Source organism: Pinus tabuliformis, chromosome 1_1 (assembly GCF_031772625.1).
Source record: "Pinus tabuliformis cultivar Carrire ecotype Pingquan chromosome 1_1, CPIR1, whole genome shotgun sequence".
Taxonomy (NCBI): Eukaryota; Viridiplantae; Streptophyta; class Pinopsida; order Pinales; family Pinaceae; genus Pinus; species Pinus tabuliformis.
Genome location: NC_142297.1, coordinates 717,962,220 through 718,034,308, shown reverse-complemented (window position 1 = coordinate 718,034,308; position 72,089 = coordinate 717,962,220). Strand labels below are relative to the sequence as shown.

The window sequence follows — 72,089 nt, the reverse complement described above, 5'->3', positions numbered from 1 at the left end:
TCTCAATGTCGTTATGCATGTTTTAATATGTTTTTTGAACATGTCGAACGGATTTATGCGGGTATTTTCATTGTGCAGGTCCTCAGAAACAGTGGAATCATAATGATCCTAAAATCACTTGGTCCCGGAAAATGTCGTCTTTGAGCTCTTTTCCGACATGAAACAAGAAAAGATGGCCGAGCTTCCTTTCAGCTCGTTAAAGGGAACGAGAGGCGGTCGTTTTAAGCTCTTTTTCGACCGTGTAACTTAAAAAGATCGCTGGGTGTTTGTCGTTTCGTACTCGTTATCGGCACTAAAACGACGTGTTTTCGACCGCTTTTTTACTTTTTCGGGTCGAAGGCACTATTTACGAAAAGTACTCCTCGGTCGTAATGGTCGGGCGGTTCTTTCGGGTATTGTTTTATACTTTTTCGGGCTCGAGAGACACAACTGTACGAAAAAGGACCCCCCTGGAGTCTCCTTTTCCGCTGTCTTTTCAGACTCTCTAAACAAGAAAAGACGCCGAGTTTTTCCTTTGTCAGGCTCGTTAAACACTTGATGACATCGGGCATTGTCGAAATGACACTCTTCAAGCACATGCTATCCCCGTCAAGCTTGTCATCCAAAAATAACCGGGGTACCTGCCAGAAATGGTGGGGAAAATGGAACTGCAATTGTTGCGTCGGCAGTGTGTCGCTCTTGAACATGGCACTGGTCTGCGTTTGTGTCGGGTGGGAATTTCTCATTTTGTTTCACAACTGACCTCCGTGGGTACGGGTTATCCTATTTGGCCTCTCATTTGCTCATTGCCATCACCATCATACCCTTTGCTCATTTGATGTCAAATACTGCCAAATCCACTGTCGTGCCGCCGATATGTTCAAGAGAAGTTGACCTCTGCAATAATACAACCTCATCTGCTATCTCACACAAATCTTTTTACCTCTGTCTCGTGTCGATGATGTGGGAAACATTATGGCCCACCTTCGATCAAGGTCACTTCCTGTCGACTTCAGCTCATTATCCGAGAAGGTGACTTAGAGACTCCCTTCAGGTGCCTTAGAGCCTGCATGCCTCAATGGCAGGTTCTTCGTGTTCGACGCGAGGTTTTCATCATTGGCCTCCGATCGGATGATTCTGCGGGTGTTCGACACCAGCTCATTGATTCACACGCCGCGGATTGTACCTATAGTACCTTGAGGGCCATTGTCATTATTGGTGGTACCTCTCGCGTCTGTTAACAGTTTTCATCATTGACTGGTAATCAGACGATGTTCATGCATGTTCGACTTCAACTCATGTATTCGCATGCTTGGACTTGTACTTTGTTCGGGTCGGGACGGAGCGCAAGACCCTGGATCTTTGTCTGTTATGGTCCAGGTTGCGATTTTGTGGATGATCATTACATGACTCATTGATGGATGGCTGCGCCCATACCTGAGTCTTCATGGATGGCTGCGACCATACCTTATCATTATTCTGGTCTCTTTAGCTGGGTGGCTGCGTCCATTCCACAGACCTTTTTTGCATGTCTTTCGGATGGCTGCGCCCATGCCTAGACTGCATGTACTTGATTATCAGAGATATTCGGTCCTTCTTGGTGGTGTCCCAGTTCGGCGAGTGTTGTAAAGCATTTCACCCCTCCCACTCTCTCGGTCTTCATGCTTTAGGGGGTATCTGTTACACAGTAATTTGTCACTGTCTCCCTGTCAGTCACCCTACTGTGTCAGGAATTCACAATACTCAAGTTCATGCCTTCTGAACTGGCCAAAAACCCATTTTTCCAAAGTTTTCCTCATCAGCGCGTCTGTTTCTAAAATATCCGCGATGACTGGCGCTTTATAACAGATTGCGTGCGCTGCCAGCGCGGAAGCACACGCCTTTCCCGCGCTGATCGAAATTTCATGACCAGCGCAGCCTCTGTTTGTATCTACCCGCGCTGACATGGCCTTTTCCATTATGTCTTTGCGACGTCAGCGCGCCAGACCAGTTATGCACCCGCGCTGATCCAGTTTTGGCGAATTTGTTCCAACAGCCAGCCTTCCAGATAACTCCAGGCTTGGTTGTTGGTCTTGTGAGTATCGACTCCCTTCTATGGCATGTCTGTTCGACCCTTTGCAACCACTTCCCTTAAGGATAAGCTCATCCTTCCACCCTTTTAGGAGGCTCCCTCTCCTATATAAACTTCCACCATTACCATGAGCAGCTAGTTTGGAATAGCTTGGATTGTGTAGAGCTTATAGTGCTCAGATTGCTGCTACTATAGGTATTTGGTGTGCTAAGTGTGGAAGTGCATGATAGCTTAGGGAAGGTTTTGTTGTGTTGCTTGTGTGAGAGAGAGAGTTTCTTGTCTTGGGAGAATCATTTCCAAAGGTGAATGCTTGAGACACTTGCTGACTGGCCCCTCCTGAGAAGGTTACCGACGTCAGAACATTTGGTTGTACTCTTCTCTGTTTGATTAATAATAGATGACTGCTATTATTGTTCCATTCTCATTTGTCTATGCTATGGTTAAATGTGAATTACATCTTTTCTGACTGATGTATGGTTGCTTTTATTAGATTTCACTCTTGTGTTTGTTTCCTCTTCGTGTGTGCAGGTGTCTATTCGCGGAGATCGCGGAGGATCGTGACCAGCCAAAGCGAAGGAGTGAAGGTGGCATCTCTTCATCAAACAACAGCGCTGGAATCTAAGTAGGTGTTCTTTACCTCTTGTTTAATTGCAATTAGGAGCATGCATAGTAGCATTGACTGATTGTTGCTAGACCCTTGCTGAGCTAGTAGGGATCGCCTCTATCCGTAGAGGGGATTTACCTCTCCAACAGGAAGTGGATATGATTTTCCTTGCCTTGCAATTGGTATAAGTAGCAACTATAACCATGGATATAGCATACTACTCTAGTCTAATGTGCTTGTGAGTTATGTTGGAAAATGTTTCTATAGATAAGGGTAGGAATTTGCTACAATGATCTCTTGCTTTTTCTCCAACTGCATTCTGTAGATGCTCCAACAGTATAAATATTATATATTAAATCCCCATATACTATAAACCTATTAAATTTCCAAACCATACATCAAAGGCATCCAACAATACTCAGAAAGTTTTAGTCTAAGCCACCCACCTTGTTAGAACTCCACTACTATTAGGGGTTGATTTCTTCTAGAATATGCAGCTACTTGTCCTTGTACACGGACTACGGTGACAGTAGGTCATGGTGACACCTATCAAGGCTGTAGTACCTGTAATTTTAAAAACTGAAAGAAAGGTGCAAAGATGCAAGACAAAACATAACTTTTAGGGTTTCTTTTTATGATTCTTTCTTTTTATCAGCAATGTGCTTTTTAAGTTTGTATGGTCTGTGTGCATCCCACATTAGAAGACTGGAAACACCCCCTCTAGGTTGAAAATAGTTAGGCTCTAGGAGGTGGCTAGGAAGCAGCTTAGAAAGTTTTCCATGAGATTTTTGCAAGTTAGCTTATGATCTACAAGAGCATTTATTGCTTGGATTCTTCAACAACTCCAACATTTGATGGCTAGTGCGCTTGTGAGTTATGTTGGAACATGTTTCTATAGATAAGGGTAGGAATTTGTTACAATGATCTCTTGCTTTTTCTCCAACTGCATTCTGTAGATGCTCCAACAGTATAAATATTATAAATTTATTTTATATATTTTTAAATTAGGAAATATTCATTTTCCATGAAGGTAAGAAAGGTAAAAATATTTTTTCTATATTATTAAATTTATATAAGTGATTTTAGCTTAAAGTTTAAGAATCTGAGAAAGATTAAAAATTATAATTAATTAGGGAACAAATTTAATATTTCCATTATTTAAATCAATTAAGATTTGAAGAAAAATTAAATTAATATTATATTTTTGTTTTTTATATTGAAATTTGATTATGTTTTTGTCTTTTACATGGGGATTTAGTGGAAAATTTTGGTATTTCTTTAGTGTATATAAGAAGCATATTGTTAGAGTATTTTTGCAAAAATAAATAAATATTATCAATTATATTATATTGTATAGTGTGTTTTTTATGTTGGTAACTTAGAAGACATTGTATTATAGAAAATGTACACAAATTACATGCATATGAGCTTTATGATGTACACAGATTACATAGAGAACGACCAAAAGAGAAAAACAAGAAAAGTAAATTTAGGTTGGAAAAACTTGTTTAGATGTCGAGAAGATTGTCAAATTCATGGATATAATATTTTATGTGTTATTTTTCATTATCAATCTCTAATCTCATGGATAGAATCTTTTATGTGTTATTCTGCATTATGATTTTGAGTAAAGTGATCTACGATGTACTATGAACACCTGCAGATATGCTTTGCTACCTTCAATGTGAAGCTCAAAGACAATTGCATCATTCAAAATTCAATATTCCAAATCAAAGTTCATTTATTACTTGATTATGGAAACCAAAATACATTTTTTTCAATTTAAGAATCTTATCGGCCTCTCTTTGCACCTTTTGGAGCAATTGCTAATCAATTAGTTTAACGTTATCAACGCCACTTAGTCGTACTCACGACTCTTATTCTTGAATCTTGATGACCGGTTACTTGGCAAAACGCTTTAGTCATTCAAGTGGGGATCTTCAATGTTTAATTATTAACTTAATTTAAATCGTTGAACTTTATCATACCAATGTGTTCTGTTAATGATGATAGGTTTCTTGGCAAAATGCGATTACTCGTTCAACAGTAGATCCAGTACTCAAGTTAGTCTTAGTAAAGCGTGGCAGGTTGTTCTGTAGATTTCAAGTCTTTAAATCAGCCTTGATCAAAGGCTATTCTATGGATTTCAAGTCTTTAAATCAGTGCCAGTCAAACGTACATGTCACGCTGTTCTATGAATTTCAAGTATCTAAATCAAAACTAGGCCATTGTTGTCGCAACAGCCGACCCCTGACCCAGCCCTTTCGGACTTTAGTGTAGGGGAGACCGTGAGAACGCCCCTGATACAGTGATGGAATTTAGTAATTTTACAAAAAAATAAAAAATAAATAATTACAAAACCATTGGGACACTTTGTTAAGTTTGTGAAAACGGGACTGGAGAGTTGAAAACATGTGAGAATGTTTTGAAATTCCAACCCTGCATATATTGAAGTTATAATTATAGGAGTTGTTTGGTTAGATGTAGGAATTGCTCGGTGTTGGTGTACATGCACTTAGACTAGCTGTTTTGGTGTACATGCACCTAGATTAGCTCCAGTTAACTTATTGCTTGCATGTGGCACATGTACACATTAACATAAGATAAAGCACACTTAGCTTTAGTTAGCTTTAGTTATTGCATGTACAACTAAACTTAACTTAGTTGCTTTTATGTATTTATTCTAAAACTAATATTGTAGAATCAATTTTTTATTCTTTTCTCAATTCTTGCTCGCTTCCTTCCTTCTCTTGCAAGCTTGTTTATTGTTTTGCAGATCTAGATCTGTGTATCTCAAAAATCTTACATGGTATTAGAGCACAGGGATTTGTAATCAGTGCACAAGCAATTTTATTTGTAGGTTCAGAAGATTGAAGCAACAACAAAGAATGGAGTCTAAATTGGAGTTTCCACAATCGGCAATTCTCACTCCATATAATTATTTCGAATGGAAGCCAAAGATTCAACTTCATCTCAGAAGTAGAGGGTTATTTCGAATAACCATGGAAACGGAAGTTGAACCAACATCGGCAATGAAGAAAAAAAGATATTTCAATCGCATGGACGAGGCTTTCGGCATCTTATGTTTATCTATTTCTTCGGAACTACTATTTCATGTTGAATCATGTTCAACTCCAAATGAAGTATGGAAAATTTTGGAAGGATTGTTTGGAAAACAGGATGAAATGCAAGGTCACATTCTCGAAAATGAGTTAAACTCATTAGATCCGAGAAACTTTGAGAACATTCAAGATTTTTTCACAAGGTATAAAGCCTTGTTGGTTCAGCTGAAAGGATGCGGGATCGACAAATCCAAGCAAGAAAATCAGTTGATTCTTTTCATTTTATCAAAACTTGGTCCAGAGTATGCAGTATTCGTCTCTACATTCCACACAGTCAGATCTGCAACTGGTGCAGCCTGGAAGATGCCCTCACTGGATTCTTTTATTCAGTCTTTGATGCATGAGCAAGATAAGCTCATCAAAATGGGCACACTTAAAAATTCCAAAGCGCATGCACTTACTGTGCATGCAAAAGGAAAGGCAAATTCCAAAGACCATCAGAAAGGAAAAGGGAAGAAGGATCCTGATCCAAGAAAGGGAGGACATCCCAAACCCCCTGATGGATCATCTGGCTCAAAGGAAAGGAAAGGAACAAAAGGGCAATCAATGTGCAATTATTGCCACCGTGGTTTTCATCCTGAATCTGCATGCATGAAGAAGACTATAGATCTTATGGCGCAGACACTCCAGCAACACAATCTTGGAGACCACATTCCTGAGAATGCTAAGAAGAAGTCTGGAGAAAAAGCACCAGATCCAAGAGGTAATGGGCATGCTTTGATTGTTCTTCATTCTGCACCACAAGAATGGATCATCAATTCAGGAGCTTCACATCATATGGCTTCTTCAAAGGAATCCTTTTCTTCTCTACATGCATACTCAGGTCCTCCCATTCTCATGGGGGATAATTCTGCAGTTGCAGCAACTGGACAAGGAAGAGTGCAATTCGAAGATGGAAGTTTTGAATGGATGTGCTCTTGGAAAGCATCCACAAGAAAAATTCGAGAAGGGGCATGCATGGAGAGCCTCTTCACCTTTGGAACTTGTACACAGTGATCTCATGGGTCCATTTCCGGTGCTTTCAATGAGCAAAGCAAGATATGTGTTGTCATTTATAGATGATTACACGATATTCACTTGGGTTTACTTCTTGAAACTCAAGTATAAAGTTTTTCAACATCTAAAGATTTTCAAAGCGCATGCGGAAAATCAGTCTAGAAAACGCATCAAAATACTCCGCACAGATAATGGGACGAAATATGTCAACAAAGATATCAAGAATCTTTGTGATGAAGCAGGCATATAGTTGCAACATACAATTCCTTACACTCCATAGCAAAATGGCGTGGCTGAAAGAAAAAATCGATCTTTGAAAGAGATGGCTAATTGCATGTTGCATGCAAGATATCTTCTGTCGAAATTGTGGGCCGAAGCTATTAATTGTGCCTCATACATCCAGAACAGATCTCCTCATAAATCTGTTACTGGAAAAACACCTTTTGAGGCTTGGACTGGCATGCAACCTGAAGTTAGTCATTTCCGCATTTTTGGATCTCGAGTATGGGCCCGCATTCCTCCAGAGAAGAGAAAGGCTTTGGAGCCTCAAAGCAAAGCATGCATGTTTGTTGGATATTCTGATGAAGTCAAAGGGTACAGATTGCTTGATATCCACACTGAAGAGCTCTTTATTGAAAGGAGTGTAAAGTTTGACGAAGATATTTCGCATGCACCAGTAGATGAACTTGTTACCAAATTTTCATCACCACTCATTGATGAGTATGCAGATGAAACTTCAGACTAGCATTCTGATGAAGATGAGTCTTTTCCTGTGACCCCTGTTAGACCACCAGTTGTTGAACATCGAGATCATACTTCTGCATGTAGTTCGGAAGATTCTCGACCACCTTCAACACAAAAATGGCGCAACATGAGTGATATCCTTGATGATCCTGCCTCTATCCCTCTGTTTGAGGAAGATCCGCAAGCACTCTTAGCTATGGAGCCATCCATGCCCATGCATGCTTATATGATGCATGGATCTGATCCACAAACTTATGCAGAAGCAAATGGGCATCCTGAATGGGAAACCGCCATGGATGAGGAATATAACTCTCTCATTGAGAACCAGACTTGGGATTTGGTTCCGCTGCCTTCAAATCGCAAACTTGTGAGACGCAAGTGGGTTTACCAGACCAAGAAAGCATCAAATGGCCAAGTTAGTCGATATAAGGCACGATTGGTAGCAAAAGGTTTTCAGCAAGTACATGGTGTTGACTATGATGAGACTTTTGCTCCAGTGGCAAAAATGGATTCCATTCGGCTAGCTCTCTCCATTGCAGCAGCAAGAGGATGGGAGGTGCATCATATGGATGTGAAGAATGCCTTTCTTCATGGTGATCTTGAGGAGGAAATCTACATGGAGCAGCCACAGGGATACATGCAAAATTCATCTTTGGTATGCAAACTAAAGAAGTCTCTCTATGGCCTCAAGCAGGCACCTAGAGCATGGTATGCAAAGATGGATTCTTATTTGTTATCTCAAAATTTTGTACGCTGCAAATCTGATTCCAATGTTTATTTTCTGAAGAAAATTGACTCCTTGTTGATCATAGTACTCTACGTAGATGATCTTTTGATAACGGGTAGTTCAGCTTCTGTCATTACTAACATCAAAACTGCATTGCATAAGCGGTTTTCTATGACAGACATGGGCTTGCTAAATTTCTTCCTTGGACTAGAGATCCATCAGCGTGATTCTGGCATTACCATTTCTCAACCAAAATATGCCAGAGATCTTTTGGCATGATTTCTCATGAGTGACTGCAAGCCAGCAGCCACACCTTTCTTATCAGGGATAAAGCTTGAGAATGGCAAAGACACACCATTGGTTGATTGCACATTGTATTTCCAGCTTGTGAGAAGTCTTCTTTATCTCACTCACTCCCGTCTTGATCTCTCCTATGCTGTCGAAGCAATTTCTAGATACATGCAGGAGCCACATGAGTTACACTGGAATGCTGCAAAGCGCATCCTTCGATATGTCTAGGGGACAATCACCTATGGGATTCATTATGCAGCCAATTGTTCTTTGAATTTCATCGGGTTCACAGATTCAGACTGGGATGGCGACACCATTGATCGCAAGTCTACTTCCGGTTATGTACTTAGTTTTGGATCCGGCCCAATTTGTTGGTCAAGTAAGAAGCAGGCTGCCATTGCTTTATCATCAGCAGAGGCCGAGTATAGAGGAGCAGTCAATGCCACTATTCAGGCAATTTGGCTACAACATTTCCTATTTGAGCTTGGGATTAGTGTCCATCATCCAACTGTCATCTAGTGCGATAATCAAAGTACGCTAAAGTTTTGCAGAGATCCAGTGCAGCGGCAGCGTACCAAACACATCGAGATCCACATGCACTTCATTAGAGAACTCATTCATGATGGGATCATCGATCTTCAGTATTGTCCTAGTTCCGAGCAGATCGCTGACATCTTCACCAAGACTTTCACTGAGCAGAAGTTTCGATTCCTGCGAGATCGTCTCGGGGTGAAGGACATGACTGCCTAGCAGTTGTCTTTTCTCTACTTTTGCATTATATTTTGAGGGGGGGTTTTCTTCCCACTGGGTTTTCCCTCTTTCCTCCTTTTTATGCATTGTATATGGGTACCTAAAATGGCCGTGTTGCCGGGACTCATTCATTTTGCATCACACTCACCTAAGTTATGCTTAAGGGGGGGTGTTGGTGTACATGCACTTAGACTAGCTGTGTTGGTGTACATGCACCTAGATTAGCTCCAGTTAACTTATTGCTTGCATGTGGCACATGTACACATTAACATAAGATAAAGCACACTTAGCTTTAGTTAGCTTTAGTTATTGCATGTACAACTAAGCTTAACTTAGTTGCTTTTATGTATTCATTCTTAAACTAATATTGTAAAATCATTTTTTTATTCTTTTCTCAATTCTTGCTCGCTTCCTTCCTTCTCTTGCAAGCTTGTTTATTGTTTTGCAGATCTAGATCTGTGTATCTCAAAAATCTTACACTCGGACTATTAAAAGTGGTCAGAATTCACGTAAAAAAATTTCAAAAAATCTTGAAGAGTTAATATTTGAATCGTGTTTTTGATGGTGGAAATAGATTCAGCACCATCAAAAATGTGTGGGTCACCTAAAATTTAGAAGTTTAACAACTATAATTTGGATTTACAAAAATCATTGCCAAACTTTCTCTAAATATAAACATAATTTCCATAACTTTCCTGACATCTCCTCGGCCTCATTAAACTACTCAATAATTATACACCATCTATCACACGGCACGGAAAGCATATTTTGTGGGTATATATCAAAACCATCGACGTGACGTGTCGCTTTGAAACTAGGACAAAGTGGCAACATTTTATTTAAAGTGATATTGCGATGCTATGTTTACGCCCTTTTTCTTTTTCATATGCTTTAATATATTTAGTCAAATTGATTGGTTGGAATCACAAGCGTGTTGAACTCTTCTAACATATTTAGTCAAATTAATTTGTTGTAATCACAAACTCTCTACAATCTAGCTGTTTCAATTTTCTTAGAGTATAAGTTAAAATATATTCTAAATTAAAAAAAATAAAATATTTAAACCAAATTTTAAAAAAAATCCAAAATATATGACAATATAATTATTAAATAATTTATTTTTTTCTATAAATTTAATATTATATATTAAACTAAATTTTTTATATAAATTTAATATTTTATATTAAAAACATATATATAATAATTGAACTACTAATTTTTATATGAATCTAATATTTTAAATTAAAAATTAAAAATATTTTCATTATTCAATCTTTATTACTTATTTCAACAGATTCACATTTATCTTTATCATTAAAATAGTAAAATATACAAATATCACATATTTTTGCTAGAATTTCTATTATTTTCCACACAAAAATGTGATTAGATACATTATAAAATTTGGTATAAATATAACTTAATTTATAATGTGATATATTAAATTGATAATCACAGGTTCAAAATTCTGCAAGCTGTCCTGCGTATCCTGGCCCGCATGAAATTTGATAGATTTAAACTCATAGCTACAAATTCAGGATGCGGTCAATTTAAAAGAAATGCAATCTCGTTCAGCCACGTTGCAGGCATTGTGAAGTTTTTTTTCAAAATAAAATACCGGAGAGATAGCATACATAGAGCAATACGAGTGCTAATATGGAAGTTACGTAGTTGCTTAATTACCGTAATCTTTTCATGAATCTGCCTACCTCCTTCCAACTCATATCTTCAAATTATTTCTATGCATTCAGCCATATTCCAATGTTACATTTCATAGCCAATAAATGTTTTTTAAACTTAAGTCGTGCTGAATAATTCAAAGTGTCCAGTCTTCTGATTTAGTAATGGAAGCCTCCCGTAGAATGTCGAGGAATAGAATTTTCTCAACAGTTTTAAACTTAAGTCGCGCTGAATACTTCAAAGTCTCCGGTCTTGTCATTTAGTAATGGAAGCCGCCCTATAGAATGTCCAGGGATAGAATTTTCTCTCCATTCTAGAAGGGGGACTAGATTTTCTCAACACTTTTAACTTTAGTCGTTCTGAATACTTCAAAGTCTCCGGTCTTGTGATTTAGTAATGGAAGCCGCCCTGTAGATTCAGTCTAGATGGAGGATGATAGATTTAGGTGCCCTCAAGCCGACTATACATAAGCCTCTCCAAGTATCATGACAAGTCCCCTCCTCCGCTCACCCAACACAAAGATGATCAACTTCGATGGGAAGCATTGCTGGCCTTTCATGCTTATATGTCTTCTTCTTATCTTTTCCGTTAATACACGCAGATGCAGCAGCTTACAAGATGAGTGGTGGCCTACTCCTTACTGCAACTTGACCGCCAAATATACAAACGACAGCACGTTTGTGAGCAACGTCAATACAACCTTGAACTATCTGGATGTCGACGTTAACAAGACATCCCAAGGCAGGTTTAACACCTCTGTTTATGGCCAAACTCCTAACAAAATATATGCCCTCCTCCAATGCAGGGAAGACGCAACAGTGGATGAATGCTACAATTGTTCGCGTTAAGCAAAGATGGATGTTCTGCATTATTGTGGGAATTACGTTGGTTGTAATGTTTGGTCCAAGTTCTGCTTCTTGCGTTATAATGGAAACTATAACTTCATTGGACATATGGATACTTTTGGAGATAATTATTTCAATGACCCTGCTGCCTATGCCGAGGCTGCTCGGAAGCTTTTGTCTGATTTGTCATCCGAGATTACATCTGGATCTGCAACGAATCGGTATGCCTCCGGTTCAATTGTAGACTCCGGGCAGTTTCACACGATCTACGGTCTGGCCCAGTGCTGGGGAGATATATCCCTTGCCGATTGCAATGCATGTCTCTCAACAAAAATGGATCAATTGTTTAAATATAGTTCTGGAAGACTTGGAGCTAGGGGTTTGGCTAGAAGCTGCATTATTCGATATGAAGCAAATACTTTCTTTAGTCCTTCGCCATAAGTTTCAGTATAATGCAAATATTTTCTTTAATAGTTCCCATAAGTTTCAGTACGATGCAAATATTTTCTTTGGTTTCAAAACCAAAGAGCCATGTCAATATGAAGCAAATACTTTTCTGTAATCCTTCTCCATAAGTTTCAGTATGATGCAAATATTTTCTTTGGTTTCAAAATAAGTTTCAAAACCAAAGAGCCATGTCAAATTTACGTTTTTAGAAAAAGTAGAAAATGTATTTTTTTGTTAAACTGTATTTTCTAATATTTTATTTTTTAAATTATTAGAAATTATTCAAAATTTAAAATAAATTAGAAAAAAATTATCTGAATATTAAGAAATTATATTATTCAATTTTTTTGAGTTGAAAACTTTTTATTCTATTTTTTATGATATTTTATAGAATTCAAATTAAAATTTGATAACTATTATTTAAATTAGCCAAAATTTACCTAAAAAGTTAAATTCAACATCTCGAGTGACATTTGAAAAATTCATATAAAGTTTTAATTTTATGAATATCAATCCCTTAGTGGAGTTGATGTATCCAACATTCATAACCCTGTCCTGTACATAAGCTGCAAAATGATATTTCCGGTCTCCAAGCCAATTCCTCTCTTGAAGAGAGGATCAACAACCCGATTTTGCTCTCTGTAAATATGGTTGAATGTTATGTTCTGAAAGTTGTTAGACAGGTTCTCAATTCTTGTTATCTAATTAGACAGAATGTGGAGACTGAAATGTGTGTAATATTTTACCCACTCAATTATGCTCTTGGCATCACCATGCACGAAAATCTTCTCCAAACCCAGCCACTTTGTAAAATTGAGGACCCCAGAGCGCAATGACCTCAGCTCTGCTATTTGTCCCTTGACCTCCTTGCCACCAGAAATGATAAAATTGACTCGGTTCTAAATTGATGACCTCTCCTGATGACCTCAGCGCTGCTATTTGTCCCTTGACCTCCTTGCTACCAAAAATGATAGAATCGACTCGGTCCTAAATTGATAACCTCTCCACAACCACACTTTCTCTGTTGCAAACCCTATCAAAAAATCCTCTAGGAAAATTGTCTTTTATATCCTTATATATAATCTTCTTGTTTTTTTTAACTGTCTATCTTAGAGCTTATTTCTGAAAAATATGTAGCTCGAAAATCCATGCATTCCTACCACGCTATATTAGCTATATGATATAAAAAGGAAGAGCATGTTACACAGGTCGAGACTTGAACCAATAGAAAAAGATCTTGTTTAGTGTTTGTGTTGTTCTCGGGTCATCCAACTTTATTATGTCCATAACTCCTGTCCATACCTCCCTGGCGAAAGAACATCCAATAGAACGTCCAATAAATAGATGATCTGCCTCCTCTGCTTTTACACTGCACATGGGGCATATACTAGGTCCTTGAAATCCTCTGCCCTGTAAACTTTCATAAAACGAAATAAAGCATTGACTCAATGAGTACCCATAACTGAGCAACCTCGGTTGTATTGAAATTCCAACCCTGCCGTGATGGTTGTTGATGTAATAGCTAGTTGAAAAGTATTGACTTAATGTACAGCGAAATTATAATTATACACAATCTATCACAGGGGACAGAAAACATATTTTGTGGGTATATATCACCACCATCGACGTGACTTGTCGCTTTGAAACTTGGACAAAGCGGAAATACTCTGTTGTGATACTCTGTTTACGCCCCCTTTTTTTCATATGCTTTAATATATTTTATTTAAAGCGATATTCCGATACTCTCTTGACGCCCCTTTTTTCATATGCTTTAATATATTTAGTCAAATTGATTCGTTGGAATCACAAGCGTGTTGAACTCTTCAAACATATTTAATCAAATTAATTTGTTTCTAGGTGTTTCAAATTTTTAAGTTAAAAAATATTTTTAATAATAAAAAATTAATATTTAATTAAGAATGGTTTGACCAAATTTTTATCAAAATTGCTAAAATATATAATATAATAATTGTTAAATAATTTAATTTTTTTTATAAATCTAATATTATACATTAAAATAATATTAACTATCTCTGCTTAAGATGGAACACTTCTGCAAAAAGTTTCGGGGGCTAGAGTTATGACTTTCTTAGATGGATTTTCAGGTTACAATCAGATTGTTGTACATCTAGAAGATGAGGAAAAGACTGCCTTCACTACTCCTTGGGGCACTTTCATGTACTCCAAGATGTTTTTTGGACTGATGAATGCTGGGGCTACTTTTTAGAGGGCCATGGACATAGCCTTTGTGGGAGAGAAAGACAAGTTTGTCCTTATTTACCTTGATGACATAACGGTATTTTCCAACAGTCACAAGGACCATTTGTAGCATTTGAAGAAGGCATTCCTAAAATGCAGACAATTTGGAATTTCTCTGAACCCAAAGAAGTCACAGTTTTCTCTAGAAGAAGGCAAACTTCTGGGACATATTGTTTCTGCTGAAGGTGTGAAGATCGATCCAGCGATAGTTCAAGCAATTCAGACATTGTCCATCCCAAGGTAAAAAAGGGACATTCAATCTTTCTTGGGAAAGATTAACTTTGTCAAGAGGTTTATTCTAAACTTTACAGAGCTAGTGAAGCACATCACTTCCATGTTGAAGAAAAGATCAGAAATAAAATGGATAGATAGTGCAAGAAGCTCTTTTGAAGCCATCAAACAAGCTAGCATGGAAGCTCCCACTCTAATAAGTCCGGATTATACCAGGGAGTTTTATATCTTCTCCTTTGCCTCTTATGATACACTTGCAGCAGTTCTATTGCAGAAAAATGATGAAGGTGTAGAGCACCCTATGGCCTTTTTTAGCAAAACTCTGAGGGACGCTGAACTAAGGTATGACCTTATTGAAAAACAAGCTTATGCTCTCATAAAATCTTTAAAGGAATTCAAAATTTATATTTTGCATTCCAAAGTGGTTGCATATGTACCTTCAACCTTAGTAAAAGATGTCCTAACTCAGCCAGATATTGATGGAAAGAGAGCTAAATGGATTGCAAAATTCATAGAGTTCAACATAGAGGTGAAGCCCACCAAGGTTGTCAAAGGCCAGGGTTTGGCTAAGCTTATGGCTGAGGAAAATTGCAGTTTGTTAGACATCAATTGCATGGTTCAAATTCAGGTGGTGAGCGGACAGAGGAAGCAGCAGAAGAGCAAGAGCAGAATCAGTCTTTCGTTGAAAATCTAGCCACCTGTTAATGGTATTCTAGTGTAGTTCATATTTTGCAGAAGCTAGAAGTCCCTTTAGGGCTTAGCTCAAATCAAGCCCGGGCCATTAACCTCAGATCAGCCAAATTCTGCGTTAATAAAAATCTGCTTTATTGGAAAGACCCATCAGGGATCCTCTTGAAATGTCTAGACAAAGGAAAATCTGTGGAAGTCATGCACCAGTTCCATTCTAGCGTCTGTGGAGGGCATCATTATTGGAAAACCACAACCCACAAGATCCTGAGAGCTAGGTATTATTGGCCTACTTTGTTCTCTGATGTGTTTTCTTTTGTGAAGTATTGTGACAAATGTCAGAGGTTTATAGGAAGACAACAACTAAAATATTTGCCCTTGAAGCCAGTACATGCCAATGGTCCCTTCCAGCAGTGGGCCTTGGACTTCATAGGTGAGATCAATCCACATTCCAGTGGTCATCACAAATGGATCTTGGTAGCCACTGATTATTTCACCAAATGGATCGAGACTATACCCACTAAAAATGCTAATCATCAAGTTATCATAAAGTTCTTGAATGAGAATATTTTCACTAGATTTGGTTGCCAACCAAACTAATCACTGATAATGCAGCAACTTTTAGGGCAAAAGAATTGGTGGACATGTGTGAATCCATGGGCATTCAATTGGTGCATTCTACCTCATATTATCCTCAAGGCAATGGCTTGGCAGAATCATCTAACAAGAGTCTTGTAAGGATAATAAAAAAACTGTTGGAGGACAACAAAAAGAACTGGGATTCCAAGTTTAAGTTTGCACTATGGGTTGATAGAGTTAGCAATAAAAAGTCTATAGGAAATTCTCCATTTAAGCTGGTTTATGGTGCTGATGTTGTTTTTCCTATCCAGTTGATTCTCCCTGTGGCCAAATTCTTGCAAGAAGAACAGGATGAAGAGAACGACATGGCGAGGAGAATGAGTAACTTGGTTGAATTATAGCAGATCAGAGAACAACTGGTTGAGAAGTCAATAATTCATCAGAAGAAGATCAAAGAAACCTTTGATAGAAAGGCAAAAATGGACAGTTTTCAGGTTGGTGACTGGGTTTTCAAATGGGATGCATTGAAGGAAAAGAAGGGCCACCATGGTAAATTTGATGCCTTATGGACGTGACCGTTTGTCTCGCTCAAGTTCAGATGAACAATACATTCATTCTACACAATTTGGATGGGGAAGGTGTTTTTGATGGCCCAGTTAATGGGTGGTTTTTGAAACTTTACTTCATATGAGGCTTTAAGGCCTTAATATTGTAATAGGTTTTTTCAATTTTTTTTTTTTATGCAAATAAACTCCATGCCCAATGGAACACTAGGAGATAAGTTTGTTTTGGTTGTTACTGGAAAGGTAGTAGTTTGCAGTTCTTGAAATCTCACAGGGAGGCTTTCATCCCCAGAAGGAGCCAGTGTTAGCCCTGAGGTGCAGCGCTGCTATTTTAACGGAAATGTCCCCTATTTTAGCTCCAATGGTCCATGTCTCCTCTTACTCTACTTTGGCCATAAGTCAGACTTCAAAAATTATACACCCGTGCTCATAAATATCGGTGGGTCCGCTCTTTGTTCATCTCTTTTCCGCTGTGCTCTCCATTCTCCGATCTTTGATCAGATTAATCTTTGCCTTCCATTTCATTCTCCGATCCAACGACTATTGCGCATCGTTTAATCACCCATTGGCGTATCGCAATTCCATCACACTGTCTGCCAACCCTTCACCTCTGCGATTAATGATCAAATCTTGACCGTTGATCTGAACTTGATCTGATGGTTGTCGCTTAGCCGATCAAATCAACTTGCACGATGATCCTCAACCGTCGATCTTCCTCCATCATATCCGATGGTTCACAACGATTTTGGGTGAGCAACAAGCGAGAGGGATACCCGTCTGATAAGGCGGTTTCCTCTCTTCTCCTCGCTGCTACGTGTCACTTGATGAGTGGAATCGGGTGCCAATCCGAATTACCACTTACCTCTTGTGATCTCACCCGAAATACCACCTTTCGCTTTCAAATCCGCCGATGCGATATCAATTCCTCTATCTCTGTGATATGATCCTATCCATTGATCATATTGATCCAATGGCCTCGTATCCCACTTCCCACTAGTCACCCGGGGAGGAAATTTGTTGGCTTTGTCAGTGTTTTTTAACAGTCAAACAGTTGAACTGAAATAATGGAATATATGGCCGAAAGGGGAAAAACAACAGCACGATGCAGCTGAACCAATAGAAATGGTCATGGAACGTTGCTGGCACGAGCGAGCCACCTGACAACATGGCAAAATTACTAGAATTTGGTTACTGTGTTGTTAGAAAAAGAGACCTCTGAGCTCATGTTTGTCTAGTTATGGCATCAAGTAGTTAAGAAGACAAAGGGGATAGATTAAGACATCTCGAGCCTCAGAGGGTTCGAGAGCATTGTAAAAAGCCTATAAATGGTTGAAAGTTCGAAGTATCAAAGGTTCAACTTTTGGAGACTGTGGATACTCTATTCCTCCCAACGTCTCATCTTCATTCCAGTAATACAAGCTTCTTTTGCTGTTACATGTTCAATCGCCATCTTCTCCTCTGTTCTAAGCTTGCACTTGAATAGGTTATTCATGTTTTCTTCTGTGTCGAATGCCAGATAACTATCATCTTATCTCTGCATTGATAAATTAGATTTGTAAGCTTCATTTACTTTATGTAGCTAGCCATTCATATGTGTTTATATATGTATTTGCTGGTACAGTCAGGATTCTCCATCTATTCATTGAATCTATAAACTATTGAGCATTAGTGGTCGAAAGCCTTGTCAAACTGAGGGTGTTCATGCATGTCTTGAGTGAAAACAGAGTTGAAACAATCATCTGACTTGACCCAAACCCTAATCCATTCCAATAGTTCATAGAATGATGTTGAAGATTTATATGTTTCCAGGCATCTCCGAGCTACAACCTAGGAGAGCTTCCTGGAGTGCTAACAATCCTATTATTATATTCTGGGAGATGTGGAAAGCAAGGAATGCCTAAATATTTGAAGGTGAGGAGTTGGATGTGAATTACATCAACAAAAAATGTTTTTCTTGGATTAGTCTGCATGACTCCCCCTCCACTAGTAAGGGGGATGTGCAACCCCATACATGCCCACCTAACATCTCTTTCCCTGCGGGTTTCTTCAATGGGGCTGCAATAGACAGGAACTATGGTTGTGGTGCCTAGATCTGCATAGAAAACGCATAAAGTTTCTCCATTCATTGGTGAGGCGGTTCGGGCACAAATTCGAAAGTTGAAGTCATTGCATTATGTGTCATTATAGGACATGCTTCCATTAAACAACCACATCTTTTGGTATGGCTTCGTAACATCTCTTCCCTCAAAGAATCCTTGCAGAAAATCTAGTTCCATCATATCCATCGGGAATTCAACTCCATCGCAGATCGTTTATCCAATTCGGGCATCAGGGAAAAACCAGGCCTCAGGCACATTTCTCTACACATGGACCATATCATTTATGATGTCGGGTCTATGGGTGGCCCTTATTAAGTTTTATGTTTTTCTGTTTATTTTGCGGTCTTTTCTTGTTTTCTAAATACACAGGTACATTTTTTTCTCATAATTTCTCATCATATACTTGTCAAGTCATGTGTTATATCCACATAGAGAATGGTGATTATTCTGTAAAATCCTCAGTTTTAGCTATCATGTGGGACTCCTCTTATATGTTTGTTTTATATCCCTACGTAACAGCTGACATATGATAGTTGGATCCCAGACTCAATAGATTACATGTACTGATTTTAATAGATAATACAAATCATCATTTTTTTCTTCCCCCCAAAAAACAAATACGGTATAAATTTAACTAAATTTATAATTTGGTATATTAAATTGATAATCACATGTTGAAAATTATGCAAGTTCTCTTGGGTATCTTGACCCCATGAAATTTGATAGATTTAAACTCATAGCTACTTATTTAGGACGCAGTCAATTTAAGATAAATCTTGTTCAACCACGTTGCAGGCATTGTGAAGTTTTGTTCACAATAAACTACTAGAGAAGAGATTGTATAGAACAACAATTGTGATAATATGGAGGTTATGTAGTTACTTAATTATTGTAGTCTTTTCACAAATCTACCTACCTCCTTCCTACTCATATCTTAAAATTATGTGTATGCATTCAGCCATATTGTTGAGCCTCATAGTTGTTTCCTTTTTGACACCTTTTTCACTCATTTCACTTGATCTTAACCACCATAATCACTGCATGGGAATCACATAATAAGAATAATGGCATGGCAAGTATATATTTGTCTTGTCTTTCATAAATTCATAATGTTCTTTATTGTTAATCTAATATTTGTTTCAGCTATCGAAACAGGGTGATTCTGCAGCTAACATCTGATTCTGCAGCTAAGCTCATGGTTTTCTAGGTTCTAGAGTGCCAACTAGAGTGAGAAATATATGGGAAGATGGATAAAGATGTGTTCAAGGATTTCCTCCTATCTACACGAACCAGATCGTCGAAGGAAGCTTCTATTCACGAAGTCAAAGGGAAAGTCAACTCTGTTAGTTAAATCAGGCGAGCGAGAAATGATATGTGTGCCTCACGATTTGATTTGTCAAATAGAAAATCATGAGAAGATGTCGAGATAATATCTCTTATGTTTAATTTTAGTATTTTATTATCGAAGTTTAAGCTCTAAGCATTTATGACACGGGATTTATAAAAGACTCCATAACAGATAGAAACAATAGTGGTAAATTTTTATAAGCATACAGTGAATCACAAGAATTTGTTTTAATTATAAAAGAAGACCTTTCATTTCAAATGTGTGGCTGAGGGTTGATCTTGATTTGAAACCATCTGCTTGTGGAGGCCCCCCTCAAGTAGTAAGGTTTCTCAATTTATCAGTTGTGTTTTTTCATTAGAATTTCTATATAACTCAATTTATTTAGTTTGTTGTGATTAAGTAGATGCATCTGATAGAATTTCTGTATAACTCAATTTATTTAGTTGCTTGTGATTAAGTAGATGCACCTGATAGAGCATTTTCCTTTCACTGATCTTAGATTACATAGTAGAACTTGAATGATGATTCGTTACTCATTTCAAAGGCATATGGATCGAATTTAGCAGCAGTGATAATTGATAGAATTATGTACTTAGAATAGGATTCAATTTTGTAAAACAGAGGATTTATTTATAGTTTGCATTGTGAACATGGTTGATTTATAAATTCAAGTGAGTGTGATCTTTTTAAGAAAGGCTTTGATTTATTTTGGGTTTTTCACGCAAGAGTGTGTTGTATTGATTCAAGTTTCATACAAAACAGAGTGATAGATATATAATAGGATTTGAAGAGTTTTATGAATTTAGTTTTATTATTTTTTTAAGTGTGAGATTGATTTTCTAGATAAAGAGTTTGATTGTTTCCTTTTTGAGTTTTATTGTTTAGATACAATTTTCATAAGAGTGTGCTCATCTTTCATAGAATTAATCTCAGTAATGAATTCAATCATATGCATTCCAATTTGAATAATTAAAGGCTTCTAGCATATATAGTGATAATGCACTTACACTTCATCAGTATACTAATCCTGATCAATAATTTATGTAACAATTTAAAACAATTAAATTGACAAACACATATCTTAAAATTATTTCTTTGTATTCAACCAAATTCCAATGGTACATCTCATAACCACTACCCTCCAACACAATGGGAACGTTTTTCTTCCATGACCCCACTACCGACATAGATACAGTTCGCAACTGCGTTTTGCATGCTACTGTTGATGATATCATCAACACTTTTGAACTTAAGTCGTGTTGAATACTTCAACGTCTCGGGTCTTCTGATTTAGTAATGAACGTCGCCCTGTGGAATGTCGAGGGATAGAATTTTCTCATTACTTTTAAAATTAAGTCGTGCTGAATAATTCAATGTCTCTGGTCTTTGTGATTTAGTTATGGGAGCCACCCAGAAGAATGTCCAGGGATAGAATTTTCACTCCATTCTATAAGGGGGGGAATAGATTTAGGTGTTGGCTTCTAAGCCCTCAAGCCCACTATACATAAGCCTCTCAAAGTATCATGGCAACTCCCCTCCTCCACTCACCCAACACAAAGATGATCAACTTTGATGGGAAGCATTCCTAGCCTTTCATGCTTATATGTCTTGTTGTTATCTTTTCTGTTAATACACGTAGATGAAACAACTTACAAGATGAGTGGTGGCCTACTCCTTACTGCAACTTGACCACCAAATATACAAACGGAAGCATGTTTGTGAACAACGTTAATACCACATTGAACTATCTTCATGTCGACATTAATAAGACATCCCAAGGTAGGTTTAATAGCTCTGTTTATGGCCTAACTCCTAGCAAAATATATCCCCTCCTCCAATGCAGGGGAGACACACCAGTTGATGAATGCTACAATTGTTCGTGTCAATCAAATATTGATGTTCATCATTATTGTGGGAATTACGTTGGTTGTAATGTTGGGTCCAAGTTCTGTTTCTTACGTCATATTGGAAGCTATAACTTCACTTGACATATGGATACTTTTGGAGATAATTATTTCAATGACTATAACACCTCCACCGACCTTGCTGCCTGTGCCGATGCTGCTTGGCAACTTTTGTCTGATTTGTGATCGGAGATTACATCTGGATCTGAAACGAATCGGTATGCCTCCGGATCAATTTTAGACTCCAGGAAATTTCACACGATCTACGGTCTGACCCAGTGTTTGGGAGATATATCCCTTCTCGACTGCAAGACATGTCTCTCAACAAAAAATGATCAATTGTTCAAACGTAATCCTGGAAGACTTGGAGCTGGGGTTTGGCTAGAAGCTGCATTATTCAATATGATGCAAATATTTTCTTTAATCCTTCGCCTTCACCAACACCACAAATCAATGTTCCACCTTGCATCACCACCAAAAAAGTCTTCAAACAAAATACCCATAATTTTGGGAATTATTGGTGGATTTCTTCTCCTATTAATCATTTCCTACTTGGAATTCGAAAAAATTGAAATATGCCTTATTTGGAAGTCGCCTTGGAGGTATTTTAGAGTCATTCATTTTTCTATTTATGTCAACTTTCCTACTAATAGAGTCCATTGAATTAAATCATTTTTTTTTGGTAATTTTTTGGATATAGCAGTAATCTTTCAATTCATAGGATACTATATATTGGAGGACTCACAGATTAGATAAAATCAACAACAGGCCAGTTAGAGGCATGTCCTCGCAAGGATTCCCAACCTGTCCATAGGTTTCACAGTGTTTGAAATGGAAACATTAATAACTGCAACCCAAAATTTTCATGATAATAACAAGCTTGGGGAGGGAGGATTTGGTGTTGTATACAAGGTAAACATACTTTACAAAAATGTCCATTCTATTCTGGAAGGTTTTATAAAGTCTTACAATATGGTCGTCAACACCAGTGTAAGTGTAGATGGATAATTCAAAAAATCTTCATAACCAATTTTTTTCAATCTCTCAGGGAACTACTCGAGAGGGTAAATAGTTAGCAGTGAAGAAGCTTTCCTTAGAGTCTAGACAAGGCAAGAAGGAATTTTTGAATGAAGTTAAGCTGGTGGCAAAAGTTGAACATCGAAATATGGTGAAATTACTTGGTTGTTGCAAAGCGGGATTAGAAAGGTTGTTGGTTTATGAGTACTTACCTAACAACCTTGATAAAATTCTCTTCGATAAGTATGGTTCGTTTTATTGAAGACAAAATGAAACATTTTTGTAGGTAATGAAAATCATTCCCTGAAATGTTTATACATAATTTAAGACAGTTGTGATAATTTATTTTCCTGCATGGTCGATACAGTTCCAGATAGACGCAGGCAACTTGATTGGCAGAAGCATTGCAACATCATACTTGGTATAACTCGAGGGATTCTCTACTTGCACGAGGATTCTCATCTCCAGATTATCCATTGAGATATTAAAGCCAACAACATTTTGTTGGACAAAAACTTGAATCCCAAGATAGGAGATTTCGGATTGGAAAGACTCTTTGAGGAAGATGAAACTTTTGTGGGCACAAGAATTGCGGGAACTCGGTGAAACTTCGAACCATGCATCACTCGATTACATTAACTAATTTTTTAGTATTATATTGTTTTGTTTCAGAAAGGCTATCTAACCATTTTAAGTTTTAGTATTTTAGGATTATAATTTTGGTTTCATACGGGTTGTTTAACTATTTTAAGTTTTAATTGGAGTTTGGTGATCTCCCTGATATTTTATTTATTTATTATATTTTTGGTTAAATTGTCTTTTTTTAATGGTTAAATATAAACTTGTAAATGTCATAAATTTTTGCTTCATTAAGGCAAAATTTGTAAAAAAATATACTTATAAAAGTTTGTAAAAATGATTGAACAACACCTTAAATAACATTTGAACGCTCAAATTACACAGACTACATAACTCAAAACTCAAAATTGAAATTGCCACAAATTCATATTAAATTTTGAAGAAAACTACTTCAAATAAGATATGCTCAACCAAGAGAAAAAAGTGTAGTGGAATTAAAATACAAGCATACTTACCAAACAATTGATATTAATGGCATTGCACTACTCATCTTTCCTAAGATTAAGTACACTTTTTCTTTTAAAGATTGACAGAGGTATTTATAAAGTGAAATTGTTATTTGTATAGGGTATATGGCACTAGAGTATGCCATTCTTCTTCTGGAACTTATCAATGGAGAAAGGAACATAGATTTTAATTTACCACTTAAAATGCAGATCCTTTTATAATGGGTAAAATAACATTTCCATTATGTTTACCATTGGCAGCATCTGTGTTATCCAGAAAAATGTTCTTTAGTTGCTTCATAGAACATTTATTGATCCGACCCTGATCTGTTTTATTGTCATGGCATATACATAATCCACATCTATTACTTTCTGCAATTCATCATAAACTAGTGATCGATCTTAGTGGCCATACATATATTTTCTCAATTTCGCGATATGATGTGATTATGCAGACTTGGGGATTATATACATGAGTAAATATTGAGGCCATTGTTGATCTAGTAATAAATGAAACCTGCAGCGATCAGACAGAAGTCTTGAGATGCGTCCATGTTGCATTGTTGTTTACAGAAGGCAGCCCATTACTCTGTCCATCAATGTTGACAGTCAACTTGATGCTTTCAACAGGGGCTATGATGTTACAAAATCCCACGAAACCTACTTTTGTGAGCTCTGTAGATGCCTGTATAGCTACTACATCATCTTCATCGCACATTCCTCTAGCATCCAACGCCAACGTTTCATTTCTTAGTTGGAACCCAGATAAAGGTTGATTTGTGAACCTGATTTATTCATGGTTCTCTTTGATACAAGTTTAATATGGTGATTATAAAGAATGAGGTTCTTGTTGAAACAAGTGTAGTACGCTGATATTCATATTAATATATTTAGTGTAAAAAAAATAAATGTATATTTATAATATTTTTTTATCATAAAACTTAATATAATGATTTTTATCAAATTGGTACAGAGGAATAAATTGTAAGTCAACCAACTCTCTAGTTGAGCTGAATCGATGTCTTATCGGTTTTGAAGTGGCTTCTCACAATATGAATTTATGAGTTGAAAAAATACCATAGTGAAATGTCGAGTGCCAAGCCCATCGATGGTGAAATGTGAGGCCCGTTCATTGTTTTCCCCTCCATGACCTCCATATCTAATGGGGTTAGGTAATATTTGTACCCGCTGAAATAACAAGTGTAAGGAGGAACCTGGATCTCGTCTGAAAGGCTTGGTTGGTTTGTGAATCCCACTAAAGTACAGGAAGGAAAGAGAATTGAATATATATATATATACTTGACTCAATGAATTAGTCGAGATTGGTTAACTCTATGTATTGGTTGAGATTGATTGTTGAGTATATATAATATAAAGATTTGATTTTAGGCTCTCCACTACTTTATGTATCTTCTCTCTTCCTTGTACTTCATATGATTATGTAGTTTACTTATTCCTTCATATTGGAATCAATGCATAATGCATACTTTCTACTAGACTACAACATTGGTTCCATTATTGGTAGTTAGAAGAGATACAAGAGCGGTGGTAGGAAAAAATCATTAATTACTTGAAGAATTATGCAAGAAGAAATAAACTATCGTTTGTTGAAACTAGAGCACACTACTTCACGGAAGCGTATGGAATATTTATTGAAGCAACTCCTACCAAAATAAAGAAATTCCTCGACTACGTCATTATTGCGACAGACAGAACCTGACAGTCTTCTTACATTTAAATTAACAAATGAAGGATGAAAAAACTTACACAAGTTAGATGACTTTTGCGAAGAGAAAGTGATAGAAGAAAAAAATTCTATCGCGCGAAGAGAAAGTGATAGAAGAAAAAAATTCTATCGAAAAGAACAAAGCACAATTTTTTGATGATTTTCACAACTTTTTTGTACCATACCTGCATTGCTACCAAAATTTCTCCTTAACAAAATATTCAGACATATGGTTGAATATCGACCACCCCTGCAAGCACCAATAAAATTCGATTGAAGTAAGACACGGTTAACTAGGAGAAGTTCCTTGACACTGGTGTAAAAGCAAAAAGGAAGCACGAGACTACTTTTTCCATTGGATTCATCGTCATTGACTAGCAGTTAGCCGGGCCGACAATGGGGCTGTAATGATTCATGAGAAATAAACAAATATAGAAAAAAATAAAATAAAATAAAGAAATATAAAGTAAGTCAAAGAAGTTAAAATGAGAGGAAAACAATTGATTACAATGACAAAAGAATACATGCTTGATGAAGAAACCTAACAAAGGAACCAAGCATGTTCATGACAGTACAAACAATCAACCAATATCTAAAAAATAGAAAGGGATGAGAGACAAAATAAGCAACAAGAAATAAGGGACTAGAAATGTAACCAAAGATTAAGACCTCAAGTTTGAGAGCATGAAAGCGATGATACACGAGACTCTTCTATTGGTAGCACACAATATACAAAGTTGGAAAGTGTAGTACTAATAAAAAGTGATGGTCTATAGTTAATTTTTGGGAGGTACATAGGAAATATGGAAGTTGATGACTTTGGGAAACCAATTTTGTTCCCTGTTTGCAGCAATATCAAACCTTGTTATGAGATAAATTCCTCCAACAAAGACTTCATCAATTTAGAGGCATCCACAGTTTGGTACAGAAAAGTTGAATGCGGAAATTTGTGAGATTGACTGGAAATTGAATTCCAAGTAAAACAAACTGATATCGATATTTAAGAAAATGAAGATATACTTCTCCACATTCGAAATCACATGAACATGCCCCCTACCACAATTGCTATTTGTTGAAGAAGAAGAAGATACAAGTCTAGAAAACAAACCGTCACAATCTTCTATGAATCAATTCGTCAAATATACAGAGAAAGGGTGTCAAACCAATGAAACATTAACAAAATTCATAGTAGTTGAAGCCGACGAACAAGAAATTACCTCATGAGTAATTGATTCACCAAATGTCAAGACCGATAAGTTGGACTAGTCGATCAATATTAAAGAAATAGAAAAGATTCCACCTCCTCCAACAAAAATAGGGTTGAAATGCATCCCCCTCTATTAAGGTAATGAGGATCCAAAGAAACATTGCTTTGTATTTGTAAAGTTCTATACCGCTAATGATATTACTTACGAAGATAAGAAAATGGCGCAATTTGTAGCTGCTCTACAAAAGAGAGTACTTACATTATCCATGAACTTCATAGAAACCAACCAAAATGTAAAAAATGATATCCATACAAGGTTCTTTTCCTTCTTTAAAGTGTAGGTTGTCAAGCATCTTACATGAAAAAAACTAAAATAAATCAAATAGTGGTCAAACGAAACAATTAGGGGGTAGGAAAAAAGGTTCAAGGATTTTGTAAGCCAGGTCCCCTACATTATTGATGAAGCCCTACTTGTGATATATTATGGGGTTGTTACACAAAATATGAGAACCCTTGAGAATTCATGAAGTCAAAACTTGTGAAGAGCCCCTGAAAATGGTCCAGCGTATTGAGAGAGGTGATGAAGGGAAGTCAAATTTCTCAACAAAAACCAAGAAATTAGAAGAGAAAATTGAAAAATTACAATAGTATTTATTGCCATTATCCCTGCAAAACAAAATTTATGGTGCACTAAATGTAGAAGCAAAGGGCACACTAAAGTTAATTGTAAATTGATTGATTACTTTGATCAAGATGTTCGACAAGTCCATACAGATACATATTGTGATATCTGTCTAGTCACGTCGAATCATAACATAAGAGAATTATAATACAATCTATGGAACATAAAGCATAAATGGTGTGACATCTATGAGGATAACAATCATTCTACACTAAAAATAAGCCCAATTTTCATGTTTCCTATCATACTTAGGCGTACAATTAGTTTAATGACCCATCCATGCAAGGAGGAAGAGGAAATGGCAGAGGTGGATATGGTGGACATCGAGGAGGTTATAATGGATGAGGTCGTGACCAAGGTTGAGGTCAAGGAAGATCATATTGCTTTCTGTGCTTGTGAGAAGGCCACATAGTGCCTAGATACACTTTAAAAGATAAGACGAATTTACAATTTTGCAATATGTGTGGCCTAGGTGATCTTTCTATAGAATATTTCCCTAAAATTATAGAAAAAATATTGAATAAACAAGGTGTCAACCCTTTACAAACTATCTTGAAGCAAGAGGTTTTGGACTTGAAAAACCTCCACGTTGTCACCCAATCAGGAGCAGGTGACTCAAGAGAATACTTTAAGAAATCAACAAATCCTTTGACCTTCTAAGAATATTGTTCTATATCTAGACATGCAACATCATAGTGATACTATGGAGAAGGCAATTGATTTATTTAAGAATGAAGTTGGTCAATAGATACTTACGAAGGGCATCCTATTTAAAGAATTTATGGAAATGTTGAAGGAAGAAAAATAAATTAGTTACATAATCAAACTTCTAAATATATTAAATTGTAATGAGGAGAGAAATAAGTGTGAAAACATGTGTCAACTCTCTCAAGAAAAATATTTGGATGACTATGACCCCCAAGTTGATTTGGAGTTAAATGGTAAAACAAGTTGTAGTCTACTCGAATAGCGTGGTCTACTTGAGAAATTTCGACAGAGGCTACTCAAATAGCGTGGTCTACTTGAGAAATTTCGACAGAGGCTACTCGAATAGCGTGGTCTACTTGAGAAAAAATACTCTGACCCTCCTCCAATTCGGGCTTGTCCAGAAAAACTCTTAATCCATGGTCACGAAGGCGTCTGTAGAGATGACTGGCGAACGTGTTCTTAACATCCAGCCCACGATGGTTTATGAACACATCGTAGTCGGAATAAGAAGTCGAGGCACACCAGGAGGCAGTGGAGGAGGAAGAAGCAGCCAAATCGGAATGGGGACCTGTTGTTAGAGATGTCATTGTTATTGGTATAATATAGTATTTTTTCTCCAGTAGACCACACTATTCGATTAGCCTATGTCCACATTGTTATTGTTATTGTATGGTAAAATGGTAAAAAGGTAAATGTATCTCACTTTAGAATTTTTTGATTAGTAGCATTTTCAGATGTTCCTGAGCAGCTAAGAAAGAAGCTTGATGATATGAGTGAAAGATGTATTTTTGTAGGCTATAGTGAGAAGTCAAAGGCCTACATACTTTATAATCCAGTTATCAAGAAGTTTGTTTTAAGCAGGGATGTAATTTTTTTTGAAAATAAATCTTGTTCTGATCAAGTTGATGAAGCTTCAAATCAGTCTTTTTATCCACCACAACCACCAATATTGCAGGTTGAAGAAGAGCCATACCATTTTGAAAATGGTACATCTTCAAGCAGTGAATCCACCAGTGATTCAACATCTTCATAAAGAAATGAGAAAACAAGAAGCATAAGAGAAATATATGAGTAGGAGCATGAGTTTGACTAACAGAATATGTTTGCATTTCTTTCATCTTAGCCATCCCATTTTGAAGAAGCAGTTAAAGAAAAGCAATGGGTTGATGCAATGAACCAACTAATTGTTTCCATAGAGAAGAACCAGACTTGGGAATTAGTTGATCTCTCAAGAGACACAACTAGAATTGGTGTAAAATTGGTATATAAGACCAAGTTGAATGAAAAATGAGAGATTGAGAAACATAAGGCAAAGTTGCTTTCCAAAGGATTCTCACAATAGTTTGGTGTCGATTATGGTGAAACCATTGCTCTAGTAGCAAGGTTAGACACTGTCAGAACCATTTTGTCCACAACAACTCAACACAAATGGAAATTCTATCAACTTGATTTAAAATTTGCCTTCCTAAATGGTATATTGTCGGAAGAAGTTTATGTAGAGTAGCCTCTTGGTTTTGAAGTTCCAGGACAGAAGCATAAGTTATACAAATTGAAGAAATCTTTGTATGGTTTGAAACAAGCTCCATGAGCTTGGTACAGTTGCACCGACACCTATCTCATTAAAAGTGGTTTGTGCAGAAGTAGTCATGAGACAAGTTTGTATATCCAAATGCATGAAGGTTGTTGAAAATAGCAACAAGAAATGTTAAAAATAACATCTATAAATTCCAATTTAATTTTTCCTTGAATTAAATTGTGAACTAAAATTGTAATTCTATTCTCATAGCAACTAGTAATAGTTAATTAAGTTAAATTGACTTAGGAAATTCGATTTGGATGTCTATCTGGAGTCATGTAGAGTGATCTCTAAATTTTAGGGGTTCAGATTGAGTTTATTGGAGTTGTAATTAGATAACTCAGTCTCACTGAGTTATAGTCAGTTAAACTAGTTCTAACTGTTGGGGGAACTAGCAGAGGTCTAGTAGTGGAGTAGTGTAGTAGTGCATCCCCAATACCACACCATCTAACTGAAGATTCACTCATAAATAACTCATGCATGTCCGTTTAGAGGAAGACCCACTTCAGATTAGAGTTCAGCGACAATGTACTATTAGTTGTATGATTTTCTGAGTTGTACAGATGGTATATGCAGTCAGTTGAGGACCTAATTTTGTATTGCACGATTATGGATGAGGAATTTCCACATTAAATAGAGGCCAATTCCTCTAGGAATTGCGCAAGGAAGTGGGGGCTCTACAAGCAACAAATTTCGCTAAGTGTTGGCTAGAGCAGGCTTGTGAAACATTGAGTTAGATTATACTTGTGCAAGAATTGTTTAGGAGAAACAAACAATGTATTTTCTTCTCAGATCTTCTGGTTAATGCAATATATATAGTCGGGTTTTTTAGCCTTTGCTTTCTGTAGAGAAATAATGTTATGTGCCATTGATATTCTTCCTCTTTCTTCTTATTGTTTTCATCGATTAATGAGAAGAATAGAGTAGATTCATGTCTTGTGTTTTAGAAAATTACATGACTTGTTGATTCTACAGAAAAATCTACAAAGGTAAAATTCTTATTGTATGTCTTTATGTAGATGATCTTCTTTATACCGACAATATGATAAAAGACTTCAAAGCAGCAATGCAAAAAAAGTTTGATATGACATATCTAGGGGTCATGAAATACTTCTTATGCATTGAAATTCACCAATCTGCTAATGGAATTTTTGTTGGTAAAAAAAAATATGCCACTGATATCACCCAAAAGTTTAGAATGACCAATTACAAACTTACTGATACACCAATTGCTCAAGGCACCAAACTTAGCAAAGAAGATGTAGCACCACCAATTGATCCCTCATTATATAGAAGTCTAGTTGGTAGTTCATTGTATCTAACTGTAACTAGACTTGATATTATGTTTGCAACATGTTCTGTCTCTGGGTTTATGCAGTCACCTAAGATTTCTCATTGGAAGGTTGCAAAAAGGATCTTAAGGTATATTGAAGGGACAATAAACTATGGTTTGTCCTATACACATTTTGAAAATTGTTCACTTTCAGGTTATACATATAATGATTACGCAAGGCGTTTAGATGATCACAAAAGCACCTCAAGGTATGTTTTTCATCTTGGAACCAATATGATTTCATGAGCATCCAATAAACAATCAATAGTTTCATATCTTCTATAGAGGCACAATATGTAGTAGCAAATTCAGCGGCTTGTCAAGTAGTGTGGTTGAGAAGATTATTGAAAGATATTTCAAATGTTCAGAAAGAGCGAACTCCAATTTACTCTGATAATAGTTCAACAGTTTCTTTATCAAAAAATCATGTTTTCCACAAAAAGAGAAAGCACATTCACACACATTTTCATTTCATTCGTGAGCTTGTCAATGATGGGGACATAGTACTTTCTTTTTGTGGTTCCAATGATGAACTTGCAGATATTTTCACAAAGCCATTCGGAAATAATGTATTTGAATTTCAAGAGAATAATTAGGCATTGTAATTGCCTCTACATGTAACGATTGAGATTAGGAGGGGATGTTGAGATATTAATCTCACTGTCTGTTATGTGTCATCACATTTTATTTTGTTGTTTGGTAGGTGTCACAGACAATTCAATTTTACTTCATTTCTACTCCATAGGTGTCGAGTTCTACTTCAGTGATTTATTATTAACGTCTACAATATGATATATTTAGCCATTTTGAATATTGAGAAGAGCAATCTCCGCTCCATTTTTTCGCTTTGTATTCTTTGTTATGGATTACATCAAATGGGCATCCAACACGGGCATCCAACACGAAGACATTGTATTGATTGTATCACCTAATTTCTTGCAGTTCCTTGCACTTGCAATGGGGATAATGTCAATCTGCACATAATAGCAACTGACCCTTACAACCAACGCTTGACAATACATACAGACGAAAAAAGTGATGTTTCCAATGCCATGATTGCCATCATCAAACTGTCGGAAAATGGAAGTGGTGGCGGTTCAGTCATGATATAGAATGGAACTCTGTAAGCTTGGGGGCTTCAATTAAGTTTTCACAAATTAAAAAATAATTTCAAAATGTAACGAGATGAAATGGGTCGGTGAAACCATCACAAGCCTCTCATACAAAAAATATTCTTCCTAAGTAAAATCTTATGTACTCATTTAAAAATAAAATAAAAATCAACACGATCTCATCCACATGAAATTGAAATAAAAAGCCTTCCACTAATTAAAGTCGTTAAACATTATCAACACAATAATAAAAAGCCTTCCACTAATTAAATTCGTTAAAACATTATCAACACAATACTCATAGTCTTAATGATGACGGATTACTTGAAATTTGATTACTCGTTGGGATAGTCCTTGTTTTAATCATAGTTACCAAATTACTCGCAGTACCGATTACTTGAAAGTTGATTGCTCGTTGGGATAGTCATTGTTTTAATCATAATTACCAAATTCGGTCGAATCGGACTAAAAAAATTCGAAAATTCAAATGGTCTGTTCGATACGTTGACTAATACGTCAAAATTGGATTCGCGTGGGAAGAAATTTGTTAAATTTATTTCAAATCGGTAATATTTTTTTTTCGAGCAAATCATTCTTCATATTCCTCACCTCATTTTCACCCAGCATCTCTGAAAATTTGAAAACTTTCATTCTTAAGAAAACCAGTTTTCTGAATACAAAACAATTCTTCATCCTCGTGCAGAGGATGAGTCTATTGGTGGCAGAGAACGAAACTTGCGACTCATTAAAGCCAAAATAATGTCCATGCGTCTTCAAATTCAAATAATAATAAGATTGAAAACAATTAGTCAAGCGTGGCAGGTTGTTCTGTGGATTTGAAGTCTTTAAATCAGCCTCGATCAAAGGCTGTTCTGTGGATTTCAATTCTTTAAATCAGCGTCAGTCAAACGTACGTGGGGCGCTGTTCTATGGATTTGAAGTCTCTAAATAAAAAACAGGCCATTGTTGTTCCTGCAGCCGACCCCTGGCCCAGTCGTTTGGGACTTTAGTGCAGGTGAGAGCGCATGTGATGCACGGAACAATTTGATGGGGAGGAATGGAATTTGAGGGAAGCTTGGTGATTCGTAATTTGCAAAACCATCAAAATCTTTTGATAGAAATTGTGAAAACGGGTCCAGAAAGTTGAAAATGGTTGACTATCCCTTGAAATACCAACCCTGCCGTGATGGTTGTTGATGTAATACCTAGTTGAAAAGTTTACACTGAATGTACAGCGAAATTATAATTATACGCAAGCATATTTTGTGAATATATATCGACGTGACTTGTCCCTTTGAAACTTGGACAAAGTGGCCACATTTTATTTAAATTCATATTCCGATACTCTCTGTACGCCCTTTTTTTTATGCTTTAATATATTTAGTCAAATTGATTTGCTGGAATCACAAGAGTGTTGAACTCTTTTAACATATTTAATCAAATTAATTTGTTTCAATGACAAACTCTCTGCAATCTAGGTGTTTCAATTTTCAAGTATAAGTTAAAAAATATTCTAAATAACAAAAAAAACATTTAATAAAAAACGGTTTGACCAAATTTTTATAAAAAGAAATTTAATATATATATATATTTTAATTTAATATTATATATTAAATTAATAATTTTTGTATGAATTTAATATTTAATGAATTTAAGTTTTTGTGATCTATATTAAGTTTATTGAAATATCAAAATTTATTTGTCCACGCGTTTCCTACTAGCAAGTGTGGTTCATCGTCAGAGCAAGATGAATAACCAAATCTATAAATACCCAGATCCTGGCTACACGTGGTTACATGTTAAATAAGATAAATCTAATAATTCCTATTTATCCTATTATTAGATTCAAAAACATATAAATTTCATAATCGAATTATTTATTTATTATAAATAGCTACATATAATATAATTAGCATAATTTTATTTATTTTTATTAATTATCCATATTTAGTTAAATATTTAACTTATTAGTCAACTATATAACTAACTAAGTTATCTAATTAATAATCATTTATAATAATTCCTATAGTTTATATAATATAGAGTATATTAATTTTTAGTTTTAATTAAATAGACCTAACAACTAACCAATTTATTAATTAATTTATTAACCATTAAATTTCTTGTCCCTATCTCTTGGTCAAAATCAATTATCGTTGTTGCCCGGTCTATTGTAACCAATTCCTTGGTCAATAGTAGCTGTTTTTTCTAGCCGTTGTTTGTTATACTCTCCCTATTTAACATATAGCCACGATTTGGTTATTCATCTTGCCATGACTATGAACCACACTCTCCCTATTTAACATGTAACCACAATCTGGTTATTCATCTTGCCATGACTATGAACCACAATTTCCCTATTTAACATGTAACCACAATCTAGTTATTCATGTTACCATTGTTATGATAATAAACCACACTTACTAATTCAGAAAACGTCACAAATAAATTTTGATGTAATTTTCCCCTAAAACCCTCTTCAATAAACTAAATTACCTATTCCAAATAATACACATCTTTCCAAATAATTAAAATTGCCAAAGATATACAAATATCACATATCTAATTAAAACCACTCATATCTTTGTCAGCTTACCCGACTTATGTATTTAATTAGAGTCCCTCACATTTTTGTCGCCGTGTGCAACTTGATGTATTATGGCCCCAGGGTTCTCCGATTCCGTGCGTTGTGGCCACGGAATCGGAGAAGCAGAAGGAATTAGAATCACTTGTTTGGCCACTCTTTGTTTCGGAGAGTTTTTTTCCTAAATTGCTAGATAAATGATTAATATAAAAGTGGGTGTGTGGTTGCGATTTTGAGTTATTTTTGGCTGATCAAAAAATCCAGGAGTGAATTATAGTTAATGTTGGAAATAGTTTTAATATAGTTTATGTTGGAAATAGTTTTAATATGATTAAAAATATTGAGGACATTTACCATTGTGAAGTTTATAATTAAATTTTCTCAAATTTTGTTAAAAATTTGTTAAAATTTTTATTATTTTTTACATGAAAAATATAACTTACTGCAAAATAAAAATTGGTATACTTTTAACCTCATTTATAATTTGGCATACTAAATTGATATTCACATTTTGAAAATTATGCAAGGTGTCCTGGATATCTTGACCCAATGAAATTTGATAGATTTAAACTCATAGCTACCTATTCAGGACGCGGTCAATTTAAGAGAAATGCAATCTCGTTCAACAATAAACTACGTTCAAGAATAAACTACCGGAGAGAGAGATTGAATAGAACAATACCAGCGCTAATATGGAAGTTACATAGTTGCTTAATTATTGTAATCTTTTCACAAATCTGCTTACCTCTTCCTTCTCTTATTTTAATTTTATTTCTATTCACTCAGCCATATCTTAAAATTATTTCTTTGTATTTTGTATCTAAAGTTTCTGCGATAATGGTGTAGATCATCCTGAAAATTCACATTAATTTTTTATCGAAATTTCAAACCCAGCAACTATGGTTTATCCTCAAGATGGTTCATCCTCAAAATGTGAAAGAATGATATTTCTTTGTATTCAACCAAAAATGAAAATGCAACCGTACATCTCATAACCACTACCCTCCAACATCATGCGAACCTTTTTTCCGCCACGGTCCCACAGCCGACAGAAATATCATCAATACTTCTACGTGCTTCTGTTCACGAATACGATATCGTCAATACTTCTGAACTTAAGTCGTGTTGAATTCCTCAAAGTCTCCGGTCTTCTGATTTAATAAAGAAAGCCACCCTGTAGAATGTGCAGTGATAGAATTTTCTCATGGAGTTGTCTATAATGCGATTTTTTAGAGATTCTGGTGACGGAATCCGGCTGAAGAAATTGAGGTAAAATCTTGATTTGTTGCAGTTAAAATGGTTTTTTAACTGCATATTTGGAGGTAAAATCTTGATTTGTTGCAGTTAAAATGGTTTTTTAACTGCATATTTGGATTCAACACCCTGGAAAACCCCTCGGACACTTTCATTGTGCAGAAACTAGCTATCAAACTTGCGATTCCAATAAATTCCTGCCGGATTTCGACCGAAAAAACCCGCCAGAAAAACTTTCAAAAAGTCGCGTTATAGACAACTGCTTTTCTCATTACTTTTATACTTAAGTCTTGCTGAGTAATTCAATGTCTCTGGTCATTGTGATTTGGTAATGGAAGCCGCCCAGAAGAATGTCCAGGGATAGAATTTTCTCTCCATTCTAGAAGGGAGAATAGATTTTCTCAACACTTTTAACTTTAGTCATGCTGAATACTTCAAATTCTCCGGTCTTGTGATTTAGTAATGGAAGTCGCCCTATAGATTCATTCTAGATGGAGGATGATAGATTTAGGTGCCCTCAAGCCCACTATACATAAGCCTTTCCAAGTATCATAACAAGTCCCCTCCTCTGCTCACCCAACAAAGATGATAAACTTCGATGGGAAGCATTCTTGGTCTTTCATGCTTATATGTCTTCTTGTTATCTTTTCCGTTAATACACTCAGATGCAGCAACTTACAAGATGAGTGGTGGCCTACTTCTCACTGCAACTTGACCACCAAATATACAAACGACAACACGTTTGTGATCAACGTTAATACAACCTTGAACTATCTGCATGTCGATGTTAACAAGACATCCCAAGGCAGGTTTGACACCTCTGTTTATGGACGAACTCCTAACAAAATATATGCCCTCCTCCTCCAATACAGGGGAGATACAACAGTCGATGAATGTTACAATTGTTCGCGTCAAGCAAAGATCGATGTTCTTCAATATTGTGGGAATTACGTTGGTTGTAATGTTTGGTCCAAGTTCTGCTTCCTACGTTATAATGGAAACTATAACTTCACTGGACATATGGATACTTGGAGATAATTATTTCAATGACTATAACGCCTCTGCTGAACTTGTTGCCTATGCCGACGCTGCTTGGTAGCTTTTGTCTGATTTGTCATCCGAGATTACCTCTGGATCTGCAATGAATCAGTATGCCTCAAGTTCAATTGTAGACTCCGGGAAGTTTCACATGATCTACGGTCTGGCTCAGTGTTGAGAAGATATATCCCTTGCCAACTGCAAGACTGTAAATGTGTTAGAAAACTTGCACAGATGAATCTAGCTAGTAAAGGTTGAACACACAGCTTTGCAGAGCAAAAACACTAAAATAAAATCGAAGGAACAAAAGAATGATTCATTAGAAAATAGGTTATAATGCTCATGATATAGCATTCTTGGGTGAAGATCCCAAGGTAATGCACCATAGTGGTGATCAATGAGAGGACTCAACACCTACAACAACTTCTGGAGAGAACTAGCCAGTTGCGGAGTGAAAGGAGGAGCAAATAAGGGAGTAAATCATGCAGAAGAACTAGGCAGTTGCAGAGTTAAAGAAGGAGCAAATCAGGGAGTAAATCATGTAGAAAAACTAGCTATTTGCGGAGTTAAAGAAGGAGCAAATCAGGGAGTAAATCATGCAGAAGGAATCTTGCATGTAGTCCCATGCTCTAACTAAGTGTCCGCATTTAGGTGTGTAGTATCTCCAACACCCTCCCTGAACACCACTATGGGGAAAAATAGAAAATGGGCCCTGGCAACTAAGGCCAAAGATCACCCAAAATACAGTGCAACTTGTACTAAAATTTAGGAAAGAGGGAAAACCTCGTGGGAAACCCCCCCCACCCCCTCAAAATACAATGTAATCAAAAGAAAAGAGGAAGAAAAGACAGTTGCTAAGCAATTGTGTCTTTCACTCCAAGACAATCGCACAGAGAGCGAAACTTCTGCTCAATGAATGTCTTGGTGAAGATATCTACAGTTTGTTCTGCTGAAGGACAGAACTGCAAATCAATGACCCGATCATGTACTAAGTCTCTGATGTAGTGCATATGGATCTCTATGTGCTTCGTCCGCTGCCGCTGTACTGGATCCCTGCAAAATTTGAGTGCTCTAGTTGTCACACCAGATGACAATGGGTTGGTGGAACAGGACGCCCAACTCAGTAAGGAAGTGTTGTAGCCACAAAGCCTGAATCGTGATGTTGACTACTCCTCTGTACTCGGCCTCGGCCGAAGAGAGAGCAATCACAGGCTGCTTCTTGCTTGACCAACAGATAGGGCCAGACCCTAGATTGAGAGAATATTCGAAGGTGGACTTGCGATCAATGCTGTCGCCCGCCCAATTAGAACCAGTGAAGCCAAGGAGATTCAATGCAGTGCATGCTGCATAGTGAATTCCGAAGGTGATGGTGCCCTGCACATATCGAAGGATGCGCTTGGTAGCATTCCAGTGTAACTAATGCAGCTCCTGCATGTATCTGGAAACTACCCCTACTGCATATCAGAGATCTGGTTTGGAGTGGATGAGGAACAATAAGCTCCCCACTAGTTGTCGGTAGAGAGTACTGTCAATTAATGGAGTGTCAACTCCATCCTCAAGGCAGACCCCAGACAGAAAAGGAGTCGGTGCTGGCTTGTAGTCAGTCATGTGAAATCTCTTGAGGAGATCCCGTGCATACTTAGCCTAAGAGAGTTTGATGCTTGTGGCATCCTGGCTGATCTCAAGACCAAGAAAGAAGTGTAATGGACCATGTCCGTCCTCAAGAACCTATCATACAAGGCCCTCTTGACTGTAGCAATGGTTGAAGTCGAGTTGCCGGTGATTAGGAGATCATCCACATATAAAACTAAGATAAGAAGAGAATCATGTGCCTTGAGCATGTAAATATTCGAATCAGATTTACATCTTTCAAAGTTTGGTGATAGGAGAAAATAATTTGTTTGCGCATACCAAGCTCTCGGGGCTTGCTTAAGGTTGTAGAGAGATTTCTTCAGTCTGCAGACCAAAGATGAATCCTGAATGAAACCATGTGGCTGCTCCATGTAGATCTCCTCAGATAGGTCTCTGTGAAGAAATGCATTCTTCACATCCCTCTGATGTACTTCCCACCCCTGGGCAGCCGCAATGGCAAGTGCAAGGCATATGGAATCCATCTTTGCTACTGGAGCAAAGGTCTCATCATAATTAATGCCATGAACTTGTTGGAAGCCTTTGGCTACTAGCCTAGCTTTCTGTCTGGTGATTTGCCCATCTGCAGCACTCTTGGTCCTGTAGACCCATTTGCATCGGACAAGTTTCCTTCCTAAAGGAAGAGGGACCAGATCCTAGGTCTGGTTCTCAAGGAGAGAGTTATACTTCTCCTCCATGGCAGACTCCCAAGATGGATGCCCAGCAGCCTTAACATAAGATTGTGGGTCAGAAGACTGAACCAAATGCCAATGCCAAGATGGCATTGGTTCAGTGGTAGTGAGGGCAAGAGGAGGCTCAATAAACTTTGAGCTAGTCCTCTGTGGATCAGAATTATCCCCCACAATACCATTTTTAGCAGTGGGGTGGTCTTGTGCATATATCTTACGTAAGCTCCTTGTTCTCTGATTTATGACAGGGGAAGTTGATTCACTGCTGGAAGCCCGATCTGGGCTTGGATGTGGATCATCATATGCATGGATTAGATTTGTATCTGAAGACTCTGTCTCTGCATCTGCATGCTCTACCGCGACATCTTCATGCTCTGTATATACTTCTACGTGTAATGAGTCATCATCTTGGACATGAGGTAGATAAAAGGTGTCTGCATGTGGCAATTGAGGTGCATGTGAGAAACTTTCCTCAAATTTGACACTTCGCTCAATGATGAGCTTGTCCGTAGAGGAAATCAAGAGTCGGTATCCCTTCACACCATCAGGGTATCCAAAAAAGATGCACTCAATGCTTTGTGGATCAAGAGCTTTCCTCTTTTCAGAGGGGATCCTGGCCCATGCTCGGGAACCGAAAACACGGAAGTGGGTGACCTCTGGTTTAGTGCTGCTCCAAGCTTCAAAGGGGGTCTGATCCTTGACAGACCTATGAGGAGATCTGTTCTGGATGTAGTTAGCACAATTAAGTGCTTCAGCCCATATCTTATGAGGCAGTGAGTTAGCATGCCACATGTAGGAAGCCATCTCTTTAAGAGATCAGTTCTTTCTCTTAGCAACTCTGTTCTGCTGCGGAGTGTATGGAACTGTGTACTGCAACAGTACGTCGGACTCAGGCAAAGGTTCTAAAGTGCTCTGTTAACATATGTCCCCCCATTGTTTGTACGAAGGGCTTTGATCTTTCTCTTTGACTGTGTCTCAACTAGTGCTTTAAAATCTTCAAAGTACGTAAAAAATTCAGATTTGTCCCTGAGAAGATACACCAAAGTATACCGTGAGAAATCATTAATAAATGTAAACACATACCTTGCTCTGTTGATGGAAGGATGAGGAAAAGGCCCCATGAGATCACTATGGATCAGATCTAGAGGAGAGGATGCTTTATGAGTCTTGTCGGTGTCAAACATTTCTCTAGGATGTTTGCCAAGGACACACCCTTGACAAACTCCTTTGGAGAAACTGATATTTGGCAAGCCTTCCACCATCTCATGCTTGCTTAGCTGCTGCATATACTTGTAATTTAAGTGACCAAACCTCTCGTGCCAAAGCCTACTACTATTATCAGCATGTGTAAGCAATAAGGAGGATTCAGATTCAATAAATTGAGAAAATGTATACAGTCTGGCTCCATTGTTTACCTCACCGGTTGCAATTTTGGAGCTGTTATGTAGGTCATATATGTTCATTGCATGTAGAGTGAATTCCACTTTCTTTCCGTGATCCAGAGTTAAACAGGAACGTAACAAATTACAGAGGTAACCATAAACACAGATATGCAGTGGAAATAATACTTCATTTCATTAATATAAAATACTGAAATATGCTTACAGACAATAATGGAAATAAACCAGTTAGGGCGATGGTAGCTTATCTCTGAGAAGAGATGTGGTGGCTACATGCCTCTAAACTGTTCTGAACTGTGTTACAATGAGGCTCGAAGGCATATTTATTATTGAGAAACAATGGAAAACCCTTCACATCCCAAAACCTAACCCTAGAAGATGAAACGCCAAATTGTGGGCCCCGTTTTGGGGTGAGTTGGACAGCCAACTTCCCGAGGTCGCGAATTGGTCGTATTATCTCCGTTTGACGTGCATGATAGCCCGTTGGAAATATCTCTCTGAGGACTACGACAGAAAAGACGATTTTTATCAGAAAAATCGTTGGCAGTATATTTCCCAAAAAACATCGTTTAGGGCCTCAAAACGGCTCTGGAAGTTTAGGACCCGAAAAACTGCTAAAAATAGTAAACTGCGCTATAATTAAGGAAACTGAAAATGTTGAGAGGAACAATGGTGGGGGTCCAGGTGGACTTAGCAGGTGGCCACCAATATCCACTTGGATCATTCCTCCCCCCTTAGGAAGCAATGGTCCCCATTGCGTTGAGTTCCTCCATGAGATGGGGAAACTTTTGCTGAACTTGGTCCCTGGTGAGCCACTTGCCATTGTGAAGGAGTTGGCCTGCTTTAACAACTCGATACAGTTGAATATTCTGTTGGCGAGTATTCTTGATCTGTGTGTCCATGATTCGATCAGTGGCAACTTGCTCCATGCAATCTGGATTTAATTCTGTGGGTGTGAGCTGTTCTGCAATGTCGGATGTGCCTAGCAATGGTGGAAAGTATGGCCGAAGGCGATCCACATTAAACACTGGGTGCAGGCCAAGGAATGGGGGAATGCTGAGTTCAAATGCATTGTCTCCCACAGCCTTAGTAATGGTGTAGGGACCATATTGGAGTGGTCTCAGTTTCCGATAGGCTCCAGTAAGGCGTTCCTTTTGCAAATGCAACCAGACTTTGTCACCCACTTGGAACTTGTGTGACACTTGATGTTGATCATGTCGCTGCTTGAACTTGGCTTTTGATTTCTCTAGAATGTCATGGACCTGCTGGCGAATATGTTGGATGTGCTCAATGAAGTTGGTCGCCTTGTTTGTTTCAGACTGGACATGAGCCGAATATGTGTGAGTAGCTGCCAATGGCATGGCCACATCAATGGGGCATAATGGCTGGAATCCCAAGCCCACCTCAAAAGGGCTGTGGCCAGTGGAGCTGTGAAGAGCTCGACTGTAGCTGTGCTGAACATAGGGGAGGCTTTCGTCCCATGTGTGTGGATGCTTTGAGTTGTACATGCGCAGAATGTGTACAATCATCCTATTGACAACCTCTGTCTGGCCATCAGTTTGAGGATGGAAGGCTGTGGACTTAGTGAGTTTGGTGTCCAGCATTGACCAGAGACTGGACCAAAATGTACTGAGGAATCGACTGTCCCGATCTGAGATGATAGACTGTGGGATCCCAAAGTGCACCCACACTCGTTCAAAGAAGAGTTTAGCAGTGGCTTCTGCTGTGATGTTCTTCTTGCAGGCCGCCATGATGGCCATCTTCAATAACCTGTCGACGACCACAAAAACACAGTCATTTCCATGCTTAGTGGAAGGAAGGCCGGACATGTAATCCATGGAGATGGATTCCTAAGGTTGGCTAGGGGTAGGCAGTGGGGTATAGAGGCCTTGCTTCTTGATGGTCAGTTTGGCAATGGCACAGGCAGTACATGATCTGATGTACTTCCTAACATCCTGTCGAAGATTCGGCCAATAGAAATACTTTTGCAGCACTGCCACCATTTTCTCGACCCCGAAATGACCAACAGCTCGACTATAGTGTGTTTCCCAAATCATCTTGGCATGCTCGCTTGAAGGAACACAAAGGTGAGGGTCCAGGTGGACTTGGGAGGTGGCCACCAACATCCACCTGGATCATTCTGGTGCCAGAATGAATGATTTGATAAACTGAAAGCAGGGTTACCAAAAGTTTTGGAACATGAAGCACATTTTCAAAGCTTCTGTGTAAAAGTTCCACTCTACCTTTTCCGGTGACCTCAATAGGTGAGTCATCTCCCATTAGGATGGGAGGTCCTTAGCATGCATCCAAAGAGGAATAGACTTCCTTTGCAACAACCATATGATGTGATGCACCAGAATTTATAATCCATGCATCGGGGGAAGAATTAATTGCAACTAAAGCATGAAATTTTTTACCTTTTCCGTGTGGTGGATCCTCAGTTTTCTTCTTGGCACCCTGAGGGATGTGGTCCCCAAGGTTGTGCTTTTGAAGTATTTTTGCCATTTGGTCAATTTGTTTCTTCATGCAGGAGGATTTTGGATGGAATCCTCGGTGACAGTAGGTGCATTTGTCTCCTTTCTTTCCTTTCTCATTTCTGGAGCCAGAGGAGTCATTGAAAGGCTTGGTGTACCCTTCCTTCTTTGGATGGGAATGCGCTTTCCCCTTGTCTTTTTGCTGCTGATTTTTCTGATTTGAATCAGATCTGTGATTTTTATTGTGGCTGCCATTATGCACAACAAGTGCATGTGCTTTTGAAGGTTTAATTTTCCCCATGCTAATGAGTTTATTTTTCTCAAAAGTAAGGGACTCCATGAACTCTTTGAGAGAAGGCATAATATAGGATTTACCTGTTGCGAGCCTTACTAAATGAAATGTAGACACAAAGACAGAGTATTTAGGTCCGAGCTTTGACATAATAGAGAGAACTTGGCGACTCTCCTCCTTGGATTTGTCAATTCCACAACCCTTGAGTTGCAACAATTGATCATTATATTTGGTGAAGAAGTCTTGAATTCTGTCATAGTTCCGTGGATCCAATGACAATAGCTCCACTTCGAGTAGATGTCTTTTCATCTCATCCTGTTTCCCGTATAGTTCTTCAACCTTTTTCCAAATCTTATTGGGAGTATTGCAGACAGATAGATGAAACTGCAACTCTGGGGAGATGCACATGCATATGGATCCGTGGGCCTCATCCATGCGGTTGAGGTACTTGGATTTCTCTATCGCTGAAGTGGGTTCCACTTCTACAGCCATGATAATCGTGTACAACCCTTTTTGACGAAGGTATCAAGCCATTTGGTCCTTCCATTCGTGATAGTTGTATAGTGTTAGGATCGATGCTTTGGGAAACTCCATTTTTCTGTTGATCTTCGATCTCCAAGCCGTAATACTTGTAAAATAAAGTACTGGTGTGCCTTTTATCTAGAAACTTGTGAGATTTGATACCATGTAAATGTATTAGAAAACCTGTACAGATGAATCTAGCTAATAAAGGTTGAACACACAGCTTTGCAGAGTAAAAACACTAAAAGAAATCGAAAGAACAAAAAAATGATTCATTGGAAAATAAGTTACAATGCTCATGATATAGCATTACCCGCTGAAGATCCCAAGTTAATGACCTATAGTGTTGATCAATGAGAGGACTCAACACCTACAACAAGTTCTAGAGAGAACTAGCTAGTTGCAGAGTGCAAGGAGGAGCAAATCAGGGAATAAATCACGCAGAAGAACTAGCCAGTTACGGAGTTAAAGAAAGAGCAAATCATGCAGAAAAAATCTTGCATGTAGTCCCATACTCTAACTAAGTGTCCGCCTTTAAGTGTGTAGTACCTCCTACAAAAACATGTCTCTCAACAAAAATGGATCAATTATTCAAATAATATAACGCTGGAAGACTTGGAGCTAGGGGTTTACCTAGAAGTTGCATTATTCAATATGAAGCAAATATCTTCTTTAATCGTTCGCCTTCACCAGCACCACAAACCAATGTTCTGCCTGCATCACCACAGGAAGGTCCGATAATTTTTGGAGTTATTGGCGGCTTTCTTCCACTATTAATCAATCATCTTCCTGTTTGCAATTGAAATATGCCTTATTTGGAAGTCGCCATTTAGGTATTTCAGAGATTCGTTTTTCTATTATTATCAGCTTTCCTACTAATAGAGTTCATTGAATTAAATCATTACGTTTTTGTTATTTTTTGGATATAGCAGTAAAGTTTCATTTTTGTAGGATAATACGAGGGCCAAGACGACTCAGGAATCGGAGAGGATTTGGTGCTGTATACAAGGTAAAATACTTACGAAAACGTCGTCCATTCTGTTTTGGAGGGTTTTAAAATGTCTTACAATATGGTCGCCCGCATCTGTGTAAGCGTAGATGGATAATTCACAAAATCTTCATAAGTGTTTTCTTTCAATTTCTCAGGGAACTACTCCAGAGGGTAAAGAGATAGCAGTGAAGAAGCTTTCCTTGGAGTCTAGGCAAGGCAAGAAAGAATTTTTGAATGAGGTTAAGCTGGTGGCAAAAGTTCAACATCGAAATGTGGTGAAATTACTTGGCTGTTGCGAAGCGGGATCAGAAAGGTTCTTGGTTTATGAGTACTTACCCAATAACAGCCTTGATAAAATTCTATTCGGTAAGTATGGTTTATTTTATTGAAGACAAAATGAAACATTTGTGTAGGTAATGGAAATCATTCCCTGAAATGTTTATACATATTTTAAGTCGGTTGTGATCATTTATTTTCCTGCATGGTCGATACAGTTCCAGATAGACGTAGGCAACTTGTTTGGCAGAAGCGTTGCAGCGTCATACTTGGTCTAACTCGAGGGCTTCTTTACTTGCACGAGGATTCTCATCTCCGGATTATCCATCGGGATATTAAAGCCAGCAACATTTTGTTGGACAAAGACTTCGGCAAGACTCTTTGAGGAAGATGAAACTTCTGTGGGCACAGGAATTGCGGGAACTCGGTGAAACTTCGAACCATGCATCACTCGGTTACATTAACTACTTTTTAGTATTGTACTGTATTGTTTCAGAAAGGCTGTCTAACCATTCTAAGTTTTAGTATTTTAGGATTATAATTGTGGTTTCAGAAAGGCTGTCTAACCATTCTAAGTTTTAGTATTTTAGGATTATAATTGTGGTTTCAGAAAGGCTGTTTAACCATTTTAAGTTTTAGTTGGAGTTTGGTGATCTTCCTGATATTTTATTTATTTATTATATTTTTGTAATGTTTAAATGGATTTGGTCTTTAGAAAAATCTGAAGCATTTTTCCAACTATACCACTTAAACCTGTAAACGCCATAAATTTCTGCCTCGCTTAGGCAAAATTTGTCGAAAATATACCCGAAAAACTTTGTAAAATGTGCTGAACACCTTAAATAACATTTTAGAACACTCATATTACATTAACTACATAACTCAAAATTGCAATTGCCACAAATTCATGTTTAATTTTGAACAAAACTAGCTAAAATAAGATATGCTCAACCAAGAGAAAAAAAAGTAGTGGAATTAAAATACAGGCATACTTACTAAACGATTCACATTAATGGCACTGCACTACTCATCTTTCCTTAGATTAAGTACACTTTTTCTTTTAAATCTTTTAAAGATTGGCAGAGGTATTTATAAAGTGAAATTGTTATTTGCAGAAGGTATATGGCACCAGAGTATGCCATGCATGGGCAACTGTCTTCTAAAGCTGATGTATATAGTTTTGATATTCTTCTTCTGGAAGTTATCAGTGGAAAAAGGAACATGGATTTTAATTTACCACCTGAGATGCAGATCCTTTTACAGTGTGTAAGATAACGTTTCCATTAAATTTCCAATTGGCAGCATCCACGTTATCCGGACCATGTTATTTAGGTGTTCCATAGATCATTTGGCCCTGTCATATGAGATTTAGGATTATTGATCCGATCCTGATCTCTTTTGACATGACTATAGTCATGGCATATGGATAATCCGCAGCTATTACTTTGTGCAATTCATCATAAACTAGTGATCGATCTTAGTTACCATACATATATTTTCTCAATTGCACGATATATTTTGATCATGCAGACATGGGGATTATATACACGAGGAAACATTGAGGCCATTGTTAATCCAGTAATAAATGAAACCTGTGGCAATCAGACAGAAGTCTTGAGATGCGTCCATGTTGCACTGCTGTGTACACAAGGCAGCCCATTACGCCGTCCATCAATGTCTACACTGAACTTGATGCTTTCAACGGGGGCAATGATGTTAGCAGATTCCACGAAACCTGCTTTTGTGAGTTCTGTAGCTGCCTCCAACAATCCTGGCTCTTCACAGCATGGATCGTCACATACATCTGCAGCTACTGCATCATCTTCATCGCACACTCTAGCATCCAACGCCAACGTTTCAATTTTTGAGTTCGAACCCGGATAAAGATTGATTTGTGAACCTGATTCATTCATGGTTTTCTTCGATACAAGTTTAATAGGTGAATATAAAGAACTAGTTTAGTTTCTGGTTCAAACAAGTGTAGTGAGCTGATATTGATATTTATTTAGTGTAAAAGAAATATAGGTATATTTTTAATATTTTTTCTCATAATATTTAATATATATATATATATATATATATATATATATAAATGGAATATGTCTACACAATTTTATTTTCCTTTTTGCATTAAATTATAGAATTTCAAAATATTAATTTGTATTTATTTTTAAATTCATATTTATTGTTTTACTAGGTTTGTGTGGGGTAGTTCAAGTAGCAATGGCTATGGAATGAAGTCTTAGGGAACCAGAAATCTCGGGTTCAAATCTTGTACTACCTTTTCCCGTTACCCGGTGACTAATAGACATGTAAAAATAGAAAATGAAAAAGTCCTACCAAACTTAAAAAAAAATATTTACCATTTCACCATCATTTTTTATATTAACCATTCGACTATTGTCTAATATAATTATAAAATTACTATATATATAAAAAATAAAAAAAAACATATATATATATATATATATATATATATAATTTTATTTTTTTATAAATAAAATTTATTCTTTTGTATGTTTTGAAAAATTATTTTATTAAATTTATTATTATTATGAAATTAGGTATGCTTTGAAAATCCCTAAGAAATTGGTGAGCATTTGGACATCAATTTTTTAAATTTATGAAAAGTCGCTGCAACCTAACAAATTTTCTAAGGCACTACAACCATCGATAAGCATTTAGATAAAGCATATGTTGATCATATTAGGAAATTGGTTGGTCTTTGGACATCAATTTTTTTAAATTTATTAAAATTGGATTCATCCTAACAAGTGTGTCAATCATATTCCCTTGAAAATCAATCTAACTTATTAATAAATAAATAAAAAAGTTAACCAATCCTTATCCACCTTAAATTAAAATAAGAAATAAAAAACCTTCCACTAAAAATAAACCATTTTAAATCTATCCTAGGAAAAAAATGTGTTCACTTTAATAGACAACATCAAACCAGTAAAACTCGCAATATAGTCTTATTGAATTGCAAATTTTCATATATGAATGTGTAGGAACTACTATTTATCTCATATTCAATCCTATTAAAAGTTTCATCTAGAACTATTTTCATATATTAAAATAGCAATCACAAAAGGAACTATCATTTGGAATAATTAATAAGATTTTTATTTGTTGGTTATAGCTATAAAATTATGTGGAAAATAATAGTATCAAATTTTAAATAATAATGATATTATTGAATTAAGGCTTGTGTGATCTATATCAAGTTTTTGAGACATGTTTTAAGCGATAATCATATCAAAATTCATTTGTGAACGGTTTCGAACCAACAAGTGTGGTTGATTGTTAAGACACAAAGAAGAAGCAGATCATGGAAACATCAAAATTCATAAGTGTGGTTGATTGTCAAGACACGATGAAGAACCAGATCATGGAAACATCAAAATTCATTTGTGAACACGTTTCAAACCAACAAGTGTGGTTGATTGTTAAGACACTATAGAAGAACCAGATCATGAAAACAAGTTAAATAGAGTGACCCATCATTCAAACAGATAGAAAAAACAACTACTTTTGACCCAAAGAATCGACTACAATGGACTGGAGTTCAACGTATTTTTAATTTATATTACTTAATTAAATTATAATTTAAGTTTTTTATTCCGTTATAATATTTATTTATTAAGAAAATAATTAATATTTTGAATATATTAAAACATAATGAATTCATTATTTAATTTATTTTAATTTTAATTTAGAATTAGTAAAATATGGGGAATTTATAATAAAATCATTATAAAAGATATGATTTATTAAATTTGTATATAACAAAATTTATTTTTCAATATATTTATAATATAGTGTGGAATGCTTAACCAACCACATAAACATGTTATTGAAGGGGCTTAGTCATCAAATTGACATAAAAGAATGAATTGTAACTCAACCAACTGTCTAGTTGAGCTAAATCAATGTCTTACAGGTTTTGAAGTGGCTTCTCGCAATATGAATTTATGAGGTGAAAAATTACGCAGTGAAATGTCGAGTGTCAAGCCCATCGATGGTGAAAAGTGGGGGTTGTTAAGGATATATAATATGAAGGGTTGATTTTTTTGGCTCTCTATTATTTAAGGTCTTTTCTCAATATTTCTTTTTTTTTTTTAATGGTATATGATTGTGTAGTTTACTTATTTCTTTTTATTGGTAATTAATGCATATTTTTTTGTTAGATTACAATATTAGTTTCATTGTTGGTAGTATTGGATCCAAGTACTCATAATATGCATACATAAATGCTAACTTTGGAATCGATATAAGAGTGGTGGTAGGAAAAACTTAATAGTTATTTGAAGAATTATGCAAGAAGAAATAGATTATCAATTGTTGAAATTAGAAATCACTTCTTCCCAAAATTATGTGACAAATTTATTGAAGCAACTCCTACCAAAATAAAGAAATTCCTCGACCACGTCATTGTTGCGACAGACAAAACCTGACAGTCTTCTGACATTGAAATTAACAAATGGATGATGAAAAAACTTACATAAGTTAGATGAATTTTGTGAAGAGAAATTGATAGAAGAACAAACTTCTATCAAAAATATCAAAGCACAAATTTTCAATGATTTTCACAACAACTTCTTTGTACCATACCTGCTTTGCTAAACAAATTTCTCCTTGACAAAAGATTCAGACATATAGTTGAATATCGACCACCCTTGCAAGAACCAATAAACTTCGATCGAAGTAAGACACAACCTAACTAGGAGAAGTTCCTTGACACCCGTGTAAAAGAAAAAAGGAAGCATGGGACTATTTTTTCCATTGGATTCACCGTCATTGACTAGCAGTAAGTCAGGTCGGAAATGGGGGGTAAATGATTCATGAGAAATAAACAAATAGATAAGAAAATAAAATAAAATAGAGAAATATAAAGTAAATAAAAGAAGTTAAAATGAGAGGAAAACATTTGATGACAATGACACAATAATACATGCTCGAGGAAGAAACGTAACTGTTAGATACCTATACCAATAGGTTTCATATTTCATGATTGGCAAAGAAAGTTCCAAATATGCTCTGCTTTGGTGATACAAAGATCCCATATTTCCAAGAGAATGCAATATGTGTACATAGCTTGATGTTGTCTGAATTTTGATGGATGGTCCAACAGTCTAATCTGGATCATGCCATATTTCAATTTCTTGTCATAAGGATAGAGAAAGAAGCCTGTCCAAACTGCTTAATCTTGGCAGGCCAGTAGTTAGGTAGAGAATTAAGGTTCCCAACTGTTTAATCTGGGGCCTTGGAAGTAATAAGGTTAGTTGTAGATAGAAAAGCAAAGAAAAAAGCAAAAAGAAAAGAAAAGAACAATTCAGGGTTTGCTAGTCCAAGTGCACCCTCTATGAAGAAACAAAAAATGCTAGGCAAGTAGATGGGTAGGTAGATGGGGTTGCAGAAGCATGATTTCTTTTATGTCACTGGCCCAAGCCAAGGAAAAACATGGCGCCAGTGCAGGTCTCTCATTCAGCAGTTTTGCAGCAATACAATGAAGCATGTCTAACCCCCTGATCACCCCCATTACACTCATTACTAACATCCCAATACTACCTATGCTCATGGAAGAAGTCAAAGTTTTGTTGGTTCTTACTTCTTTAAAAGCCACATTTCTTGTCTAAAAATTCTTTTCATTTTGATCTACTTCCTAAACTAAGTTGATTTCATATAAAACTTAGTGTTTTTCCCCCTTCATCCACCTTTTCCACTCATATTAACTCCTAATTTCTTACTACTTAATTCCCTATGTTTCCCTTTCCCTATTACTATAACACCATGGTGTATAAAACCCCAGCAATATGTATATTCCCTTCCCCTTGGCATTATAGCCATATGTCCAAAGTCAGGGATTAAATTGACCTCTGGTCAGTTTAATAACCTAACCCCTACCCCTTTTTTCTTCCACAACTCTCTGAAATGATTTACCCACTTTATTTTGTAAATAAACCTTTGAAAAACCCAAACGACCCCTTTTTAACCCGTAACACTGTTAAAAACCCGCAAAACCCACTTTTCCAATGTTCCGCCGGGCGCATATTTTAGAAAATAAGATTATTTTATTATCCCCGCCCTTCCGTATCGTCCAGCCAACTCTGCCTCCCGCCAGCCGTCGGATCTGGGCTTTCCCATCCGACGGCCCTCATCAATTTCGGAGCGGCCCCGATGTACTGCCGTTAGCTTCCGAAATTTGACGTCCGCTGACGTACACACGGGGGCACGCGTCGCTATATCACTGGATCGGGCGGCCCTCTGACAATCCCGCTTCTGTATGAATAGCGGTGCGATATCATACCGCTTACCGCTTCCGGTTTTCCGCTGTCCTGTCATGCCAACGTCACGCCACCTCACTGCCGCATCAGCGCCCCCGCCCGCCATCGCTCCGAGCTGTCACGCCACCTATGCAGTCCCCGTGGACCACTCACAGGCTGCCACGTCACCCGATGATGTCATGCTGATGTCACCCGACCCTGACCCCACCTGATGACGTCATGCTGATGTCACCCAAATTTTCGCGCCAACCACAAAAAGTCCATATTTGGCCGAATTTTGCCATTTTTGCGCATTTTTATGTGTTTTTCTGCTCTGCCTCCTGCATGTATTTTCACGTCCTTTGCTGCCGCACCTTGCCAAGACCGTTCAGAGCTGCTGCCGCCCAGAATTCAACTGCAACCAAGCTCAAATACCGCCATTTAACCAGGTATTTGTCAATTCCCGAGCTGCGCGCTTTGTTTCATCCTGCATTGTTAAAAACCATTGAATTTTACCATTTTCCCAAGAGAAATAGGCCTGCTACGCCTTAAAACCAATTCCATCAGTTTTAACCGGCCAATTGTGCCCAATTACACCCCTGTTGCTCTGAAACGGGCTGTAATTCAACGAATTACTCAACCTACCGCGCAGGACAGTATTTCTCCCAAAAACAGTCGAAATTTAACCCAAATTCAATTATAAAACATGGATACAACAGTAGCACCTGTTGCCCTGAATATTACTCCATTGAATGCCCCTCAGAGAGAGTTGGAGTGGAAACCATTAGCAGATAAAGATTACCAAATATCAGAGGAAATGCTAATGCATAGCAAGTATCACATTCACTTGCTAAATGAATTGAAAATTAAGCATAATAGTGGAACTGATGTATTGGGCATTTGGGACTCTTTCCTCCCCATCTTCAAGCTCCCTCAGGTCAATGTGTTTCCTGACCTAATCCATCGGTGTGCTGCCTGCTATGACCCCACTCAGAGGGCTGTGCTTGACCCTTCAGGCTCAGTTGTTTTTTATGTCACCCCTGCAGCCATTAGAGAGATGCTCAACTTCGAAACTGATAAGAAATTAGTTCCTTTATCATTAATGGATCTGATAAAACAAGGAGCTAAACTGACAGATGCTCAAATCACCAAGATAAATCAAATGTTCGTCAAGTCTACCTCTGAGACCATGAAGTACCCTCCCATCCATTATGTATACCTAAATCAATTGGGCACAGACCTTGCAGACATGATTAGTCCCATATTGGGCTATAATTCAATAGAAATTGTTGATGAAATTGTGCTGGTGATGATGGCCATGTTTTCCCCTGGCAAGCCCCAAATCTCTTATGATTATGCCACCTACATCTCCAATAAAATACATGAGCAATTGATAGACTTGGAAAGAGAAAGGGTGTTCAGATACACCTCCTATATCTATCATTTAATCCTATACTATCAGCATGAGAAATTTCCTTTTCCCGTGAAAAGAATGGATGCACAAGGCAATCCAAGGTCAATGGTCTATTGGTCCTCTGTTTTTCACCGTAGGTCTTATTCCCCTTACACTTATTGTGAGTTTATAGACCTCTTCATCCACCCAGACATGTCTCTGCTTCTGAGCTCACCTCCTCCAAGACTAACTGATGAGATGCAGAGAATTCTTCAGTTGTCCAAGGTATACAGCATTGGGGATTGGTATTTTTACCAAAACCACACAGTTATCAGAATATATGGGTGTGAGTTGGCCCCATACAGATTGCCCAGATATGTGCCTATGAGATTGTTTGCCCTTGAGTATTTCAGGCAATTTGGGAATGCTGATGTACTCCATTTCTCAAGCAAGGGCAAGAAAGCACAGCTTAAAGTCAGAAACCAATTAGGTCCCTTCATCTACAATAAAAGGGAGGAAGCTTGGAAAGAGGCAGATAGAATGCTGAATGGCCTTGGCTTACAGACCAGCTTCCTTTGGGAACCCTACGACCCCAATCATTTCATAAGCTTAAGAAGGGTCAGATATAGGCTGGCCAGTTATGATCACATAAGGTTGCCTCACATAGAAAAATATGCAAATCAACTAGAATGGAAGGAAGGCACCTTAGAAGAGGCTACCACACAAGAAGAATTAGCTCAAAGAGGAATAAGAAATCTCCAAAAGTTGGCTGACTTGGAGCTTTGTTCACAGGTACTTCCTCTTCCAAACACTCAAGTGGGAGCAGCTGCCTCATCATCCACAGCTCCACAAAAGGCAGCCCAAGCCCCAATTACAGCAGAGACTTCAGCCAAGGATAAAGGCACGGAAACAGAACAACAAAAGGCCCCTGAAGAGCAACGATGAGCCCAAGAAGAACAACCTGAAAATCATCCTGAACAGCGGGAAGAAATGGCAGAGGCTCCTGGTCCTAATGATGAGCAAATGCAAGATAAGGAGCCCCCGTACAAAATGTTACATTGGACACTTCGGTGCTCCAAACCCCTATCAATGAAGAGAGGGGTAAGAAGAGAGATAGAGAGGAACAGACTCCCCTTAGTACCTCAACATCACAACAAGGGGAAAAGAGACAAAGGATCAATCCTTTTTCAGAGGATGAGATGCTTTTGGGTCAAACACAGATGGGTCCCCCCAGCACAGAGGTATCAGCTAGCTCACTACAGCAAGAGCAGCAAAGAATACTTGGAGGAGAGGTCAGCTCCTCAGAGCAACAAAGAAAGGGTGAGTCTAGCATAAAGAAACAATTCATAGACATCAAGACCAGAAATGAGCCAGTGAGGTTACAGCTGTACAATCTCTTGTTGAAAATGGCTCCTACAAACCAGCAGAGGTTGATGTCTGCATATGATGTGCAAGAGGGCAAAATGATAATGAGCCATTTCATGCCCACAGCGCTGCAGCCACAGTCTGCAGCTGATTATATAAGAACAAACTTGGAAATCTTGTCCAAGGACATCCACCCAATGGACCAAATTGAATTGCATAAACAGACGGGTGAGATGGTGTATGCTACCCTAGCAGACAAAACAATGGTAAATTATAGATTGCAGAATTCGTTGAATAATACCACTGCACAATTGGAGTTAGAGAAGGCATCCTCCCAGGCTAAAGACAATAGGATAAGGTCTTTGGAGGATATAATCATAGAGCTTGGGCATGATCCAAAGGACCCTAAAGCTATAAAGGAGCTGCTAAAGATAAGGGATTCAGACATTGCAGCCTTAAGAAAGACGATGAAGATCCCAGCGACCCTTCACCCTCAAACAGAAGAGGTTGCCCAGCAAAGGCAGGACCAAGATGTAGCAGCCATGCTGGTATCACTCCATACACAACTTGCCCAGACAGAGGGAAAATTGGTAGAAACAGAGGCTGCACTGCAGGCAGCCCTACAACAGAAAGAAGGAGGCCAAACATCTCAGCCCCCTCAGCAAGTAATTGACCTTGAGGAACCCCCTCAAATTGTCATTCCTCCTACAGTACAGACAGTTGAGACAGCTCCATCAACATCGGCACCAGCACCAACATCAGAGCAGGCTCCAAGCCTGGACATGCAGAAGTTGATGAATGAGATTCAAGTCCTAGAATCCCAGATGGCAGAGCTGAATGAAGCCAAGGAGAAATTGGTCACACTTAATGAGAAACACGATAAATCCAAGCAACAGGTGGCAGAAAAGACAAGGGAAGTAAGGACCTTGGAAAGAAAAATCAAAGAGCTAGAGAAAGAGATGAACATGGGCAAAGCAATAACAGAGCTCAAGAAAATCATATGGTTAAAGATTGGTCAATCAATCACAGACCAATGGCAATATATAGAGACCATCCATGAGCAAATGGATTTGCTGGGCAAGGCTTATGCAGAAAGTCAAAAAGCCAGAGCTTCTCTAGGAAGTATGCCAGATGTAGCTACCAGAATGATCAATGTGTTGAACAACAAAACTGGCATACAGTTAGCAAACCTGGGTATCAGAGATAGAACTGATACAATTTTGCTGATCAAAAGGGTACTCACCCTCAGAAATTATGTACAGGCACTAGACAGAAAATGTCAGGATATTCAAGCAGAGGTAAATGCTTTTGGTGCCAAGATCACAACATTATATGACAGGGGACTCCCCAGTTTACTAAACAGCGCAGGAAGGTTATCTTCTCATGAGAAATATGCAAAAAGAGTCAACAACTACATCACTGATCAGTTGACTACCTCATCTAGCACTTCGGAAGGAACTGGGCCGCTCACAGGACAAGAGCTGTATGATAAACTAGAAAATCTGTTTTATATAGAACATGAAATCAATCATCTGTTTGAAGTCCCCCCTAACTACTACAAATATACAGATGCAGATGAGACACTCCTCAAGATGCGAAGGCATCAGATGCCCACTGATCAATGGTGGACAGATATGATAAGGACTTTGCTGTGATTTGATAAAATAATCAATCAAATGCATTTTACAGCAAGCAGAGAATCAATAAAGAAGTCACAGATCAGCAACCACAGGTCAAAGATTACAGGTCAGCATCCCAAAAGCATCAGAGCCACAACGTGTCATCTACAACAGCCGTTGTCAGCAGAAGCCATCCAAGAATTAACGCAGCCGGCCCTTGGGCCCAAAAGTCATCACAAACCGACTAACAGCAAACAGCTGTTATGTACCTTTACTACAGGCTTTAAATTTTGTAATAACTTCACTGTACAAAGTTGGTAGAGATAGTTATTGCTCAATAACTATCATTCTAGATATTTTACTTGATATTTTTGTATAAAATCTCCCCCACGCAGTTCATTTGGGGGTTGTTGTTTTACTACTGTTCTTGAAGAAAGAGAACTTGGCTGTAATCTCTGGAGAAATAATACAGAAAAGCTTTGGGGTTTGCAAAAATTGGTCTTACTGATGCTTGCTGTCTTGGAACTACTGAATGCTACAGGATTCTAGTGTCATGTCTTGATATAATAAATTTTCTCTATCTCTTTTCATGTTTATTATCAGTTTAACTCATATCCTTTATATGTTAAATCTAAACTTAGGAAGAAAGAAAAAGAATAGCTCAGGATTTGTCCATGGAGACACCCTGATTTCAATCTCTCTTCGCTATAAATGTTTTCTACAGGCTCAGCTATTTTAATTGGAATTCTTAACTGCTCCAATAAACCCTGAATCTTTCACGGTTTCTATTTAGTAATTCATGTATGCTACTAAGTAGAAATTGTTGTTCAAATTGTTATCACACTGTCTGTAATTCCATCTCCCACTATTTCACTCACTAATCAGAATTTATATCAAGAATAGTCATCTAGCCTTGCAGTAAAATTTCTCCATTACAGGCACCAGGACTGTCCCAAATCTCTGACTCCATATGCCCAATGGACTGACATCTCCCAAACATTTCATGCCCTTCTCACAACAACAGTTCACAACCAAAACTTTAAACAGAAAACTAAACCCATAACTAGCCCAAAATCTTTACAAAACAAAGCGAAAACTTAAAGAGAGAGCCCTCTCTGATTACAGATAGGCTAGGATCTATAATCCAAATCTTGGTTAGTGGTTACCTCGGTCGTATTCCCTTGGGAGTCATAGGGAACAACCTGGGTGATAACAGTAACAAAGGAACAAAGCATGTTCATGAAATTATAAACAATCAACTGATACACAAAAAATAGAAAGGGATGAGAGACAAAATAAGTGACAACAAGTAAGGGACTAGAAAGTTAACCAAATATTAAGAACTCAAGTTTGTGAGCGTGAGAGAGATGATGCACGGGACTCTTATATTAGTAGGACACAGTATCCAGAGTTGGAAAGTGTAGTACTAATAAGAAGTGATGGTCTACAGTTAATTCCTGAGAGGTACGTAGACAATATGGAAGTTGATGACTCTAGGCCAACAATTCCATGTTCCTCGGTTGCAACAATATCAATCCTTGTTATGATAGAATTCCTCCAACAAAGACTTCATCAATTCAGAGGCATCCATAGTTTGGTATAGAAAAGTTGGACAAGGAAATTTGTGAGACTGGCTTGAAATTGAAATTCCTACAGTAAAAGAAACCTAGATCAATATTTAAGAAAATGAAGATATACTTCTCCACACTTGAAATCACACGAACATGCTCCTTACCACAATTGCTATTTGTTGAAGAAGAAGAAGAAGAAGATACAAGTCTAGAAAACGAACCATCATAATCTTGTATGAATTAATTAGTCTAATATGTAGAGAAAGGGTGTCAAACCAATGATACATTAACAAATTTCATAGTAGTTGAAGCCGACGAACAAGAAAGTACCCCCCGAATAATGCATTCACAAAATGTCAATATCGACAAGTTGTACTAGTCGACCAGTATTAAAGAAACAGAAAAGATTCCACCTTCTCCAACAAAAATGGGATTGAACCACATCCCACTCTATGAAGGTAATGAGGATCCAAAGAAACATTGCTTTATATGTGTAAAGTTTTATATCGCTAATGCTATTACCTACAAAGGTAAAAAAATGGTGCAATTTGCAGCTGCTCTAAAAAAGAGAGCACTTACATTGTCCATTAACTTCACATAACACCAACCAAAAAGTAAAAAATGATATCAATAGTAGGTTATTTTCCTTATTTAAAGTGTAAGTTGTCAAGCATCTTACAACACAAAAACTAAAAGAAATCAAATAGTGGTCAAACAAAATAGTTCGGAGTACGACAAAAGGTTCAAGGATTTTATAAGTGAGGTCCTCTACATTATTGATGAAGCGCTACTTTTTTCAATGGTATACTACGAGGTTGTTACAGAAAATATGTGAACCCTTGAGAATGCATGAAGTCAAAACTTGTGAAGAGCCCCTGAAAATGGTCCAGTGTATTGATACAAATGATGAAAGGAAGTCAAATTTCTCAACAAAAACCAAGAAATTAGAAGAGAAAGTTGAAAAATTACAATAGTATTTGTTGGCATTAGCTCTGCAAAAAACTAATCTGTGGTGCACTAATTGTAGAAGCAAAGGGCATACTAAAGACAATTATAATTTTTTTGGTTACTTTGATCAAGATGTTCGACAAGTCCATCCATATACATATTGTGATATCTGTCAAGTCATAAAAAAATAGAATGCTAATACAATTTATGGAACATAAAGCATAAATGGTGTGGCATCTATGATGCTAACAATCATTATACATAAGAGTGTTAGTTAAATGCTAAAAATAAGCCCAATTTTCATGTTTCCTATCATACTTAGGAATAAAATTAGTTGAATGACCCATCCATGCAAGGAGGAAGAGGAAATGGTAGAGGTGGATATGGTGGACATCAAGGAGGTTCTAATGGACAAGGTCATGATTGAGGTCGAAGTCAACGAAGATTATATTTCTTTACGTGTTGGCAAGAAGGCCACATAGTTCCTAGATACCCTTTAAAATATAAGACATATTTACATTTCTGCAATATGTGCGGCCTAGGTAATATTTCTCTAGAATATTCCCCAAAATTATAGAAAAATAATGAATAAACAAGGTGTCAACCTTTTAGAAACTCTCCTAAAGTAAGAGGTTTTGGACTTGAAAAACCTCCATGTTGTCACCCAATCTGAAGCAGGTCAAGAGAATACTTTAAGAAATCAACAGATCATTTGACCTTCCAGGAATATTGTTCTTTATCTAGACATGCAACATGATACTGATATTATAGAGAAGGCAGTTGAGTTATTTAAGAACGAAGTTGGTTAATAGAGAATGACGAAGGAGATCATATTTAAAGAAATTATGGAAACGTTGAAGGAGAAAAATCAATTAGTCACATAATCAAACTTCTAAAAATATTAAAAGATTGCAATGAGGAGAGAAATCAGTGTAAAAACTTGTGCCAACTCTCTCAAGAAAAATATTTGGACGACGACAACCCCCAAGTTGATTTGAAAATAAATGCTTAGATGGTAAAACAAGTTGTAGTCAATTTTGTCTCACAACTAAATATCCTTCCAAGGGAAACATGGATAAATTTAGGAAGGTTGAATCTCCAAATAATGACCAACTATCTCAAACTTGCAGATCGAAGATTCATTGAGCCAATTGAAACAATGAAATAACTTAAAACATCAATCATGGGGATTCTGTATTTTTAAGTGATTGGCTTGGTCGAGGGAATACCTACATACCTAGCTTTGGGTGGAGTACCGTGGGGCCATAGGATGAAAGCCACAATTTCCCCAAAGAAAGATAGAATTAAATACAAATTGAATAAGAAAAATATCATAATACCTCTTGACCCGTGTGAAGCAAAACCCTAGGTTGAACCTTTGGAAGATGACATAGAAACAAGAATGTTATATTAGATATTGCATGATGACAAAGATAATGTGGATCCCAATTTTTTTGGAAAATTATTATCAGGATCCCCTCCCTCCATCAATCAAAATTCAAACACCAAGTTGTATGAATGGAAAATTTAAAATTAAAAATATAGGGCAAAAGCCTGATGACTAATCGAATTTGTGCTAACCAAGAATATCCAACCTTTCTTTGCTATAAAATTATTACCCATCATTCATGAAAGTAAACTTAAGAAAATGTAATACTTCTACCTCTCGACACAAGAAAGGACTCTAGTGTTCCACTCATATTTAAATAACAAGCTTCTCCCATGAATAATGTCAAATAAGCAACTAAAATTATTAGAGAATAAGGGAGAATTAAATATTAGTTTAGACCCTCACAAGACAATCATCTTAGTTGTAGGAGTCCCATGCTTCTTGACATTATACCTAGAAAACAATAACAACCTACTGTATAGAAAGGTTTGCAGGTGTAACATGACCCTCCTCCCACATCTACCCAAGAAAATGGCCACCCGGGGTAAACATGCGACAAGAGGCCACTATGATATGATTCGACCTCCTAAGTCACATTAAGGAAGTGGAATCAACTGAAACACACCATACAAACATCCAACATCATCAACATAACCCTCATAGGACAAGTCAACCACTCTAACAGCTTGTCCCTAAGTCTCACTGTTGTTTTAGGTCTCTTGGGCCATATTTGCTCTCATGCTATGGGCAAGGGAGCGACTAGCAACCTAAGGTCGCTCTCATAGGACTGCCTCCCAGCATCTGTGGACCAAAATTTCCAGTGTTGTGCTAGCGACCTCAGGATTTAAGCCACTTTTTAGGGTCAGAACCCAAGCCACTATCCAAAACTAATCCATCTCTTCAAATCAATAAAGTAACATGGAAATGGCAGTACTAAATGAAATACTTGTTCAAGGCCTTGAATGGACCCCTACTAGCCATGACAGGCATTTCGTCAAACATATTGCAAATGTGTAATCTACAAGTGTAATTAACAATTATAAGCATAGGGGTCTCATACTTATATGAGATTCGCCATGAAGCATTGTTTCCTTATCACTTTAGATATAATTCCATCCATTAGATCATAGAGACATTGTTCATTCATTTTCAAGTAAAAACATGATGACATCCATACATAACTATTGTCATAAAACATATACATAACCAAAATAATATGGATAGAAATATCAATGAAATCATAGCCATATGCACTACATATAATACATCATAATACTCATAGAAATACCAGGAGAAATAACATTTCATTAATGATGCAAGAAACCCATGATGGGACTTCCACGTTCCACTCGATTGTAGAATGGCTGAACCAAATCTCTCTTCAGCCATTCACTCCCATTCCATATTCTAAGCATGAATGTGGGATCTCATAGAACATATCAATCAAAACTCATCCAAGGCTTCTAGAGGCCATCCACCTCAACCCATCAAACAATGATTCCACCTCACGACCAGACACCACCAAAATGATCATCATATCGGTCTTTATCCTAACCATCCAGGGCTCTATAAAATTTGTCCAACCGAGGCTATGAGACTCGTAACTCAACCCACAAATTTTACCGAGCTCAAGAGCATTTGTCCAACCGAGGCTATGAGACTAGTAACTCAACCCACAAATTTTACAAGGCTCTAGAGAATTTGTCCAACCGAAGCTATCAGACTAGTAACTCAACCCACCAAGGGCTCCAGAGGATTTGTCCAACCCAAGCTACGAGACTACTAACTCAACCCAAGTTGTTCCAGGGCTCTAGAGCATTTGTCCAATCAAGGCTACGGGACTAGTAACTCAACCAAGTTTGTTCTAGGGCTCCAGAGCATTTGTCCTACCAAGGCTACAAGACTAATAGCTCAACCCAAGCTAAGGAGAGATTTGACCCAACCAAAAACATAACAAGGAAATAAACCCAAAATCACCATGGCTATCCAAGAAATGGCAAGGCTAGGAAATCCACTATCAATCCCATCCATCCTCCTTGCCAATGATAAATCACAACTAAAAAACCACATGCATATGCCATGCATGCCGAAACTAGTGAGTAAAACATACATGCAACTTGATACCTGCAAGAAAAACCTATTGTAGTTGCTGATACTAATGCCCTCTTGCCATTTCCTGCTCTTCATTTTCCTTCTTTCTCTAAAAATGCAAGTGTGCCACACTCTCCAAGAGTGCTCCAAGAACACTCTCAGTGTCCAAGAGTATGAGAGAGAGAGAGAAAAATGAGAGAGCTCCAAAACTTAACTGACCAAGTCTTGCCAACTGATCCTCATAAGCCTTTTTATTAATGAGGCCTGTATTTTCTTCATTTTCCATTATTTTCCTTATTTTCCTTAATTTCCTTATCACATGCAACCTGCCACCTTCACCTCCCTTTTCTCCTAATTTCCATTATTTTCATAAATAAAATGCCAATAAATTCCTCATGCCTTTCTTAAGCCTTAGCCATTATCTTTGCCAATTTCCTTAGCCATAATAAACCGAATCAACGCCAGTTAGGATGTTGCCCCCACCATTCAGCTTGGAATACATGTCACATCACCGTGGCCTTATACATTTTTACATGGAATTTTACTAGGGATGTCACAGAACCCTTCCCCTTGGGGGAACACCGTCCTCATTCTTCAACACCACCTATAACTAATAGCATTGTTGAAAACAAAACATACTTCCCATGGAGCTTTATAACACAGCTCGTTGCAGTATTTACAATGACCATATGCTAAAACATGACAAACATGCCTTTTACTAGATCTTTATAAAAAAACTCATTATGGTATTTACGATCCACATATACAGATACACATTTGATTCAACCAACAAATAATCATATCTATGGAGCTTTATAAATCCATCTTGATATAATATTTACAATAATACACACATACACATATGCACATTTGCTCAACCAACAAATAAAAATATATGATGTTCACATCCACAACAAGGGAATACATAGGCTCACACCTCCACCCTCAAAGTAATACCAAGATTCAATTCCTTTCGAGGAAGTTCAAAATCCACTGCAAAGTCAAATATGCATCCAATTTCCAATGCCGCAATCCTGTGACACTTGTCCCCTCAGTGAACAGTTACCAGCTCATTGTTTTAGGGCGCACTCCCAATGTGCATTTGGTTCCATCTAGAAATGCTAATGTCCAAAACAAATCCATCTCCAGTCTTCCCTTCTCTGCTTCATAGTCTGTCGAGAAATCTGGTCACCCCTTTCGTGCATTCACTCACCTTCCAAGTTCCGCTGGCACCCATGTCCCAGGCAATCCATCCCTTGGCAAGGCTTCCTTGCATCATAAGATACAAAAAAAAAGCATATACCTGCCTCAAAACCATCATACTAGTCATAGCATGCTCATGTAAATCAATGGACACTACTGGGTACCAGTGTCCCACAATGGCCCTACTCCTGAAGTGCTCCACCAACATACTGCTACATTTTCGAAATCATTTTGTTGTTGCAATTTCTTGCAGTAGATTTCAACCATCCAACCAAGAATTTATGTGCTTCATGTACCAAGCACATACCTTCCATTAGATTTAAAATAAATTGAAATAAATTCACATCACACCTCATTGGTAGCTCATCAATAAGGTATGCTTGCAATCCTGTGTACTTCCTGTCACAACAAGTCAACTAGCATCTTTGACCAAATCATCATGCATAAAAATATCACATGAGGTTAGCTCAAAACACAACCATCATAAATAAAAATCATAAATCACATGCATAATAAAAAATGAAATAAAATACAGATACATGTCCTTCATTGATCCTTACTTTTTCCTTTGTTATTTCTATACACACATCAGATTGATTGCCACACCCGACAACACTTAGTGCCTTTTCCTCAACTATGTGCACGTACACATACAACCACACTTGAGATACCACACCATGCAATACATGCATCTACACATGACATACAAGACATACACCTACACCCGGTGTACAACACAACACGAATATGTACACAATATACATCACAAGATATGCATTTGCACACAACGTGCGATGCCACAAATGCATACACCTGCACTTGATATACAATGCAACTCATACATATATACTTGATGTATAACACCACACAATACATTTACCTACACTTGGCATATAACACAACAAAATACATGTACTACACAGGGTACAACTCAAGGAATGCACATGTTACGATACCACGACTACCCAATCCACATACATAGTACCGCATGCTCGCAACACATCATGTACGACATGCACGTAATACCACACGTACACTATCCTTACCAAGAAACTTTGCCTCCAGTGTCTTAATTTTATAACCCTAATCATCAAGTTAACTAACATATAATAACAATTAGTTAACATATAACATGCTCATCAACAATGTATTACCTAATCATCAAGCTAACTATCATATGACAACAAAACATTAACCTATAGCATACTCATCAACAACATATAATATGATCATCTAGTTATCTAACATAAAACAAAATAGCAATGCATACAACCACATGTTATTACCATTCTTGACTATCTGACACATGTGCATATAACTACATTATTCAACTAACATCTATCATGAATGCAACCATAACATCAAAAGACATGTACATAAACCTAATGCATATGAAAATCCTTAACTTACATACCTACATGCCAAACATATAATACTTGTATGGAAGTCTGCTCTTACCTCAAAGTCTAATGATGTAATGCCACTTTGATAGTCTACATATCTTGCTCTATCTTAGTCAACATATTAGCATCATAACAAGCACTAGCATCATGATTACCTAAATTGAATACAATGACTTCACAAGGCATATTTAACCTACTATTCATGCATAACTATAACCAAGACCACACATGCATAACAACTACATATATACATATAACACATGGGTACAAAACCATATACACACCATTCTAGCTAGAGTCCAGTCATCAATGCATGACCATGCCAACTACAAAAAACATGAACTCATGCATGAAAACAACAACCACCTCACGGGCACTTGATAAAATGTGAACACTGACGTGCATAACAACGCATAATCAACCATACACTCATGAAGACATACTCCATGAAAACAACTTAAAATTTCACATGGAAACATCACTACAACCAAGATCAACACCATGCAGATGCAACAAGAAAATGGACTACATGCATAAGGAATACATATGCAACCAACATGAAAACATGATCTATGCACAACCCAAGGAGAGCGCAACCACACTATGATACCTATCTAACACCCTCCTCCCACATCTACCCAAGCAACCATCGAGCTGGGGTAAACATGCAACAATAGTCCACTATGATATGATTCAACCTCCTAAGTTACATTAAGGAAGTGGAACCGACAGAAACACACCATATAGACATCCAACATCATCAACAAAACCCTCAAAGACAATTCAGCTACTATGACAGCCTATACCTGGGTCCCACTATTGTTTTAGGTATCTTTGGCCATAGTCACTCTCATGCTATGGGCAAGGGTGTGACCAGCAACCTAAAGTCACTCTCACAGGCCTTCCTGCCAGCGACTGTGGACCAAAATTGCTAGTGCTATGCTAACGACAATGGAATTTAAGCCGCTTTTCAGGCTCAAAGCCCAAGCCACTGTCTAGAACTAAGCCATCTCTTCAAATTAGTAAAGTAACATGGAAATGATAGTACTAAAGAAAATACTTGTTCAAGACCTTGATTGGACCCCTACTAGCCGTGACAAGCATTTCATCAAACATATTGCAAATGTGTAATCTACAGGTGTAATTAACAATTCTGAACATAGGGGTCTCATAGTTATTTGGGATTCGCCATGAAGAATTATTTCCTTTATCACTTTAGCTACCGTTCCATCCATTAGGTCATAGATACATTTTTCATTCATTTTCAAGTAAAAGCATTATGAGATCCATACATAATTGTTGTCATCAAAACATACACATAACCAACATAATAGGGATAAAAATATAAATGAAATAACAACCATATACACCACATATAATCCATCATAATACTCATAGAAATACCAGGAGAAATAACCTTTCATTAATGATGCAAAATCCAAACCCGAGATGGGAATTCCATGTTCCAGCCGACCATAGAATGGCTGAGCCAAATATCTCTTCAATCATTCACCCCAATGCCATATTCCAAGCATGAATGTGGGATCTCATATAACACATCAATCAAAACTCATCCAGGTCTTCCAGAGGCCATCCATCTCAACGCATCAAACAATGATTACACCTCACAGTCAGATGTCACCAAAAACATCATCAGATCAGTCTCTATCCCAACCATCTAGGGTTCTAGAGTGTTTGTCCAACCAAGGCTACGTGACTAGTAACTCAACCCACAACTTTTACCAGGGTTCAGAGCGTTTGTACAACCAAGGCTACAAGACTAGTAACTCAACCCACAACTTTTACCAGGCTCTAGAGCGTTTGTCCAAACGAGGCTATGGGACTAGTAAATCAATCCACCAAGGGCTCCAAAGCGTTTTTCCAACCCAGGCTACGGGACTAGTAACTCAATCCAAGTTTTTCCAGGGCTCCAAAGTGTTTTTCCAACCAAAGCTAGGGACTAGTAATTCAACCCAAGTTGTTCCAGGGATCCATAGAATTTGTCCAACCAAGGCTATGGGACTAATAAATCAGCCCAAGCTAAGGAAACATGAGACCCAACCAAAAACATAACAAGCAAATAAACCCATAATCACCATGGATATTCAGGAAATGGCAAGGCTAGGAAATCAACTGTCAATCCCGACCATCCTCCCTACTAATGACAGATCAAAACCAACAAACCACATGCATATGTTATGCACGTTGAAACTAGTGAGGAAATTATACATGTAGCTCGATTCCTGCAAGAAAAACCCATTGTAGATGTTGATATCGATGCCATCTTGTGCTTTCCTACTCTTCCTTTCCCTTCTTGCTCCAAAAATCCAAGTGTCACACACTCTCCAAGAGTGCTCCAATAAAACTATAAGTGTCGAAGAGTATGAGAGAGAGAGAGAGAGAGAGAGAGAGAGAGAATAATGAGAGAGCTCCAAAACTGAATTGACCAAGTCTTGCCAATTGATCCTTAGAAGCCTTTTTATTAATGAGGCCTCTATTTTCTTCATTTTCCATTATTTTCCTTCATTTCTCCCTCACATGCAAACTATGACCTTTCACCTTCCTTTTCTCCTAATTTCCATTATTTTCATACATAAAATGCCCATTAGGATGTTTCCCCCACCATTCATCTTGGAATACATGTCCCATCACCGTGGCCTTATATATTTTTACATGGAACTTTACTAGGGTTGTTACAGGAGGACACAATTTGTCATCACAAGGGAACATCCCAATATTTAAACCTAGACAAGACCTTGTCATGCATATACAAAATTTTGAGTTTGAATAATGAAGAAGTAGGTACAAGGAAGAAAGAGTGTGGCCACATATGTTCCCAAACACTCTTGATGTTTTTGCTAATAAGTGGTATAAATTAGAAGAAGCTAGAAGTCAATCATTACAATGGAGTGAGTTGCAAAAATATTTATTTAAATAGTTTGAATTCTGACCAAATGAGCATGAATTGGTTGAAGTAGCTCACTAAATTAAATAATTTTTGAAAAATTAGTCTTTTATTTCACATAAAGAAAAATGAGAAACAACAAATGACTTCTCATCAATTCCTTTATGTAATCATATATCATGCTTTCCAAATCAAAATTTATCTAGTCTCTTAGAAATGGAGAATATTTATACTCCAAGACAAAGTTTCTGTTGGAATAAGTAGCATCTTGAAACCCTTAAAACTAAAAATAGTACTTAGAATTAAAAAGGAGGAAAGTGATAAAATAGATAAGTTAGAATTCCCACCTTTTAATCAGGAGATAAAAGTTGGAGATTAGAAAATCGACTAGTCAAAGACCTCTGACTTGATGGATGCAAAAATGGCGGAAATAAAATTGATCTCATTCCAAGAGCAAAGCCAATAAAGAAAATACCTTACAAGCTCGTTTATAAATAGAAATTGATTGTGCAGAAAAATATAAACGGAATGCTAACCTTATCACATTCCAGTGATAGTGAGGGATCCATGAGCACTTACCAGAGGCACCCAGGAGAAAGTGTTCCAAGATGATCGTGAAAGTATGGAGGAGAAAGAATCATTGTAACCAGGATGGACACCAGAAAGACATGTATCAGAAACTCCAGGCCCATAAAGTTCCCATGAAGAAACTAGTTGATGAAGATATTCCACAAGCGATTCTACCATAGGGAGATGATCTATTCGCTTTTCTAAGTAAGAGATGGTTTTACTAGATATAGTCGTTTGCCATGGCTGCAGTTTGTAAATCATGTGTTGTGAATAAATGTAAAAGTGATGATGTGTTTTCCATCGCTTACTAAAGAAACAGTGATGTTTTTGGACTTTTAGGAGTAGTTGGCATATTGGTTTATATTATGTAAAACTTGACCAAAGAGCGTGTTATAAACTCTTGACAAGTATGGGGTTGTTTGAGTCATATGTAGTTTTGTATGCGATTGCAAAGAATATACCAGATTTGCATGCAATACAAGTATTGATAGTGTGGCTTAACAAAGACATAGGCAATGTGTTGGATGTGTTTGTACTTTTGGCAGTCCAAAAGATATTTAAATGGGGAGGAATGATCCAAGAGAATCCCAAAGTACAAGTGGCCTTGAAAATATCTCAAAAATCAAAGTTTTCAAATGGAAGAAAAACCAGGACCGGATCGTAGTGCTCGTCACCCTGATTCCAATAGTGCGAACGACACTCAGATTTGAGTTTGTATGGAAGATATAGGCCTGGTCAACATGGACAAGTGGCGGGCTTAAGGAGACTACAATTTGACCAGGACCGATGCACGAAATCTGGCTTGCAAGGATGGGCGAAATTGTAGGTTGGTTAATTTTTTCTATATCCCTTATTTTCTGATCAATGAATTTTAACTAATGACCTTATATATATATATATAAACAAAAAATAAGGGGGGTGATATGTAACCCCCTCTACCCCTGCACTATGGTTAATATATGTGTGTTATATAATGCCAAAAGGGTTGGGACAAGGTCGCGTGGTGCGGACTCTGCCCACCGTATGAACATTCCACAAAGACTAAGAGTCGAGACTAGTGGGGCTTGAACCCGCCCGATCCGCATAGCTAGCCCCCACGGGCAATCCCAAAACAAAACCAATGACATATATGTATTGTTACAATGGTCATTTTTATTTTCAAATGCGCTAAACCTCATATATAGATCATATAAAAAAAAATTCTAAGGTGGGGGGTCAGTGGGGTTTGAACTGCCGAGCTCCCAGCTTGTAATTATCCGCCTAACCGCTCTGCCAAGGGTGGTGTCTTTGTAAAGTTTTCCACCCAATCTCCTTATAAACTCGTTCATTCTCATATCCCAGGAGAAGTGACCAACGAAGGACGAATTGTGGCAGAACCTTGAACTTCCAAGGGGAGCAAAACCTTTCCCAAGGGAATCTTGGGGTATAAAAAAGATTCCTTGGGGTGTAGAAGGTGACAATGTCATAATTTAATGAATTGATAGTTACTTTTGCATGTTTTCACTCTAGAAATTCAGTGGAGATGTCAATTTCACTCCATTTTTAAGCCATCTTCCAAATTGGAGGTATACAGGTCATTTGTGTAAATTTACTTGTACTTGATTTCTTTGATGCCACTTCGAAAGAAGGCCTCCCCACTATTGAGCAAGGAACAGAGACGTATCCAAAATTGCTTGAACTCCATAATTAAATCGTGTGTCATTGATCTTATTATTGCTTATGTTTTTCCGCTTCATGTTTATGTGGTTTTAATTTACCTCGTTAACATGCTCTGTTATATGTAACTCAGAGTACATCCTTGAAGTTAAAAGATCTGGATCACCTAAGGAAAAACCAAGAAATTAATAAAAAGATGCCATGTAGACAAATTTTTAATATTATTTTACTTTTATCTATCTTCCATGATATTTATTAGCACGAGATTTAATAGAAAAATTTAATACATTACTTTGATCAAAATTCCTCAATATATGGCACTTTTATTAAAATAATTTTACATATATATAAATTTAACTGTCTATATTTATATTTATATTTAACTGTGTATATATATTTTATATTTAACTAATTTTTTTGTTTTTTTAACGACATTGTCTATTGAAGCCACAATTTTGCCCGAAATATATTTTTTGCTAGAATCCGGTACACTCAAAAGTATTCCCAATCTGTACTCGTTGGATGTGAAATTTAAGTCTGCATCCAACAAGTGTCTACACTAGAAATTTGAGTAAACCTATAAGGAGGTAAGCCAAAAATATAATTATAAAAAGTAGTTTTCTTATTTTCCATAAAAAATTGACAATTATTTTATTATTTCAACTTTAGTTTATTATTATCCCTTAGGAGGCCACCTTTAGGTTGAAATTTCCTCTAATGGGAGAGAGATATGGAGTTGGACGGGGAGAGAGAGGGAGGGGAAGAAGAAAGACATAGTGAGAGGAAAATGGAGAGAGAGGGGGAGTGACAAGGGAGAGAGTGAGGGAGAGAGGAGAGGAGGGAAGCGAGAGAGAGAGAGAGAGAGAGAGAGAGAGAGAGAGAGAGAGAGAGGGAGGGAGAGAGTGAGGGAGAGAGGAGAGGAGGGAAGCAAGAGAGAGAGAGAGAGAGAGAGAGAGAGAGAGAGAGAGAGAGGGAGGGAGGGACGGAGAGATAGATAGATAGATATGGAGCATAATGTGTATGGTTGGGGGATGATATAGAGAGATAAAGAAGGAGAGACAATGGGAGATAGAGATATAAATGGAGGGAAGGGAGAGGGAAGAAGAGAGAGATAATGAGTGGGAGGGAGGGAGATATAGATAGATATAGAGTGTGTGTGTTTGGGGAGGTGATATAAAGAGACAAAGAAGGAGATATGGAGGAAGATATAGATATAGATGGTGGGGGGAGAGAGAGAGAGAGAGAGAGAGAGAGAGAGAGAGAGGAGATGAGGGAGAGTGGGAGGTGGGGAGAGAGGGAGGGGTAGATACTATGTCATTCACTAAAATAGTTTCATTTATTTCAATGTATATGTTGATTCTTAATCCTATTTTATTCATTACATTGGATGCATTGATTTCAATGTAACTGTTGATTTTTAATCTTATTTGATAGCTTGCACTAGATGCATTTATTTCAGTGTGGATACTGATTTCTAATTTGGTATAACTAGATATATGATGTACATCAATTACAAAGTAATTAGATTAATAATGTGCATTGATTTTAGTGCAAGCATAATTTTTTTTTTATTGACAACGCACATTGATTTATGTTTTATAGTAATTCAACCATAGATAAAATACTTGAATCTTCATCTTAAATAAAATGCTCACTTACTTAAATGTTTGCTTCTTGAAATTTTAAACTATTTATAATTGACTACATTCTTATTATTCTCATTTTCCAACATTCAACATTGTTAGTCATTTTGCATTCAGACGAAGTAACATAAAACATCTATCATTGAAACTTACATGGGGTTTAATAATCCATAAGTCACAATGATTGACTTTGGAGAGAGCCACAATTAATATTGTAGAGAAAGCGAGACAAGGTATGATATTTATTATGGTGGCTAGAGTTAAATATTAGAATTACCTACTATTTCAACCACCCTTTTCATATAGGTGTGATAATAAGAACAATGGAAGAAACTAGTTTTGGATTGATCACAATGAAGAGTATTTGTAATTGATCGTGTTCTTATTATTCACATTTTTTAGCATTCAACATTGTTACAATATCACTTTGCATTAAAAAGCATTCATCATTCAAGTTATCAATGGTTTGTGTCATCTTAACAAATTGAGGTAATTGAGAAAATTTAAAATTAAAATAATAGAAATAATCTTAGACATATTTAGGA

At 37.3% G+C, this 72,089-nt stretch overlaps 1 protein-coding gene and 1 pseudogene across 1 annotated transcript; both read left to right on the top strand.

Moving 5' to 3' along the window:
• Positions 1 to 11,818: 11,818 nt before the first annotated feature.
• Positions 11,819 to 12,250, top strand: LOC149215900 (antimicrobial ginkbilobin-2-like protein). Its single transcript, XM_089389760.1, has one exon. It carries the CDS (start codon positions 11,819 to 11,821, stop codon positions 12,248 to 12,250), a length of 432 nt encoding a protein of 143 aa, XP_089245886.1.
• Positions 12,251 to 22,757: 10,507 nt separating this feature from the next.
• LOC149215899 (cysteine-rich receptor-like protein kinase 43) lies at positions 22,758 to 46,796 on the top strand (annotated as a pseudogene).
• Positions 46,797 to 72,089: the final 25,293 nt, after the last annotated feature.

Coding starts and splice junctions, on each gene's coding strand:
- LOC149215900 (XM_089389760.1), top strand. CDS start 11,819: ATGGATGTTCTGCATTATTGTGGGAATTACGTTGGTTGTAATGTTTGG.